At 46.0% G+C, this 70,436-nt stretch overlaps 3 protein-coding genes and 1 long non-coding RNA gene across 12 annotated transcripts; 1 reads left to right on the forward strand and 3 right to left on the reverse strand.

The window, feature by feature from the left end:
* Nucleotides 1-24,060: 24,060 nt before the first annotated feature.
* On the reverse strand, nucleotides 24,061-33,807 carry LOC120665607 (NAD-capped RNA hydrolase DXO1-like). Of its 2 annotated transcripts, XM_039945201.1 has the most exons (13): nucleotides 33,286-33,777; nucleotides 32,145-32,368; nucleotides 32,000-32,065; nucleotides 31,807-31,885; nucleotides 31,351-31,433; nucleotides 31,245-31,268; nucleotides 30,770-30,891; nucleotides 29,333-29,540; nucleotides 29,202-29,255; nucleotides 28,782-28,828; nucleotides 27,967-28,051; nucleotides 24,738-24,801; nucleotides 24,061-24,612 (listed from the first exon to the last, which is right to left on the reverse strand). In XM_039945201.1, the coding sequence occupies exons 1-13, from the start codon at nucleotides 33,689-33,691 to the stop codon at nucleotides 24,491-24,493; spliced, it is 1,584 nt and encodes a 527-aa protein (XP_039801135.1). In that variant the 5' UTR covers nucleotides 33,692-33,777; the 3' UTR covers nucleotides 24,061-24,490. The 2 variants fall into 2 exon arrangements, with proteins under 2 accessions (XP_039801135.1, XP_039801136.1); XM_039945202.1 differs by lacking the exons at nucleotides 24,061-24,612; nucleotides 24,738-24,801 and adding an exon at nucleotides 24,826-25,065 and having other exon boundaries at nucleotides 27,936-28,051; nucleotides 33,286-33,807.
* A 1,637-nt stretch (nucleotides 33,808-35,444) lies between these two features.
* Nucleotides 35,445-48,477, forward strand: LOC120665608 (E3 ubiquitin-protein ligase KEG-like). Of its 3 annotated transcripts, none has more exons than XM_039945204.1 (15): nucleotides 35,445-36,351; nucleotides 39,067-39,414; nucleotides 39,489-39,719; nucleotides 39,919-40,044; nucleotides 40,121-40,454; nucleotides 40,528-40,685; nucleotides 40,876-41,033; nucleotides 41,229-41,350; nucleotides 41,458-41,592; nucleotides 43,325-43,449; nucleotides 43,658-43,762; nucleotides 44,574-44,807; nucleotides 45,647-45,980; nucleotides 46,313-46,501; nucleotides 46,577-48,477. In XM_039945204.1, exons 1-15 carry the CDS (start codon nucleotides 35,621-35,623, stop codon nucleotides 48,131-48,133), a joined length of 4,887 nt encoding a protein of 1,628 aa, XP_039801138.1. In that variant the 5' UTR covers nucleotides 35,445-35,620; the 3' UTR covers nucleotides 48,134-48,477. The 3 variants fall into 3 exon arrangements, with proteins under 3 accessions (XP_039801138.1, XP_039801140.1, XP_039801139.1); XM_039945206.1 differs by lacking the exon at nucleotides 35,445-36,351 and adding an exon at nucleotides 36,397-36,561; XM_039945205.1 differs by lacking the exon at nucleotides 35,445-36,351 and adding an exon at nucleotides 37,943-38,047.
* A 5,989-nt stretch (nucleotides 48,478-54,466) lies between these two features.
* On the reverse strand, nucleotides 54,467-57,648 carry LOC120665609 (polygalacturonase At1g48100-like). 6 transcript variants are annotated; one of them, XM_039945207.1, is made up of 5 exons: nucleotides 56,989-57,648; nucleotides 56,253-56,420; nucleotides 56,129-56,176; nucleotides 55,262-56,058; nucleotides 54,467-55,090 (listed from the first exon to the last, which is right to left on the reverse strand). In XM_039945207.1, the coding sequence occupies exons 1-5, from the start codon at nucleotides 57,421-57,423 to the stop codon at nucleotides 54,958-54,960; spliced, it is 1,581 nt and encodes a 526-aa protein (XP_039801141.1). In that variant the 5' UTR covers nucleotides 57,424-57,648; the 3' UTR covers nucleotides 54,467-54,957. The 6 variants fall into 6 exon arrangements, with proteins under 6 accessions (XP_039801141.1, XP_039801142.1, XP_039801143.1 ...); XM_039945208.1 differs by having other exon boundaries at nucleotides 54,549-55,090; nucleotides 56,129-56,173; nucleotides 56,989-57,647; XM_039945209.1 differs by having other exon boundaries at nucleotides 54,551-55,090; nucleotides 55,262-56,046; nucleotides 56,989-57,647.
* Nucleotides 57,649-65,669: 8,021 nt separating this feature from the next.
* LOC120665610 lies at nucleotides 65,670-66,280 on the reverse strand. Its single transcript, XR_005671239.1, has 2 exons — nucleotides 66,141-66,280; nucleotides 65,670-66,035 (listed from the first exon to the last, which is right to left on the reverse strand). It is a non-coding gene; the product is annotated as an uncharacterized LOC120665610 (long non-coding RNA).
* Nucleotides 66,281-70,436: the final 4,156 nt, after the last annotated feature.

Genomic DNA, 70,436 nt, shown 5'->3' on the forward strand with positions numbered 1-70,436 from the left:
TCCTCTAGGCTTGTAGAAAGGCTCATCATGAAGAAGCTTCCCGTGGGTTCAAACTTGACAAGTAGATCTTAAATTCTTGTTATGCATTCCTTGTCATATAGATGTGCACTTCATGTTTATTCTTTCTTTCGCATGTGGTTGTAGCTTGCACCATCATTGCATGCGTAAGGGTCATAAAGGAGATCACTTGATGAAAATGAGACTTATTTCATATACAAGATCTTAATTCATGAAGAGTGAAAAGAGCAAAGTGTTAGGTGCGTTATTGCCTAGTGAGCAATGTCATGATGAGTTTGAAGCTTTCTATCTTCAATATTCCTATGACATGGCTCATACATTTTATTTGGCGCTTTGTCTCGCTTTGCGTCTTTTCCTTGTATTTAAAAAGAAAACTATTTAAGCTAGTGTGCTATCCTAAGTATTTTGAGGGGTAAAGTCGCCTATGCAAGTCCATTAACTTGAGTTTAGTTGGATCTTATAAGTTTATTGGACTTAGCATAGAAGTGTGAGCTGAGTAAGGGTTTTTGGGTTCACCGGTTAAACCGACGCTTAAAAGGATTCAACTCATCGGTTTAACCGGCGTTAGTAAGTTTCTGGCTCAGCTCAGCAAAACCAGGCATTCAACCGGCGTATACAAAAATGACAGAATCGGATCAACCGGTGAACGTAACACAGAACTGACCTATCAATCAACTGGTGTTAGCTGTGTTCAACCGGCGAGTTAAATTTGCATATCATCGGATCAACCGGCGTTCAAATGGATTTTGTGCTGAGTCTCGGGTGAACTGCACCGATGCAATCGACCGGCGTTCTAAACCTAGTCATCGGTTTAACCGGCATTAAGGAAAATCGCGGGCCCACTTGTCATATATGTGTCTTGCTCGTGCCGCCGTTCCCTCTCTCCTCTCTGTTTTCCCCTTCACGCCGCCGCCGCTCCACACCCGATTCAAGTCGCCGCCGCACTCGTCCCAGCGCCGCCACTATACCTCGCCGCCGCCCGTGCACTCCATCACCAGCGCTCCACGCGCCGCCGCGCCCTCGCTCATCCACAGCCGCCGCCGCGCCCAAACAGCGCCACCACCGCTTGCACTCCGCCCGCGCGCCACCCACATGCGGCGCTCCACGCCAGCGCCGCCCGCGCCGCCCGTGCACCACCACTGCCAGCGCCGACCACGCAGCCCGTGTGCCGCCGCCACCGAGCACCTCCGCGCCGACGCCCACGCAGCCACGCCTCCATGCTTTTCACGCCGCAGCCGCCGCCGCTTAGTGCTCACCAAGTGTTCGACGTTTTGCCTGAGCCGCTCTTCCCATTGCTTTTACGCCGTGTTTGCGTTCCTACACACCCGCGCCACCGCCAGTCGAGATGGGTCGTGAGAAGAGGAAGGGGAAGGAGGTTGTTGTGGAGAAGCCCGTCCGCAAGCGGACTCGCGCAGAGAGGGAGGCCGCAAGGGCCGAGATGGTGGCCAAGGCCGCCGAGGTATGGGCCGAGTCAGAGGTGCTAGGGCCACCAGGGCCACTACACAGCAGACCGAGGGTGACACGTCTGAGGGGGAGCCGACAGCTGCAGAGTCAGATCACTCAGTTTCAGATGTAGTTTCAGATGCAACTCAGTCCGAGTAGTCTCAGGGGCAGAGCACTCAGGGGACACCGACTCTTCGATGTTCTGGCCGCACTCGGCAGACGTCCCCAGCAGGAGCAGGAGAGTCTTCATCAGCGACCGAGCGTCGCACTGGACTGTAGCAGCACCGTCCAAATTAAACCGGCTTAAATGCACTAACCATCATCTTAATACTTAATCAAGTTACTGTGCACTTAAAACGGTGTAACCTGACAGGCTGTCGGATAAAATCCCGATTAAACTACTGTACTCCAGGATCACAATTGCACTTAGACCCATACGAAGACGAGCACAGGTGTTACCAGCATACAGAAATCTTCAAATTAATTTACAACACAGGTTTTACATAAAAGTCTTAATACAAACGACAGAGTTTAAAACACAGCGGAAGTTTAAAACTGAGTTCCATATACAATACGATAACTACGACGACGATAAAAGGTGAGCTCCACATCCTGCCCACCGATGTGACGCCAACCTGCCCAATCTTCACGGGGAAGACGGGGCCCACTCGACGGTCCAACCCGGAGGAAGCGGCTGTCCAATCCAGGACGCACAGATCTCCTCGAAGTCAGTGGGGACACAACCTGTTAAAAGGGGTACAACAACAACCCTGAGTATACTAATACTCAGCAAGGCTTACCCGACTCTGGGTATACTTAGCCCATTACCTAGACATGCGAGGCTTTTTGGTTCTGAAGTTCTTTTGCTGAAATGCTACTAGGAGTGAATCCTTACTTTCAATATTTTAGCTCCATTTAGTACAATGAGTATTAACTAAATTCGCCTAACATCTAGAGCACACATGGTGGAACGGATTATCTTTCAGCAACTTCCAAACCAGTCTTTTTCCATTCCGTTTTCATTCCACTTTCTTACTACGATGTGACAAAGAGATCAAGGCTCTCATAACCGCGAGTCACGGCGAATCGATCCGATTTAACCTTGCAAGGTGGACCTAACTCACACGACACATGTAAGCCCCGTAGGGCCACGCGCGTCAACTGTTTCCACATTACCACGGCATCTGAACTACGCCTGCTAAAACCCAGGTGATGGGCCCCTCGCGGTGAACTCCCAGAGATCCCGGAGGCGGCATCCTATCCAACACCCGCCAACTCCCACGCCCAGCGTAGCATGAAGGAATTCAAATCACCGCTGTAAAGTGGTACACAGCTCACCGGTTTCGACTACCTCCTACTTCCGGTATGTGGTTAGTACTGTTCAATCCTCGATCAGCACTGCCAACAACGGAACGGTCCATAATCGACACAGGCGGAGATTTCTTTTCATCCATTTTATACCATTCATCCAACTCATTTCCGCCCGGTCTCCAGTTCTCTTTACTCAACAACTCATTTCAAGGCCATAGCTAAGGAAACAAGATCCTAAAACTCGCGAGTGACAGCAATCACTCGACTTCTACCGAAATCCTACTTAGCAGAGCATTGCTAACGATACCTGCACACTAGTAGGGACTCAAGGTACCTAGGGAAAATATGCATCTATGGTTCCATACAACTCCTAGAACATAATGCACAATACTTAAATAAACAATGAATAATTTAAATTATGGTTATGCTCCGGGGCTTGCCTTGCAGGTCAGCGGGGTTAACGAAATCTTCTGGAGCGTGCTCAACGGCGACTTGCTGCTGCTCCTCTACTCGTGGCTCCTGGACCGGCTCAACGATCAGCTCGTGGACAGCTTCGTTCGTGGCGTCTACACGAATAAAAATATGCCATGCAACAATTAGAACACAGTGCAATGCATGAGCACCTAATGCAAAGAAAAGATTAACTCAAATTAGCCTGAAGTGTTTCCTTCCAAAAACAACTACTAACTTTGCATAGAGCAGCAAGGATTAAAACCGGAGTTAATTTGTTAAGGTACACATGCATGGAATTAATCAATTACCAAAAGGATAAAGGAAATAAAATGAAGCTAGGAACTAAATAAGGTCAAAACTTAACACGCCATAGAGATCTATTAGCTAAACTTTGATAACAAGAAAAGCTACTGATACGAGGTGCGTAAATAAAATACTTACACTTGCAGATAAAGAAAAGCATTTCATTTAGCCCTAGAAAAGGAAAACAAGCAACAATAGCTCCACAAACGTGCACAAAGGTTATGCACCTGAAACTTTGTCAGTGAGCCACACATACCAAAAGTAAGCTACTGCAAATTTTTCATAATTTTTAGAGCCACGGAACTACCGACAATAAATAAACTAGGTTTAACGCAAACTGAATTTTTAGTAGAGCAAAAATGATAAAATGCATGCTTGAGTATTTTTCCTCTGAAGATCTCGATTTTAGAAACCTAACAAAATTTGTTTGGCATTTTTCGCATTTTTCTGAGATTTTCTACACAATTACAAAGTTTCAGCCGAGATAAAGAATAAAAAAATTGGAAACACAAAAGATAAAGGGGGGGCTGACAGCCGGGCCCCACTTGCCAGTGGGCGCCGGCCCAGCTCGCCCCCCCCCTCCTCTGCTCTGCCCCGTGCGGGCCGGCGCACACCAGGGCGTGCCTGGCGCGTGCGCGCGGCGGCTGCTGGCCGGACGGCCGGTGGCGCAGCGCTGGCGGGCCCGCGCGTAGGGGCCCGCGCACCCGCAGCCCACGCGGAGGCGGCGCGAGGCGGGGCGACGCGGCGGCGGCACTCCAGAACAGGGGCGGCGGCGGCTGGCGGCGTTCCGGCGGCGGCGGCTTGCGGCGGCCGCGGGGTGGGGCGGCGCAAGCTCCAGTGAGGCCAGGCGGCCCTAGGGCGTGCGGCAGCGGCGCGTGGGGAGGCGCAGGGAGGTCCGGCGGCGGGTGTGGGCAGCGGCGGCGCGGCTTCGATTCGACGGCGGCGGCGCCGATTCGGGTGGGGAATAGGTCGGGGAGTAGGAGGAGGCCGCGATTGAGCTCACCGTGGGTCGATTTTGGGCAGAGGAGACCTCGGAGAGGGAGCTCGATGGCGCAGGGTGGAGTTCGGGGCGACGGCAATGGCGGACGGAGTTCTGCAGCTCGATTTCGGCCGGGGTAGAGCACGGCCGCGCTCGTGGAGGGATGGACGAGCTTCGGGGCGAGGTGCAGTGGGTTGGAGCGCGATGAATCGAAGCGGGGCGGTGAGCAGTGGCCGGCGCGGCGGACGGCGGTGACTCTGCTCGACCTAGCTCTGCTCGAGCTCGAGGATGGGGATGGAAGGGGAGGACGGGACGGGGCAGGAAGGTTCGAGGGCGTCCGCGAGGATACGAGAAGCGCTCAGACGTCGAGGATCGCCGGGATTGCCGACGCGTGGCGTCGCTCGCCGGCGGCCAGCGGCGGTATGGGCGTCGGGGCACAGTATCGAGCACAGGAAGGGCACTATTTGCTCGTTTAAATGATTTTTGCCCGAGTTTGACCAGTTGAAACTCCAATTTTCATATAGGAACTTGAAATTTGGCCAAAATAAAAGTTGTAGAGGAAGGAAAGATCTACAACTTTCGTTTTGGGCGGAAGTTGATTTGGGGCTCAGATCGATGACAAAAACGAGATCGAACATCGCTAAGTAGATGTTTACTAAGCGAACGCGATTAGCACTAACGACGAATTTGAGTCCACACTTAGCGAGTTAACTCATGATTAGCGAGACGATTAACACAGGGGTGTTACAGCCTTCCCCCCTTAAAAGAATCTCGTCCCGAGATTCAGGCATGAAGGAATAAAGATAGATGAGAAGGTTCGAAGGTGAATTACCTGGATGAGTGTTTAGGAAGTTCGGATACTTGGATTTCAGAAATTCCTCCTTCTCCCAAGTAGCTTCATCTTCGGAGTGATTACTCCATTGTACTTTGTAGAATCGGTTGGTTGTGCGACGAGTAACTCGATCCTTGCGATCAAAAATCTTGATAGGATGCTCAGGATAGGTGAGATCAGACTCTAATTGAATCGAGTCGCTTTCTACAGCTTCCGTCGGAACTCTAAGGCACAGTCTGAGTTGTGACACATGGAAGATGTTATGAACTGCAGAAAGATTCGCTGGAAGATCCAACCGATAAGCTACAGGACCGCATCGTTCCACAATTGGATATGGACCGATGTAGCGGGGAGCTAGCTTTCCTTTTATTCCAAACCTTTGCACGCCTTTCCAATGTGAGACTTTCAGATAGACGTGGTCACCGACCTTAAAGACGAGTGGATCCCTTCTTTTATTCGCATAGCTTTTCTGTCGAGACTGTGCAATCTTTAAGTTGGCTTGGATAAGACGGACTTGTTCTTCGGCCTCTTGAACCATGTCGGGCCCAAAGATTGTTCTTTCTCCAGTTTCAGACCAATTGAGAGGTGTACGGCATCGGCGACCATACAACGCTTCAAATTGTGCCATTTTGATGCTCTCTTGATAACTATTGTTATAAGAGAATTCAGCTAACGACAAGCATTGATCCCATTTCTGTGGATAGGTCAAGACGCAAGCACAGAGCATATCTTCCAAAATTTGATTTATCCTCTCCGTTTGGCCGTCTGTTTGAGGGTGATATGCAGAGCTGCGAATAAGATGCGTTCCCAAGCAAGCATGTAATTGCTCCCAAAAACGAGCAACGAACTGGGTTCCTCGATCAGAAATGATGGTCTTTGGCACACCATGCAAACATAGTATGCGATCCATGTACAATTCCGCATATTGCTTGGTCAAGTACGTCGTCTTAACTGGGAGGAAATGTGCCGATTTAGTTAGCCTGTCGACCACAAACCAAATAGAGTCATAACCCTTTTGAGTTCGAGGTAAGCCGACGATGAAATCCATACTTATATCTTCCCATTTCCATTCTGGAATATTCAAGGGCTGGAGAGTTCCAGCTGGTCTGAGATAACTAGCCTTAACTCTTCTACAGATATCACACTCTGACACATACTTGGCAATTTCTCTTTTCATCCGAGTCCACCAGAATCGTTGCTTCAGGTCTTGGTACATCTTGTTGCTACCCGGATGAATTGATAGTCGTGAAGTATGGGCTTCGTCAAGAATTTGTTTTCTGAGTTCAAAATTCTTAGGCACCACTAATCGGTTCTTGAACCATAATACATTCTCAGTATCTTGGTGGAAGCAATTCACTTTAGGATCTCCTTCTGATAGTCTTCTCTGAATTTCTTTCACCCCTTTATCTTGCTTTTCTGCCGTGATGATAAGGTCACGAAGAGTAGGAGTAAGCTCTAGATGAGCCAATGTGCCATGTGGTACAATACTTAAATTCAGCTTTTCCATTTCAAAGCAAAGAGATTCGCTTAATGGTATAGCTGAAATGCAATGACAGTGAGCTTTGCGACTTAGCGCATCGGCAACCACATTTGCCTTGCCAGGATGATAATGCACTTCGAGCTCATAATCTTTAATCAACTCAAGCCATCTTCTTTTACGCATGTTCAAATCAGCTTGAGTGAAAAGATATTTGAGACTCTTGTGATCGGTATAGATGTTGCACAATGAACCTAAGAGACAGTGCCGCCAGATCTTTAGAGCATGGACCACAGCTGCCAATTCAAGATCATGAGTGGGATAGTTTTCTTCATGCCTCTTGAGTGATCTAGAAGCATAAGCAATCACTCAGTTCTCCTGCATCAAGACACAACCGAGTCCTGTGCCCGAGGCATCACAGTAGACATAAAATGACTTTGTAGTGTCGGGTTGGGCCAAGATTGGAGTAGAAGTGAGAAGTGTTTTCAATTTCTGGAAAGCTTCCTCACATTGAGCACTCCAATAGAATTTGACACCCTTCTTAAGAAGTCCAGTCATTGGCTTTGCAATTATGGAGAATTCTGGGATGAATCTTCGATAATACCCAGCTAAGCCCAAGAAACTGCGAATTTCAGGGACTGAAGTCGGGGCTTCCCAATCGAGTACATCCTGCACTTTACTGGGATCCACAGAGATGCCCTCAGCAGATATGACATGACCGAGGAATGGTACTTCCTTCAGCCAGAAGTCACACTTGCTGAGTTTGGCATAAAGCTGGTGCTCTCTCAGACGCTGAAGTACTATGCGAAGATGATGAGCATGTTCTTCCTCATTCTTGGAGTAGATCAAGATGTCATCAATGAAGACCACGACGAACTTGTCTAACTCCGGCATGAATACCAAATTCATGAGGTACATGAAGTAAGCTGGAGCATTGGTTAATCCAAAAGACATCACTAAATACTCGTATAAACCATAACGAGTAGAGAAGGCTGTTTTTGGTATATCCACCGGTCTGATTTTGATTTGATGATAGCCAGATCGTAGATCTATTTTTGAGAATACCTTAGCTCCGGCTAGTTGATCAAAAAGAATATCTATACGAGGAAGTGGATATTTGTTTTTGATCGTGACTGCATTCAGAGGTCGATAATCCACACATAGCCTCAGTCCGTGATCTTTCTTCTTTACGAACAGAGCCGGCCAACCCCAAGGTGAGGTGCTCGGTCGAATATAGCCTTTATCCAGCAACTCTTGTAATTGGATTTTTAATTCAGCTAACTCACTGGGAGTCATTCTATATGGCCTTCGAGATATGGGCACTGTGCCAGGTTGTAACTCAATGACAAACTCAATATCTCGATCGGGAGGCATGCCTGGCAAACCCTCCAGAAACACATCGGGATATTCACAAACCACTGGAATTACCTCTAGGATTTTTCCCTCAAGATGGTATATGACAGTGGCTGGAATTGCATGCTGGGAAAGATGAATATCCATAGAACCATACATGGAAGAGTTGAACTGAAGGATACGAGAAGAGGTATTGATGATAATGCCATGCTTCTTCATCCAATTCATTCCAAGTATGATATCTATCCCTTGACTTGGAAGAACAATGGGAGTGAGTGGAAAAATTTTCCCACCCAAGTTAAGGGGGACATTTCGAACTACTTGGCCAGCATTTAACCGGGTGCCAGGTGTCTGAATAATGTAGGGTTTCTCTAGGCATGTTACTTGTAAGTGAAATCGTGCCACACATGCTTCACTGATAAAGTTATGAGATGCTCCCGAATCAAATAGCACAGTAACAGGGCAGTGATTAACGGAGAACGTACCCGCCATCACTTGGGTGCCCTCCGGAACTTCTTCTAGAGCGGTGTAGTTCACACGACCCGTCTTGGCAGGTACAACCTTCTTTTTCTGATCCTTCTGGCTGGAACCTTGACTCAGCGCTGGAGTCTTGTAGTTATTCTGCCGAGGTGGCAGACGGCAGTCACGTGCAAAGTGCCCCAGGTTACCACAATTGTAACATGGGTAGTTGTTGGGGCGTGGAGCTTGTAGCATTAGGGGCCTCTGCTGCTGTATCGGAAAACGGGGTGCCCACTGCTGCTATTGCTGGGGTGGTCTAGCGACCCAACGGCCCTGCTGTGGAGGACGGTTTGAAGCCTTCTGATTCCCTGTCTGAACCAGCTTGTATCTCTGGGGTGCATTGCTGGAGGATCCAGCAGGTGCCTTTATCTTCTTGTCAGCTTTGTGTGCCAGCGTGGCATCTTCCTGCGTGATGGCCTTATTAATCAGATCAGTAAAGTTGTTGCAAGTAGTGAGAGCCAGTTTGTCCTGGAGCTTTGTGCTAAGTCCCCTCCTGAAACAATCCTGTTTCTTCTCATCAGTATCCACATGAAAACCGCCATACTGGGATAACTGATTGAAAGTTTGAGCATACTGGAGCACAGTGTTGGTCCCTTGCTTCAGGGCTAGGAACTCTGCCATCTTCCTCCTCATCAAACTGGTAGGGATGTGGTGGGCTTTAAAAGCTTCCACAAACTCATCCCAGGTGAGACGTGTACCAGCGGGAAGTAGAGCCTTGTGATTGACCCACCATATTTTTGCAGGTCCTCGCAGCTGTTGTGCTGCAAAGGCGGCTTTGTCCATTTCTACGCAATTGAGGATGCTGAACTTATCCTCAATTGTGCGAATCCATGCATCGGCTTCAAGAGGATCATCGGCCTTATGGAACAGAGGTGGCTGGGTGGCCAGAAAACCGACATAGTCAGTTTCTGCTGGTGCTAGCGGGGGAGCATGTCGACCTCTGCCGGCATTGACTTGGGCTTGCACCAGTTGCCTTATCAACTCTATCTGCTCGTTGCGGTCTGTGATAAGAGCTGCAACAGCTTGAGCCAAAGAGGGAGGTTGTTGGGGCAGTGCTTCGTGATTCTCATTGTCATGATTATCACCCATCTGCAAAAATAATCATTCCCCTGGTTAGCGATTTCGCTATCAGGACTAATTCATGCAATTTAATGAATGTGCATATATAATATGAACACACGGCATGAATCCTTCTCCTCGCGATATGGTTCACCAAGGGAAGATAAACTAACTTGCTTTGGTTGAAAACCGACTCAACAAGATTTCAACTTCGAAAACAACCAAAACACAGCTCATCGGTGAAATCTCACACCACCGGAATTAACAGACTAAGGCAGTAACCAGAAAGATCATTAACATAAGCAATTTACACTATGCAGCCACGCTGCTTGATTTGAAACAAGGTTCAGTACAATACCAAGCCGTGCTACGGCAATAAACTAACATTAGAGAAGGGTTCACAAACGACCCGAGAACACACCACTACTAAAAGAAGGGTCTTGCACGACCCAGCTACACACCATACTAGCGGGGGTTATCCTACATGACTCGAACTACCGAGCCACAAAAGAATTCTCAACCCAAGATTAGCCTAAAACACTATGTTGGTCATCCTACCCAACTATCCTACAGTTAGGCTACACTGCAAGGGGAGAATCAACACTATCCATCCACGCCTCATGGAGTCCCAGGTCCCGACTCGACTCCAGACACTCCCTCGATCTCCTCAGGGTCCTCTTCCTCTTCTTCTTCTTCTGGCTCCTCCTCTGCTGCCTCGGCCTCCATCTCTGCTGCTGTCTGCACCTGAGCCTGAGCGTCCTCAATCCACTCCTGGGCCTGCTGAAGCTGCCCCTCAAGGTGCTGCACCATCTAAGTCCTGTTCTCCAGCTCCTCCTGCAACTCCTGAATCCTGATCTTCCTTGCTCTAGACTTGGCCTTCAGGGCCTTGATCTTGTCCTGGGTACCAATCATGTGCAGCTCATGGAGGTGAGCCTCTCGAGCCTTGCTCCTGCATATTGCATTTTCCTCACGAAGCTGCTCATACATGTTGCTCAAAGCTGAGGAGTAGCTGAACGAGAGTGCTGTCCTGACATTGTAGTCGGACATCATGTAGTTCAGGTTGTGGTTCACCCGATCTGTATAGGCCTAAGTAGTCTCATCCCTCAGAGGAAACACACTGTAAGGAGTATCTATCACCTCTGCATTATGCTTCTCTGAGAACTCCTCAATAGCCTTCCTAGCTGCAATCTCCCAGGAGTCTACCAGCTTCCTACCATAGACAGTGAGCTGCCATGAGTCCCATTCCAAGCGAGCGGGGTAAGCAGGAATCTTCACTATCATCAGACAGCGCTCGGTGCCCAGCAAGCTAGACTCGTGTCCTGAGTACTGTGGGGGCTCAGTGTAGTCAAACGCCCTGAGCATTTGCCACAACAGACGAGGAAAGTGGCCGGTGTGGAGGGCATTAGAGTGTGCCCAACCCTCAGCGTCCACGATCACGTGCGTGAAGCTAGCCATCTGTAAGAACACATAGCGCTAACGTAAGTCACAAATTTTTAAAAGAATAGATTTAAACTGGCAACACAACACAAATAAATTTTTAAGAACACATAGTAAAAACATGGTGATCCGAATAAATTTTTGTGAAGCGTAACCATAAGCAACAAAACAACAACTCAGGAATGCAAGATGCAAGATGCATGCCACGTTCTAGCGTTTCTCACCCAAACAAGTACCAAAATATGGTACACGAGAACAACCGGTGGCACAATTAGGTTCTCTCCCTATATATAGACTAGTCGTTCCTACGATCAAGGATTTTATAACGCGCTTACGTGGTTAGTTTCCTGCAGAAGAACACAGAGACAGATATATTATCCATTTCTGGACCCTTTGTGCCAGCACACACGAACGGCCCCCATGTGTCCTACGCCACACGGGTAACACATATGCAGTTTCCCACATATTCACACATACATTACCATCCACTATAGAGATGGCACCCAGACGTTCGACGCTGAATGGGCAGCGCTGCATATGTCATAACAACATATTCACTTCCCGTACACTCGCCTTACGGGACATCCAAGGGTAGACGTGTCCCAAGGGTCACGGTCATGGCCAACCGCATGACAGGTTTACATCTCGTAACATTGCCTTACGAAATGGCCGTGATCACAATCACACGGCATGAAATCCGCACTCCATATCAGGCGGCAGATAGCGACAGACTCGTTTGAATTGAGCCTTATCACCTCCTCGTATGCTCATCATACGGGACCCGCGCACGTATGAAACACGTGGGCTATTCTAAGGACTACTAGAATGCTTACCTTGCTTACCTCAATGTAGGTGCGTCGTTACAGAAGTAAGGTTTAACAAAAAGTAAAAGCTGGAAGTGCTGGAATAAAATAGATACTTAGTTGCCACCTAACTTATATCACATAATTAGGGCATACGAACTATCTATTCTATTCCTTAGCGCATCTAGCGTCAACTTTTCGAAAACCCGAAATCGTTGCAAGGTAATCACCCCAGTGCAATTTAGAGCTCTGATGCCAGCTGTAGCAGCACCGTCCAAATTAAACCGGCTTAAATGCACTAACCATCATCTTAATACTTAATCAAGTTACTGTGCACTTAAAACGGTGTAACCTGACAGGCTGTCGGGTAAAATCCCGATTAAACTACTGTACTCCAGGATCACAATTGCACTTAGACCCATACGAAGACGAGCACAGGTGTTACCAGCATACAGAAATCTTCAAATTAATTTACAACACAGGTTTTACATAAAAGTCTTAATACAAACGACAGAGTTTAAAACACAGCGGAAGTTTAAAACTGAGTTCGAAATACAATACGATAACTACGACGACGATAAAACGTGAGCTCCACATCCTGCCCACCGATGTGACGCCAACCTGCCCAATCTTCACGGGGAAGACGGGGCCCACTCGACGGTCCAACCCGGAGGAAGCGGCTGTCCAATCCAGGACGCACAGATCTCCTCGAAGTCAGCGGGGACACAACCTGTTAAAAGGGGTACAACAACAACCCTGAGTATACTAATACTCAGCAAGGCTTACCCGACTCTGGGTATACTTAGCCCATTACCTAGACATGCGAGGCTTTTTGGTTCTGAAGTTCTTTTGCTGAAATGCTACTAGGAGTGAGTCCTTACTTTCAATATTTTAGCTCCATTTAGTACAATGAGTATTAACTAAATTCGCCTAACATCTAGAGCACACATGGTGGAACGGATTATCTTTCAGCAACTTCCAAACCAGTCTTTTTCCATTCCGTTTTCATTCCACTTTCTTACTACGATGTGACAAAGAGATCAAGGCTCTCATAACCGCGAGTCACGGCGAATCGATCCGATTTAACCTTGCAAGGTGGACCTAACTCACACGACACATGTAAGCCCCGTCGGGCCACGCGCGTCAACTGTTTCCACATTACCACGGCATCTGAACTACGCCTGCTAAAACCCAAGTGATGGGCCCCTCGTGGTGAACTCCTGGAGATCCCGGAGGCGGCATCCTATCCAACACCCGCCAACTCCCACGCCCAGCGTAGCATGACAGAATTCAAATCACCGCTGTAAAGTGGTACACTGCTAACCGGTTTCGACTACCTCCTACTTTCGGTATGTGGTTAGTACTGTTCAATCCTCGATTAGCACTACCAACAACGGAACGGTCCTCAATCGACACAGGCGGAGATTTCTTTTCATCCATTTTATACCATTCATCCAACTCATTTCCGCCTGGTCTCCAGTTCTCTTTACTCAACAACTCATTTCAAGGCCATAGCTAAGGAAACAAGATCCTAAAACTCGCGAGTGACAGCAATCACTCGACTTCTACCGAAATCCTACTTAGCAGAGCATTGCTAACGATACCTGCACACTAGTAGGGACTCAAGGTACCTAGGGAAAATATGCATCTATGGTTCCATACAACCCCTAGAACATAATGCACAATACTTAAATAAACAATGAATAATTTAAATTATGATTATGCTCCGGGGCTTGCCTTGCAGGTCAGCGGGGTTAACGAAATCTTCTGGGGCATGCTCAACGGCAACCTGCTGCTACTCCTCTGCTCGTGGCTCCTGGACCGGCTCAACGATCAGCTCGTGGACAGCTTCGTTCATAGCGTCTACACGAATAAAAATATGACATGCAACAATTAGAACACAGTGCAATGCATGAGCACCTAATGCGAAGAAAAGATTAACTCAAATTAGCCTGAAGTGTTTCCTTCCAAAAACAACTACTAACTTTGCTTAGAGCAGCAAGGATTGAAACCGGAGTTAATTTTGTTAAGGTACACATGCATGGAATTAATCAATTACCAAAAGGATAAAGGAAATAAAATGAAGCTAGGAACTAAATAAGGTCAAAACTTAACACGCCACAGAGATCTATTAGCTAAACTTTGATAATAAGAAAAGCTGCTGATACGAGGTGCGTAAATAAAATACTAACACTTGCAGATAAAGAAAAGCATTTCATTTAGCCCTAGAAAAGGAAAACAAGCAACAATAGCTCCACAAACGTGCACAAAGGTTATGCACCTTAAACTTTTTCAGTGAACCACACATACCAAGAGTAAGCTACTACAAATTTTTCATAATTTTTAGAGCCATGGAACTACTGACAATAAATAAACTAGGTTTAACGCAAACCGAATTTTTAGCAGAGCAAAAATGATAAAATGCATGCTTGAGTATTTTTCCTCTAAAGATCTCAATTTTAGAAACCTAAAAAAATTTGTTTGGCATTTTTCGCATTTTTTTGAGATTTTCTACACAATTACAAAGTTTCAGCCGAGATAAAGAATAAAAAAATTGGAAACACAAAAGATAAAGGGGGGCTGACAGCCGGGCCCCACTTGCCAGTGGGCGCCGGCCCAGCTCGCCCCCCCCCCCCCCCTCCTCTGCTCTGCCCCGTGCGGGCCGGCGCACACCGGGGCGTGCCTGGCGCGCGCGCGATGCGGCTGCTGGCCGGCCTGCCGGCGGCGCAGCGCTGGCGGCTGCTGGCCGGCCTGCCGGCGGCGCAGCGCTGGCGGGCCCGCGCGCAGGGGCCCGCGCACCCACAGCCCACGCGGAGGCGGCGCGAGGCGGGGCGACACGGCGGCGGCACTCCAGACCAAGGGCGGCGGCGGCTGGCGGCGGCGGCTTGCGGCGTTCCGGCGGCGACGGCTTGCGGCGGCCGCGGGGTGGGGCTGCACAAGCTCCAGTGAGGCCAGGCGGCCCTAGGGCGCACGGCAGTGGCGCATGGGGAGGCGCAGGGAGGTCCAGCGGCAAGTGCGGGCGGCGGCGGCGCGTTCCGCGGCGGCGCGGCTTCGATTCGACGGCGGCGGCGCCGATTCGGTTGGGGAATAGGTCGGGGAGTAGGAGGAGGCCGCGATTGAGCTCACCGTGGGTCGATTTTGGGCGGAGGAGACCTCGGAGAGGGAGCTCGACGGCGCGGGGTGGAGGTCGGGGCGACGGCAATGGCGGACGGAGTTCTGCAGCTCGATTTCGGCCGGGGTAGAGCACGGCCGCGCTCGTGGAGGGATGGACGTGCTTCGGGGCGAGGTGCAGTGGGTTGGAGCGCGATGAATCGAAGCGGGGCGGCGAGCAGTGGCCGGCGCGGCGGACGGCGGCGACTCTGCTCGACCTAGCTCCGCTCGAGCTCGAGGATGGGGATGGAAGGGGAGGACGGGACGGGGCAGGAAGGTTCGAGGGCGTCCGCGAGGATACGAGCAGCGCTCAGACGTCGAGGATCGCCGGGATTGCCAACGCGTGGCGTCGTTTGCCGGCGGCCAGCGGCGGTATGGGCGTCGGGGCACAGTATCGAGCACAGGAAGGGCACTGTTTGCTCGTTTAAATGATTTTTGCCCGAGTTTGACCAGTTGAAACTCCAATTTTTATATAGGAACTTGAAATTTGGCCAAAATAAAAGTTGTAGAGGATGGAAAGATCTACAACTTTCGTTTTGGGCGTAAGTTGATTTGGAGCTCAGATCGATGACAAAAACGAGATCGAACATCGCTAAGTAGATGTTTACTAAGCGAATGTGATTAGCGCTAACGACGAATTTGAGTCCACACTTAGCGAGTTAACTCATGATTAGTGAGACGATTAACACAGGGGTGTTACATGGACCGAGGACGCGAGGAGGTCACCAGCCACAGGAGCCTCGCAGGTCCGCAGCAGCAGCAGCCGCCCGTAGAGCCGAGGCTCTAGAGGCCGAGCGCACAGTGTTCCGTATGGACACTGTTGTGCGTCTGGAGCCAGGTGTGCTGCTCCAGAACTTGATCAAGGCCAATGCGGCAAAGGTCAAGAGGCTCAGGTGGAGTGTTGGGGAGGAGGACTGGTTCCCCGTGACCCGTGACAGCAGGGTCGACCGTAGGTTCTGGACGCTTCTTCAGGCCAATTTTTACGAGACCTACTAGAGGCGGGGCCACAGGATCTTCTCACACAGAGTGCTTGACTTGGTGTCACTGAGGACAGCTGCAGGGGGAGCAGATGTCAGAGAGCATTTCGCTCACTTCAGAGGCCTGCCCAGGTTACTTCAGATAGAGCAGAACAGATATATCGAGGACTGGGTCAGAGTTTTCTATGCCACAGCCTGGATAGCTCCCGAGCATAGAGCCGTACACTTTGTTTTTGGAGGCCAGGTCTTTGGGCTGTCGAGAGCGACGTTAGCAGGGATACTTGGAGTTGACTTGGTTGACGTCTCCCTGCACGAGATGGTATACGGAGATGCAGATCCACCGTGCAGAGCCATGATTGGCGGAATTGCACCTTCTCACGAGGCGATCTCTCAGTGCTTCCGCCAGCCGTTCCCAGCTTCTTACGCCAGAGTTCCGAGCTTGCTGACCCCAGAGGCGTACGCAGTACACATGGCACTCCGGAGGACTCTGTTACTGAGGAGTGGCTACCCAGAGGGGTTTACTGGTCTGCAGCAGTTACTGCTTCTACACATCCTCACTCACGAGCCGTTTGACATAGTAGATTTTATTCTGGCTGAGATAGAGGATGTGATCACAGACGGGATGGGTGTGGTGCGACAATTTCCCTATGTACACTGGATCAGCTATATATGTTCTATGATTGTGCTAGTAGAGTCACCCATCAGCGCTCCCTACCGTCACGACGAGGCTCCCCGGTTCCCAGTTTACCGTCCGACAGCACCACAGGACCGGAGGAGAGGCAGACAGGCCGATAGAGCTGCCATGGCACAGTTGTCACCAGAGGCACAGGCCCGAGTGGCACAGGAGGATGAGGCACTGCTAGCTACCGACGCCCAGCTTCCCGGAGGAGATGATGAGATACACTGGTCTGAGCTTGAGTCAGACTCCTCTGAGGTCGTCGAGTACTTTCCTGCAGCACCCCCAGCCAGTCACGACCACAAGGCAGGGGGGTCTAGAGAGCCAGCTCCAGAGTCACCTGCACCTGCCACTGTCACAGAGTCCCAAGTGACTCAGCCGTCCGAGCTCACCTCTCTTCTTCAGCGGCTTGTTACTCAGTAGAGAGAGGATCGGATCGCTCAGGAGGAGGCCAGGAGAGCCCATGAGGCTCAGCTTGCAGCGATACAGAGGGAGGCCGCCCGAGAGCGTGCTGCAGTGGAGGAGCGGTTTGTCGGCCTTATTGATCGAGTATCACAGAGGACGGACACTCAGTTTCAGCAGATGCAGCAGGGCATGATGGCGATGTTCGGGATGATTACTCAACTGTACACTCACACCGGACTCGCCCCGCAGCAGCCAGGACAGCCAGGCCTTCAGGGTGTTGGAGCACCTCAGCTTGCAGTCACTCCAGCTCCAGCACCTACTGCAGCTCCGGCCACCTCAGCGACACCAGAGACCACGTTCTCGATATCCGCACTACTTGGGTCTGCCGGTCGTCCACTCTTCTCATCACTGCTAGCGACTTCACTCTTCTAGGAGTCTCCTTCGGCAGTCCAGTCAGTCGCCCTCCCCGTCGTACCACAGACACTACCTTCAGGGGGAGGAGGAGAGGGTTCCTTACTTCAGCAGTCGACAAAGCCGACAGCTTCAGCACTTACTACTTCAGATGTTGACACATCTTCTGCTGAGCCAGTCACCACTTCTACGGACCCCCTTCCAGGCAGTGCCAGCACGAGAGCCTCGACGACAGCTACACCCCCAGTCAGTTCAGATCCAGCAGACAGTTCAGACCAGCAGCTCCCGTCCGTCACAAAGGGCTCTCCGTCCGACGACGACGACGACGACGATCCGGACCGCTTCCTTGCAGTACCTCGACAGCCGGATCAGTAGCTCGCCTTTTTGGTGCTTTGACGCCAAAGGGGGAGAGAGTCAGGGGGAGGGTAGAGTTAGAGAGAGCTCGTAGTTATCAGGACCTTGATGTTTTTATATCTAATTTGCTGTTAATTCATGGATATGTACATTTGACGCTTGAGTATGCTGTGGTTTGAGACATATCTATGGATTTCGTTTGAGCCGTTGAGCTCTTTGGTCCTTTTTCGAGTTTGCTTGTGTTTATCATGTTTTTATCTTTCTCGCTCTCTCGATATTTATGTTTGTGTTGTCATCAATCACCAAAAAGGGGGAGATTGTAATCATCTAGGCCCTCAAGGTATGTTTCGGTGATTAATGACAACCATTATTGTGACTAATGAGTTTGTGCAGCTTAATAGATCATTATCGCTCATTTGGTCATATGTCAAAAGAGGCCCCTCAATTTCATTATTCAAAAAGGCGATCTCGGTATTCAACTCATATATATGTCAAGACTAAGGATCTTTCTAGTCCTAAGTGTCATAAGGTTGAGAATGACACTTAGGTTAGTATAGGTTTTATAGTTTTGTAGTGATCACACTATTAAGAGGGGTTAAGGCCAAGTAACTTGAGCATGGACATGGTCAATCAAAAATGGATGCACACTATGGTCACTCAGGTTCCTAGAAGTTCAAATAAGTGGTTTTCAACTCATATCTCAAGAACATTTGGATTTCATTCAAGACTCAAATCAGAAAAGGCAAAATCAGAAAAAGTCTTTAACACCAGTTTAACCGACGCTTACATTTTTCTATACGTTGGTTAAATGAAGTCAGCAGAGTCTGGACAAGTCAACACACCGGTTAAACCGACGTGTTTGAATTTAACGTCGGTGCATTAGTCCAGAGTAGGTTTTTTCCAGGGTGTTTCAAGGTTCTATACACCGGTTAAACCGACGATGTTTGAATTAAGACGTCGGTGCAATTGACCAGTGAGATGGTTTTTTTAGGGATTTCTGAAGTTGTTCTTACCGGTTAAACCGACGATGGTTTTGAGTTAACGTCGGTGCAGTTGTCCAGAGACTTAGTTTTTCAGTTGATCAGTGGACAAATACACTCACCGGTTAAACCGATGATACGTCGGTTAATCTGCCCAAGTTGTAACGGCTAGTTCTAAGAAGGGGCAGTTTACATTCATCGGTTAAACCGACGCTGGCTATTGGAGGATCGTCGGATTAACCGGCGTTGCGCAGTTTTCTGGCAGCTTTTCTCCAACAGCTCTATTCGTGTGAGCTGCCTATATATACCCCTCCAATGGGTCATTTTGCCACTCTTGACACCAGGCAACATCCATACACTTATAATATAGTCAAGAGCCACCTTGAGCTTCATCTTCCATCAAATTGATCATTCAATCATTCAAGAAGCAAGGCTAAGGACTTGAGTAGAGAGAAGCTTGTGTGCATCCGTTCTTGGTGATCGGTTCTTGCTCAAGTGAAGGCCCTAGCTTATTACTCTTGGTGATTGGCATCACCTAGGCGATCTTGGTGATCGAGGTGTTTCTCGCGGAGCTTGCCAAGGATTGTGGGAGCCCGGAGAAGAAGATTGTACGTGGCTTGATCTCCACCACGCCGGGATGGTGAACGGAGACTCTTAGTGAGCACCCACGTCTCAGTGACATGGGAGGTGACAAAACTCTTTGTGAGTGTCACAACGTGGATTAGGGGTGTGTGCCAACACATCGATACCACGGAAAAAAAATCCGATCGTCTCTTGTCCACTCTCTTTATTTCAAGCATTTTCTTTCATGCAATTTATTCATGTGCTTGACTTAGATATCATAACTTAGCTCTACCTTACTAGGCTTTACTTCTCGTTTTTCTCTCATAGCTTGTGTAGGTAGCTTAGTTATCCGGTTGGTGAATTGGTGCCTTACTAGCATTGCATAGGTTAAGGTTGCTTTATCGTGTTTTAGAAATTGAAAAAGGCCCAATTCACCCCCCCTCTTGGTCCATCGATCCTTGCAACTTGCCATCACCAAAATGACAATCAATAGAGTCATCATCTGATCGTGACACACTTATCATATTTCTTCTTATTTGTACTAGGTGGGAAAAGTTTTTTTATTGTTCTAATAGTTCTTGTTTTTCTGCTGAACATAGAAGACAAGCTCACCTCCATTGGTGGCCTTGAGTCTATCCTATTTTTGACTGCACATGGTAAACAGTTTCTCAACATTCCTATTTTCTGGCTGAGTGTTCTAATTGACATGAAAAGTCAAAAAGTCCTTGGGAATAGACTTGAACACCAGCTGAACAACAAAGGGATCTAAAAGAGGCATGTTCATTGTCTTAAACTTGTTTGCCATGTGGCTTATTTCTAGAATCTGTTATCTTATTTCACCGCCAGCATATTTCATGGTCATATGCTGCTCAGCCAAAGTGGCAGCATAAGCTTGGAAGAATCAGTGAACTGACTCTTCACCATTGCTAGGTACTCAGTAGCTGTGGCTCATTCTGGAATTGCCATTCTTATACCATCTGAAATGGAACCTCTAAAAATCATTAGGTACTTGCGGTTTGAAATATTCCAACGTACCTGCTGAATATCCCATTTGGTCCAAGCAATGTCATGGGATTTCTCTCGAATGGCCCATGCATCATCTGCATCGTTCTGAGCCCTTACGGGATTTTCTGGTTCTTCTGGAGCTGGCATTATGATGACTAAATCTATATTGGTCATCGCCAGAGCAATTTGTAATTTCTGAAAACTATTTCCCATAGTTCTGGCCATTTAATTATGGAATGGCATTATTTGAGCACAAATTCAAGATAACAATAATGTCATGTTTAAATTTAACTTTGGTCAAAATTCAAACATACAATATTTTGTGCATTAAGTCTAGATCACCTTTGGGCAGAGATAGAAAAAATGCATAAAATTTCTGGACAAGATTATAATATTGTAACATCAACTTTGGTCAGAAATTACAATATCATAATTCACAAAATTATGTGTTCAAGTCAAAATTCTATATTCAAAATTCAAACATACAATATTCTGTGCATTAAGTCTAAATTGCCTTTGGGAAAAGATAGAAAAAATGCATAAAATTTTTTGGTCAAAATTATAATATTGCAATATCAACTTTGGTCAGAAATTACAATATCATAATTTACTAAAATTCTGAATTCAAGACAACAATTCTATATTTCTCTATGTCAATTATCCCGTTGGTTCAAATTAACATGAAAAAATTTCTAAGTATTCAGAAACATCTCTCTGTAATTTTCTGATCTTAAAATAATACACGTTGGTGCATTACTTATTTAGATTTGAATTCGGAGGAAATTCATTCAAGATTCTAATTCAAAAGGCTTATGAATAATAAAAATGGAAAAAGCATTCTCATTCTCTTTATTTGGCCCGAAGCCAAAAATGGCCCACGGCCCACTTCGTGCACCCGCGTTCCCCCGCGCCCAGGCCGCAACGTGGGCCTAGGCCGGGAATCCAGCCCCCGCGCAGCTCCCTCTTGGGCCGGATTCGGCCCAAAAGCTGCTGGCCGCTCGTCACCGTCGGATCATATCCGACGGTTTTCCTTCTTTTCCGGCGGATCAAAACCCGCCACACGGCCGGTGCCCCTCCAAAGCCTAATCCTCATTCATCTCCCTCCCTTCTTTCCATGTTCCGAGCGGCGGCGGCACCGCCGGCGGCTGTCGCCGGCACGCGCGCGCTCGGCCGCGCCATGGTTGTGCGCAAGGCCCGAGGGCTTCTCTGCATCTTCATTTCTTCTTTCTTCTTGACTTCTTGGCCGGGGCAGCCGGAGCAGCTCGCCAGAGGAGGGCGCCGCCTCGGGGCCACTCGCCGGCGCGTGCGCATGCCTTGGCGCGTGTGCGCCGCCGTCGAGCGGTCTTGTGGCCTCGCCCGAGCCCACACGCAAGGTCAAGGGGTGGCTTGGGGTTCGGCCCATACTTCTTCGCCCGCACGTGCGCGTCGGCGTCCCGGCGGCGCGGCGGCTTGGCTTCTTCTGCACGCGCGTGCGCGGTGGCGTCCCATCGGCACGGCGAGCTACCTGCGCGGCGTCGAGCGACGGCCGGCGGTGGACACGGCAAGTAAGTCCCGCCGCTCCTTTCTTGGTTCTTGTGCTAGGGTTAGGGTTCTTAGTTCTTGATCTTAAGTTTCTTAATTCGAAGGGTCATCTCCTTCTAATCTCTTGCGGATCTCGACCCCAAAACCCGATCTACACTCTAGATCGGCCAATTGATACCATTGTTGGATTCTGTTCTTCTCTATTCTGTACAAGATCATCTTCTAGATGTAAAACCAGGTATGGGGTACAACTTCTTGATAGGATTACAAAAGGTTCATCCCTAAACTAATACAAGAGAGGGAGACAGAGAGAGATGAGTGGGAGGCGCAGACCGTCGCCCGATGGTTCGGTGCAGATCCGGGCGGAGGCGACCTCGGGGACAACTTGCACAGGGACGGCGGTTCTCCGACGAAGACGGCCACGGCGTGGTCCAGAAGCGATGGTGGCGGAGCTTCCTGTCGCTGGCAGCGCCCCCTCTAGATCGGGTCAGGGCTAGGGACTCTCGGTGGGGGTTGTGCGGCAGTCAATCTCACTATTCGCGCCCAGGCCCCCACCTCCCTTTTATACGGCGCTGTGTGACAGGAGCCCGCCAGCCCATGGGCTGGTTGAGCGCCCCCGATCAAGGCGCGGACCAAGGGTCCGACTCATCCGTTGGGCCGAGCCAGAGATCAATTCCAACAGAAGCAACCCAGCCCTCAACGGTGGTGCGGACTGCGCGGACAGTTTGAGCTCGCCGGGGACGACAACATTGAGGTGAGATGGGCCGAGCGGCGCGGGGAGAGGACCACGAACAGCACGGCAATGGCGGAGGCCGCCTCATCGCTACGCCTGATGCCGGCGGCGGCAGCAGGGAGGAGTCCCATCTTGCAGTAGAGTGCGAGGTTCTCACAGGTCCCGGCGGTGCTCCTGCAGCCTAGGAGCAGTGACGGGCGGCAGTGGCCGGCGGCGCTCTGATCTGGCAACTCCGTGACTGCGCCACAGAGAGGAGACTAAGAGAAAGAGGGGGCGCCACTCCCCAGAGAGGAGACTGAGAGAAAGAGAGGGCAACGGGAGACGGGACGGATCGATTCGATCCAATTGAACCAATTGGGTAAGGGGTAAAACTGGTACTTCAAATGCTATGTAAAATGAAAACAATAAAGAAATTCATGAAATCAAGAAAAAAAAAGTTGAAATCCCTTATTTTGAAAGAATTCGCATACTCAGTGTCATATTTTGAAAGGCTTGTGTTGACGTCTTTTACGGATCAACACACGAACACGCTAGATCGCGCGACGCGAGGAGGAGCTCATTGCAGCACCTCCTGTGTGGAGCGGTCAGACCGGTTATCTGAACCGGTCAGACCGGTCGTCGTGCAGAACGACGACGATCCGACGAACGCTCACCCGGGAGGGAACCCTTCGGGGCAAGCGCGTAGGGTTGCCCTAGGCTTGGCAGGCCAGCTAGGGCGTCCTCAAACGCCATGGAGACGAGAGAAGAACAGCATGTCGAGATTGGAAAAGTAAGGAGGAAGAAAGGTAAAAACGATAGATAAATGTATTTGATTGGTTCGATTGGGTTGGATCCCCTCAATCGGTCGTGACCCTTTATATTTATAGGGAGGGATGATCTTATCCCATTAGGAGTCGAAACCCTAATTAATTCTGTGCTAAAATACAACTCCTAACTCGGTCTGGACTGACCGGTCTACCGGGGTGCAGAACTTCCCGAAGCAATCTCGCTCTCATCCGGAGTCCAAATCAGACGTTCCACATATGCATTTTGATGTCTCGACGAGATCTATGCAATGGTAAAGTCCATTTCGCATTTTGAGAACTTTGACCAGACCAGTCTGACCGGTTAAGCAAAGAGGTCTACCTCGATCTGACATTTTTGAGTGTGAACAACTTGCGAATTTAATGTCAAAACAAGTGAGGTGCACATATTCGATCTCAAATATCCAAATTTCTCGCGTACCACAGCAGGTTTGATGTCAAAATTCAATGAGCGTGTGAAGCATTAAACCATAGGTGACATCCATGCACCATTCTATTCGCCTAATGAAAATTTGTTATTTCAAGTCTAGTGTACGAATAAGTTCTGTTTACATGTAACTTGCAACAACTATAACAATTTGCATGTTCATCATTCATCTCATCAATGGTACAGTTTACATGATTGATCGCTCGAACCAGTAGCATAGTGTTATAGCTCTTCGTCTGTCTAGTTTTATACCATTTTGTTACAATCAAAATACAATCTATGATGGGTTCAAAATCTCTTTGGCCACTCAGAAAGTGCACCATGGATGTAGCTGCTCCCGGTGATCGATGCCATTAGCTCATGATGCATCAGCTCATCTCGCTTGCTGATTGGGTTAGAGTAAGTTGTCAGCTCAACAATTCTGGCTCGGCTGATAGAATTGGAGCCCATGGAACTTTCTCCAAGGCAGTTGTCACCGCAGATGTCTATAATAGAATCTAGTCTGCTGCACCTGAAAGTTGCTGCACATGCAAAGTTATGGCTTCAGGGCAGGGAGACTGGGCACGTAGAAGTTCCAAGCGATTAAATGGATGTACAAATTGCAGAACATAGTCTTCATCTGCAAGAAATGGGGTAAACAACTACATGAGTGCCAACTGAGATGACAACATTATGAACACAAGAACAATATTAAAAGTTGCCAGGTGAAAGTGCAACTTATTAAAAAGGTGAAGAAACTCTTACTCTCTTTGACAGTCCCATACAGCCAGCATAAGACCTCGTCAGCAAAGGCCAGGCAAACACCACCCTAAGTACAGGGAGATTAGTACAACTATTCGAAGACATGTTAAAATTTGAATGCAAGAAAGTAACTGCAAATCGCATTTGCTCCAATCATATCTAATCTGGAGGAAACCATTGGATTCTGAACTTACCACAAAAGTTTTTCACCGTCAATTTCAAACAGTGCTTAAAATAGGGAAGTGTGCCAGAAAATTGAGTGCATTACTTTTACCGTTTATACATTAGATGATTCATGAATTAGTTCGACATTGCCAGATTCCTCCACTACCAATACAACAACAACATAGCCTTTTTTCCCAAGCAAATTGAGGTAGACTAGAGATGAAACCCGAAAGAAATAAATTCAAGGTTCAGGCACATTGATAGCTAGTCTCCAAGCGCTCCTATCCAAAGCTATCTCTTTAGAGATATTCCAATCCTTAAGGTCTCTCTTAACCGACTCATCCCACGTCAGTTTAGGTCTACCTCTACCCCTCTTTACATTATCGACCCGCTCAAGAACCCCATTACGCACCGGCGCCTCAGGAGGCCTTCGTTGGACATGTCCAAACCATCTCATCCGATGCTGGGTAAGTTTCTCCTCAATTGGTGCCACTCCGACCCTATCCCGAATAACTTCGTTCCGGACTTTATCCCTCCTTGTGTGCCCGCAAAACCACCGCAACATCCGCATCTCTGCTACACTCAGTTGTTGGACATGTCGCCTTTTTGTATGCCAACATTCAGCACCGTATAGCATCGCCGGACGAATTGCTGTCCTATAGAATTTGCCTTTTAACTTTTGTGGCACCCTCTTGTCACAAAGGATGCCAGAAGCTTGCCGCCATTTCCACCAGCCAGCTGAAATTCTATGCCTAACATCTTCATCAATGTCGCCATCCTTTTGTAGCACCGATCCTAAATACCGAAAAGTATCCTTCTGGACCACCACTTGTCCATCTAGACTAACGTCTCCCCCCTCATGCCTAGTCGCGCTGAAATCGCATATCATGTACTCGGTCTTGGTCCTACTAAGTCTGAACTCTTTCGACTCTAACGTGCGTCTCCACAGCTCTAACTTCCTATTAACCACTGCCCTACTCTCGTCAACTAGCACCACATCATCAGCAAAGAGCATACACCAAGGAATCTCACCTTGTAAATCCCTTGTGACCTCATCCATCACTAAAGCAAATAAATAAGGGCTCAATGCTGACCCCTGGTGTAGGCCTATGTTAATAGGAAAGTCAGTGGTGTTGCCATCACATGTCCGGACAGACGTCGTCGCATCCTTATACATATCCTTAATGAGAGTAATGTACTTAGTTGGGACTTTGTGCTTCTCCAAGGCCCCCCACATGACATTTCTCGGTAATTTGTCATATGCCTTCTCAAGGTCAATGAAGACCATGTGCAAGTCCTTCTTCTGTTCCCTATATCTCTCCATCAATTGTCGTATTAAAAAAATCGCCTCCATGGTTGACCTTCTAGGCATGAACCCAAATTGGTTTTGGGTCACACTTATCACTCTTCTTAGGCGATGCTCGATAACCCTCTCCCAAAGCTTCATCGTATAGCTCATCAGCTTAATCTCACGGTAGTTAGTACAACTTTGAACATCACCCTTGTTTTTTAAGATAGGTACTAATATACTTCTCCTCCATTCTTCCGGCATCTTGTTTGACCGAAAAATGAGATTAAAAAGCTTAGTTAACCATACTATTGCTCTATCTCCTAGGTATCTCCACACCTCAATGGGGATACCATCAGGGCCCATCGATTTACCTCCCTTCATCCTCTTCAAAGCCTCCCCGATCTCTACCTCCTGAATTCTCCTCACAAAACGTCTGTTGGTATCGTCAAAAGAATCATCTAACTCAAGGGTAGGGCCCTCACTCTCCCCATTAAACAACTTGTCGAAGTACTCTCTCCATCTATCCATGATCTCCTCATCCTTCACTAGCAGTCGATCTGTCCCATCCTTAATGCATTTGATTTGGTTGATGTCCCTTGTCTTCCGCTCGCGGATCCTAACCATCCTATAAATGCCATTCTCCCCTTCTTTCGTGCCTAGCCGCTGATACAGGTCATCATACGTCTTACCCTTTGCTACATTCACAGCTCGCTTTGCAACCCTCTTCGCTAATTTATAGCCCTCGATGTTGGCTGCACTCTTGTCAAGGTGGAGGCGCTTGAAACACTCCTCCTTAATAGCCCTTTGCACCTCGTCATTCCACCACCAGGTGTCTTTCCCCTCCTGTTTGCCTCCCCTACTCACGCCAAACACCTCTGAGGCCACCTTCCGAACACATGTTGCCATCTTTAGCCACATGTCATCTGCGTTTTCTCCTTCTTCCCAAGGCCCCTCACCTAGCATCCTTTCCTTAAACGCTTGTGCCGCTTCCCCTTTAAGCTTCCACCACTTTGTTCTCGCAATCTTGGCACATTTGTCCCGGTGGACACGTACCCGAAGACGAAAGTCCGCCACCACAAGCTTGTGTTGAGGGACAACACACTCCCCAGGTATCACCTTACAATCTAAGCAATCACGTCTATCCTCCCTCCTAGCAAGGATAAAGTCGATCTGGCTCGAGTGTTGTCCACTACGAAATGTCACAAGATAGGATTCCCTCTTCTTAAACACGGCATTCGCTATCAACAAGTCGTAGGCTAACGCGAAGTTCAACACATCCTCCCCCTCTTGACTCCTGCTACCGTACCCAAAACCCACGTGCACTCGCTCGAACCCTACATTAGTCGCACCCACATGGCCGTTGAGATCTCCTATGAAGAATTTCTCGCTGGTAGGCACGGTACTAACCATGCTATCTAGATCTTCCCAGAACTGCATCTTGGTGCTCTCACTAAGACCTACCTGAGGGGCATAGGCACTGATCACATTCAAAACCGAATCTCCAACTACCAACCGGATTAGGATAATCCGGTCGCCTTGCCTTCTAACCTCTACGACTCCATCCTTAATGCTCCTATCAATCAAGATGCCTACACCATTCCTACCCGGAGTTGCTCCCGTGTACCAAAGCTTGAAGCCAGTATCCTCAACCTCCTTCGCCTTCTGGCCCTTCCATTTAGTCTCCTGAACGCATAGAATATTTACACGCCTCCTAATTGCTACACTACCAGCAGTTCCTCCACTACCAATAAATTATAGAAACATTATTCAGCGTACCTGCCAGTAGTTCTTTGCCTTCACCTTTTGTGTAATATCTTTGGTTCTTAGTCTTTCTGTTCGCACGAGTATGCCAGCATCATTCCTACAGGCCAAAAGAAATTTAGGTATCCCATTGGAAGCATTAGGCCCACATGATAGCATTAGAATTTGGGTGTTTCAAAACTTATAGCAGGCAAGAAATTTAGTCTTCTTATGACAAACAATGTGTTAGACACAGAACAAAAAAACTAGCAAGGCATCCAATTGAGCAGTAATAAATAATGATAGTTGCAACTACTTGTACTAGGCTACTAGCAGTTGGACACATGGCACACATGTGCAAAACCTTGACGTTGTACACAGGGAACGCCAATAGGAACGCTAGAATTGAAAAAGAATTTGTCAGTGTGTTGTTTAGGAAAAAAGAATTTTTCCCTCATGTTGTTAGTTATGAAATTAATTGCCTTCCTAGTCCAGGGCATGGTTCCTAAATATATGGATGGTTAACCATCAACCATATGAGACCTGTGGGCCATTCATTTAGTTTGTGGATGCCTGCGCCTTTATAGCATAGAGTACTTCTAAAGTAGTATAGATAAGACAGTCGTGCAGAGCAGTGAGGAATTGCAGATTAATAATTAGTACCTATAAGAATAGAGCCATTAAGACCCAATGCAACCATTAGCAACATATTTTGCTTTATAATCATATCAACAAGATTAACTTCAGCAGTCAGATTTAAATGCACAATGGCAAGTGACAAAGCTCAGAAGACCAGAATGGCAGAATCTCGTTATAATATAGAGGAAAACATGATAAAAGGTGAATAATACCTGAATCCCACAACAACATAAGGAACACCCGCCAGGAATGATTGAATCTGCAATGTTTTGAGAAGTGGTGATGTTTCAAGATATTAGGAACTTATGAAAATAATATGCTAATTGCTGAAAAGTATTAGTCGACAGACTTGTAATGGGATTTCTATATTATCATCTTACACTCCATACTTCATGTCATTACATAAAAAGGTTAAAGAAATATTGAGTATCAAACATAATAAAGAAACACATTTTCAAGAAAAGCAATCAATATCCAAAATAAAATTCCACACCAAAAATAATTGAATAAGAAAATGAATAGATAATTTTGAAAACAATTCAAATTACCTAATACAAACAGCAATAAAGAACAAGCAGTAGACTCTGGAACCTAACTAGCTTACAGGGGAAAGAACAAGATGAGTAAAATACCCAAAACCTAAGTAGCTTTTCTTTCTCATATGCTTCCACTGTGTGGTACTCCAGCTGCACATCAAGCTCAATGATAAAATCTTAATTAAAAAAATGTGGTAGCATAACTTGGGAATTCATGGAAAACAAACCTCTCTGCTTGTTTTCAACTCCACATAGAACCGCCTGCCATCATCAGTTGCATCACAGCAGTCCATCTCAGCACCCATAATAATGCGATGGGCACCCAATTTTGTCTTTATTACAGAACAATACTCTACATTTGCATCAATACCTCCTCCATCCTCACTGAAGGAGTTCTCAGTGGCAAGGTTTTCAAAAGAATAGCCCCAATAACATCTGAGAATCGAATATAAGAGGAGAAAGTGCCGGATCATCAGTATATTAGTGTAGTTTGGGTTCTTTCCATGTTATCAAGGAATTAGAACGCATCATCAGGCCAACATTCCTGAAGTGTATTAGTAAGCTTCACAGTTGAGAAAGACACCAACTAGGGTTCAAATCCTGGTGGCAGCAAAAAAAAATCCCCTTGCTGGCAACCCAAAAAGTAGTGGTAGGGCGCCGGCCTGTGGCACCTGTGGTTGGTTTGGACCCTCCTCCCACGTTGCAGTGGTCGCTAACGCTAACCTAGTTGGACGTCGTCGGCCTAGGTTAGGGTGCAGCCCTATAGGGGTGAAGCCGGGGTTCAGGGGTTTTCTCGGTCGATTTGGCTGAGGTTTCTCCTTAGTGCAATCCCGTGGGGGCGGTCTTTCCCCCACCGGAAGAGTTTTTTAGAACGCATCATCAGAAATATCAATATGCCACTATTAAGCTACTCGTGCGGTACATTGACAGACAAAACAACCACCATTGAATGTGTATAAATATCTTAGAAGTTTATACTTGGTTTCTTAAACAATGCTGGTCGATCAAACTAGAATGCACATAAGCTACTTTTGCAGCTCATCTTTTTTTCTCACTCCAGGCTATCACCCCTGATTTTATTACTTTCAAGCAACAAAGTTTCAAATTCGGTTCAAGCAAGAGTTCAGAAAGAAAAGCTAAGTTTTTTTAGCCCATGGTAAACCTTTTTTTTTTTTGAAATTTCTCACCTTGTCCCAATCTCCAATGCTCGGATTACTAAATCGTTCCCTCCACCCTTTTTAAATGGCCCTCTAAAATCAATGTGATCACACTTTATAAAATAGTACAATCTGACCAACAAGGTCAAAACCATCTAATTGGAAGTATTCACATAATATTGCAGTCCTACTACTATGTAACACCTGATTTTAAAAGGAATGGTCAAAGATTTGAAGTTATATCTTCCCAAATGTCCAAATTTCCCACCAAGTATTAACACTTTAGACAATTAATTATATCTTACTGGACTGCATGCGAAAATATGGCAACAAATTAAATCAGCATCGTGAAATTAAGATTGGCCAGGACAAAATTTTGAATTATAAAAAGTAAATTTAATTTGTATTTTAGCATATATATATACTAAAATTTGATTAACTTCTTCGTTACTGAACCTTTTATCATGCAAGGGGACAAAATAGGAAGGAAAGGGGGAGAGAAATCACCTCCTACGCTCCACCTCACTTTTTGGTCTTTCAGGGAGCTTATGAACATCAAGGTATACAACACCCCTTCTTTTGTGAACGCCCATCTTCCATGGTTCTCTTAGGTAAGCAGTGGCCAATATCTGATGACAAAGTTGTTATATTCGTCTTTCAGAATAAAAGCGCATAAAAAGTCACAGAAAAATGTTGTGTTGCAGAGTGACTAGAAACTAAAACAAGGCACAAAAAAATATGGTCATACCAGCAATGTTTTAGTAAAAAAGTCAATAGAAATGTAATAAGTAACAAAATAACAAAATGGGGTGAAGGATGAAGAACTTTTAGACAGTTTGTACTAGAATAGTGATACAAAAAAATTGTGGTCCTCAGATAATTTGCACCCGAAGCATCATACCGGCAATGTTTTAGTAAAAAGTCACTAAAAATGCAAGTAACAAAAAGGAGGCAAAAAAGTTTTAGATAGTATGCACCATACCTTGTTAAGATTATTGCGGTATGTCTGCAAGAAGAGCACAAATTATCAGCAGGACTAAGAAATTTAGTAAGGTAACAAATGAAGATTGGCATTAATGTGACATTACCACAAAATGTATATTATTCTGAAGAATTATGTTCGTACTTCTTATGCATGCGAGAAGATCGCCAAATCCTTCAGAACCCAAATCTGACATTGAACCAAGTCCATCATGACAAAACACCCTCAGATGCAAATATTTTTTTTTTAAAAAAAGAAAGACTAACTCTCAATAGCAGAATTACTTCTTTTCATCCTTATGTAGAATACAAAAGGAAAAATTGAAACTGAGGTTTTCTCTCCCTTTATCTACTAAACATCTTCTACTTACATTCTCTATGTTACTACAGTGTATATGCCCTAAGTGGTCCATCAATGTAAGTTATATATCATAATAATTGAAAAAGAATTTTCAGGCATTGACAGAAACAGATTCATACACTATATACTAAGATAAGAGTTGTAATTGTAAATATCAACTAGGATGTAGCAAAGAAAAACATGAGCTCAAGAAAGAATCTACCTTTCTTCTCTATAAATGACTCGAATCCTTTATTGAGATCTGCACCGACATAGTCACAAATTTCACGTTTGAAGAGCCTCTAGAGAACAGAAGGATGTTAGTATATAATCCAATATAACAGAAAAAGTAAAAACACAGACAAAACTTTTGATATTTACTGAAAAGAGAAATCAATGCTACTCCAGGATCTTACCAAGCTGCGATCATCAAAGAACACACCTCCACCTTCAACGCGGCTTAAGCATGCGATCTCGGAAGGCTGCATGAGCAGCAAACATGACTCCACAGAGATGAGTAACAATCAGAAGATGAAATGAACATGATAATACTATACACACCTCCTGAAAAGCAACAGCTTTTCTAGACAATGTTTCTTCGCTCTTATTAAGCTTCAGATCTGAAACCAAACCTTCGACATTGCGCCCATTCCCGAATCTACCATAGCCAAAGTTATGTCGCCCTGGATGACCTCCTGGTCTCGGAAGAAGTGGTGGACCTCTGCCACCTCGTCCTCCAAAGCCTCCTCGAGAATGATTATTAGTGTTCCGAATTGCAGGAAGCACTGCAAAAAAATACCCATAATGAAATAAAGTATTAATACTCCAATCTTTCAACCTAAATCCATCCAAGCTTATAAAAGCAGTTGCACCAAGCCCCCAAAATATCAAGTATCGTGGCCATGAAAATAATCCGGCCATTCATCACATGAAAATATTGGTAGGTTGAATGGATGTTGACATGGTAGATATTGAGTTGTTACATAGGAAGCTTTTGTCAGACGTGCGCTATACCATTGTCAGCATAATAGCACAAATGAAATGATTATTAACTTTTCAGGATGCTTTCAACACAAAGATGCATTGCCAAAAGCTGTAAGTGTTCATTACATTCTTCAGAGACATAATTTACAGTTTTCTCAATGGAAATGAAAACAGCTTAGATGCAACCTTCCCAATCCCAACAAACTACTCTCCAATTTTGAGGCAAATCCTTTTTTGACTAAATGGTCCGAATTCAAAATGTGGTTGTTCCAGTATCCTCCTCAACAATTTTACATTCATGCTGCCGTAATTTAAAATATTTTGCAGCACGCGAAAGATTACGAACCATCAGCCGGAAGACGATGGTGAACCTGCATGCCACAGCTGAAACAACCGCCACACTATGCCTAAGGAAAGTGGAAGCCGAAAGGGAGAGAAAGAGAACAATAATAAAACAATAATGTAAGGTGAAATTCATTGTTATGTATCCTAATTCCTAAAGTATGAAAATTCTACAATCTATAAAAGTCTACCCTACCTCACTAAACCCTGCGGGCAACCAACTCAAAAGTCAAAACAAAACCATTCGAGAAAGTTGGTAAGGTTCTGTAGCGGTTTCGTAGCTAATTCTGAAACCAAAGACAGAAGCTACTACTATTCAATCTAGAAACTGGCCCTAGGGCATTGGCAACCAACTTAGTACTGACGAGAGACGGACCTGGGACTAGGTACAGGCTGCGCGCGGGGGTTCTGACGTAATCCTCGTTGTCGGAGCCGAACAAATCCCTCTCTTCCTCTACCTCCTCGTCCCCATCCTCCCCCCTCTCGTCGTCCCGGTAGTCAGCGGCGCCGGTGCCCCTCGTCCCCACGAGGTTGGACGAATCGGCGCCGTCCTCGCCATCCCCCTCGTCGGCGCCGTCCTCACCCTCCACGCCAGCGCCGTCGCTGAGGCTTGAGCCGCCACTGGAGGATGAGGAGGACGCGGCGGCGGAGGACGATGAGGATGAGGACGGGGAGGAGGAGCCCGACGAGTCGCCGCCACCGTCGGCCTCAGCCTCAGCGCCACCGTCTTGGACGTCGTAGTCCTCGCCGAAGACGTCGACGTCCTGTTCAGAGAAGTCCATGGCGAGCGCGGCGGGGGCGGGGCGGCCGGGAAGGCTTTTCCTTTCGGGCCTGGTCGGAGGCGGAACGGAGAAGGGTTGTAGTGGGATCCGACACGGCAGGGAGCGAAAGAAACCCCCTGGACTGGAATAGGGTTCATCGGACCAGATCGACGGGCAGTGTGTGTGTCCCCTCGTCTAGATCCAAATGAAGACTAGCCAGTTTGACATGCTAAATAAAAAGCTTGTTAAGTTACCCATTTTTAATTCTCCAAATTATGATTTTTTCAAACTCCCAAAATAGTATGGGGAGGAAAAAAATAGACCATTCCTAAGAGTTTCATGTACTTCACTTGAAAAAGGGATTGGGAGTCACAATGTGGTGTTTATTTTTTAGCACAAAGATAGAAAATAGGCCAATTGTTAGGAGGCGGAGAATTGGAATAGAAAACTATTGGAGAGGATTTTTTTCCAAAAGAACAAAGATGAGAAAGAGAAATAGAGAACTATTGAGGTTGCACTTAGTTGTTACACCGATAACCATTTTTAAATACAAGTATGTCATTATTTTAGCAAATTCCAAGTTTTTTCCTCACATGAGTTGTAATGGCAATAAAAGGAATCTCATCGTATACTATCTCATGATGAACTGAGTGCAAGTTAAACATTCTAATTTCACCCCCACAATGTGATGTCTGGCTTGTGGTCTTGTTCAATGGTTGAGTCCGCGGTGTGTTTTGTTAATTTTTTTCTTCTTAATTAACTAATATAAAAGGTAGAACTCCTGCTATTTTCATTTTAAAAATTCTAATTGTTTTCTAATTTCATGTAACACATCACATACATAATCGACAGGAAAAATAATTTTGCTGCAAACATTATGTTAATTGTTTCCAGAACAATGGATAAATGGAATCGTGCTTGCAAAATTGTTGTAGTACCAAGTTCTTGTCCAATCCGGCTTTATAGCAAATATAAAGCTCATACTTCCTGCATTAACATCTACAGTATGAAATAAATACACTAAAACATTTTACTCTTGTACATTTTTGGAGTTCGTAGACATAAAAGACACACTCTTACAAGTTGGTGGACCTCTGGTGCATTTTACTCTTGTACATATTGGCAACATTTTAAAAAAAGTTGCCAGTGTTAATTACGGTGTGATGGTGTGACATTCGAGATAGGGCCTGTTTGGTTACGTTGTGAAAAAAATTTCATGGAAACATTCCCACATGTTTAGTTAGGAAAATTGCATGCAAAGTCAAAAATTGCTACATGCACACATCTATGACCCCACCCCGTAGGCCCAAATTTCCAACTCTTCCAACCAAACACATGAAAAATTTACCAGGAATTTTTTTCCATCCCCTAAACCAAACAAGGCCAATTTCTTATGTGTTTTGTGCGTTTGGTGTTAGTTTTAGACCCTATATATATATATCATATATTAGTAGAGTTATAATCATATTCGTACTACTATTGTTTGACATAATTTTTTATTAAGAAACTAATAATGGCGTGTTCCCGCCGTGTTTCCCAGGAGGTTACAAACTTTTTTTTCTTCTGGGCGACACTATGCTGAAGGCCCGGAATGAGCTTACTTACTCATGAGAACCGTCAGCAGTCACCACCACCGCCGAACACACGCGGCAGCGCCGCACCTCCATTCCGAGCGCAGGAAAAGGCGGGCAGGGCAGGGAGAGGAGCAGGAAGCAGGCAACGCGCCGCGCTTGCTTGTCGTCCCTCCCCAGCAGGCTCCACCGCATCACCACCAACCCCCCTTCTGCCATTCCTCTCAGAAAATCCCACGCTCCTCGCCCGTCTCCCTCCCCAAACCCCCCACCCCGACGCCCAGATCTACCCCCTTCTCCTCGCCTTGCAGCTTCCTCCCCCACCCCGCGCCCTAGGGCACAGCGCCGGGCCGCCCGGGACCCATCGGCGCCGGGCGCGATGCGGGTGCCGTGCTGCTCGCTGTGCAACGTCCGGTACGACGAGGACGAGCGGACGCCGCTGCTCCTCCACTGCGGCCACGGCTTCTGCCGCGCGTGCCTCTCCCGCATGCTCGCGGCCGCCCCCGGCGCCACGCTGCCGTGCCCGCGGTGCCGCCACCTGACCGCCGTCGGCAACTCCGTCTCCGCGCTGCGGAAGAACTTCCCAATCCTCTCGCTCCTCTCCGCGTCCCCCTCGTCCCCCTCCTTCCTCCACTCCGACTCGGGGTCATCCTCCGACGGCTCTGACGACGAGGACGACTTCTTCGCGCGCCCCAGCCGCCGCCCCGCGTCCGCGCCCGCTGCCGCGCCGCCCGGATGCAGCTCGTTCGACCTCGCCTCGCACCCGGACCTCAAGCTCGCGCGCCGCATCGGGAGCGGCCCTCCCGGGCCCGTCGGGCAGGAGGTGTGGGCCGGCACGCTGTCCCGTCGCGGCGGTGGCGAGGCCAAGCGGTGCAAGCATCAGGTGGCGGTGAAGAGGGTGCCCGTGGCTGCAGGAGACGGGCTCGAGGGGGTTCAAGAGGAGGTGGAGCGGCTGAGGCGTGCCTCCACATGGTGTCGGAATGTGTGCACCTTCCATGGCGCCGTCAGGGTCGGTGGCCACGTCTGCTTCGTGATGGATCGATATGTGGGGTCTGTGCAGGCGGAGATGCGGCAGAATGGTGGACGCCTCACGCTGGAGCAGATTCTCAGGTGTGGCATTGCATCTGAACTTGAATATTTAGTAGCATTGAGTAGTTTATTTCTGCTGCAGGTCTTACCATTGTTAGCTGCCTTGCTGGAAATGGCAGTGCTGCAAATATGGATGACATTGCAACATCACGTTGTTTATACACATGTTCAGATGAGCTTTTGAACCTTCTACTCAGTATGAAGCATGCGTTGCTACAACATTCACTAAAGGTGTCAAATTGTGGTAGCTTGATTAATGACATGTAAAGTAGCCTCTTGAATAATGGCGTCGCACAGTTCGATCTCATTGGGTCTTTGATGTGGCTACGTGTCAAAAAAATGGCTCGATGAGTGCTGCTAGCTTCTTTGTTTGCTTTTGTCTTCTATTAGTTGTGTTATAGTGTAAGGATTTCAAAGAAGGTAAACTTGATCACGACTAATGGTCATCATAATATCTCTGTGCAACATATTTTGTGAGTTACATAACTTGGATTGCCATTTATTTGCTGGGTCAATTACCATCAAGTTGCTAAGCTGTGCAGCTTCAGTTTTGTCTATTATCAGTTCACAGAATGACTACAATGTTTGTATAAGCCGAGGACGTTAAAGTCCCTATGGCTTGCATTCTTATGAGTAAAATTTCTATAATAATGCACAACTCATGAAGTGCCATGATATTCCCAGCAACATTAGGCACTGGCACATTTAACATTTCTCCACCAGACTGATATGGTCTTTTGAATGGAAGCCCTGAAGCAAAACTCCCACCAATGAGACCATCATTGTCAGCTCTAACTTCAATTCAAAGATTCTATGTTATATTTCTGCGCAAAGGAGGCCATTTCTGTATTTTGACTGTTGTTGGATTTCCTCCTTGTAGGAAAATAGGATGCGTATAATGCGGTCGATGTATTGCAATGAGCCCCTTGGGCGGTATATATAGGAGTACAAGACTTGGAGGGCAAGGCACCTCCCCTAGAGATAAGGAAGGCTATCACGGGATTACATCAATCCTAAACTACCATATCTGGAGTTGCCTAATATACTCTAACATCCCCCCGCAGCCGTAGCGGTAGCAACACGAACGGTCAGACTGGAGAACATTGGAGAAGACCCCCGTGCGCTTTTCAGCTGCCTGGTCTACCATCGCCATCCGCCGCTCACCGTCCTGCTGCTGCCCTCGGCTAGAAGCTGCTGAGCTTGTCTACTCAGGCACCTCGACGACGCTTTGGACCCGCGCCCTCCTCCATGGCTTCGACCACGTCCACCTCGACCTCGGCTACTTCGGCACTAAGGGACTATCATCTGCATGAGCTGCTCCAGTCGAAGCATTCGCATCGACATTCCGATTGCGGGGGGATATCTACATTGTTCTCCAGTCTGTCCGTTCGTGTTGCTACCGCTACGACTGTGGGGGGATGTTAGAGTATATTAGGCAACTCCAGATATGGTTAGTTTAGGATTGATTGTAATCCTGGGATAACCTTCCTTATCTCTAGGAGAGGCTACTTGCCCTCCAAGCCATGTACTCTATATATACCGCCCAAGGGGTTCAAGCAATACATCGACCGCATTATACGCATCTTACCTTTCCTACACTCCTATATGTTAGCAAGGGCAGTTCAACCAATATGTCATGGTGATTGCCTGTTTGGATGCATCCATATTAACAACAGTTCATGTTTCAAGAGTTTCTATACAGCTAACTGTTTATCAGGTGATAACTATATCGTAGTTTAGTTTTGGCAATACTTAATTGCATGTCATTACATGCCAATTCATTACTTTTCCCCTAATATGGAAGCCTGTCCTATATCACTTTCCTAGAGCACTAAGAGCATTTTTTGATTCAGAGTACATTTAAACTGTGAAAGTTCATAATCAACATAACAGTGTGGTAGTGATACTCTGGTACTCGAAATCAGGGTGCCTTATATCACTGGTCAAAATTGTGGAAGATTAGTTAATGTCCTAAGCTAGTTGAGTTATCTTTGCTGACAATTTGTCTCAAAAAGCTATAGTGGCAGAACGAAAAACAACAACACCAAGAGCCTTTTAAACACAAACAAATTGGGGTAGGCTAAAAAGAAACCCTACGGTGGTGTTTTATGGTTCTAGCGAAACCATCTTGGGTTCAACTTCATTCTTATACTGTCAAGCTAACTGTGTAAACTTGTTCTGAGTATGCAGTATTGCTGTGGTACATTTGATGAAAGCTTTTATAATCTATCAACAGCTGATGGCTCTGTTCTCAAGGCGTCGCCTAGGCGTCCATGCACCGTCCACCAATTTGCGCCTTGCTCGCCTAGGCGCCCAGCCGCCCCACCTTGCTAGGCGTCCGCCTTACCGCCTTGAGAACAGAGGCTGATGGACAAAATCATATGAATATAATATGCTGAAACTTGTAGCATTTTAATACCCAGTGAGCTCTGTCTCTGAGTAAGCAACAGAGTCCCCCAAGTATATACTGAAGCTACCTGTTGATTTTATTTTTCATGCTGAGTGCATGGAAAATTTGTAGAATTAGTTATATTGCAGTGACATTCATTTTTTTTAATTTCTTCTGCCTTTGAATGAGAGTCTGAGCTTTGTGAATAAGTCTATTTTGTTGTCACTGTGCACTACATTTTAACAATTCCTGGCATTCTTAACCAGTGTTGCTGTGATCGATTATCCTTTTGTTATTCAACAATGTGGAACCACTAATGATTTCTTTTCATGTACCTGACGTTGCAGGTATGGAGCAGATATTGCCCGTGGTGTAGCAGAACTCCATGCGGCGGGTATTGTTTGTATGAGCATAAAGCCATTGAACATTCTTTTGGATGCAAGTGGACATGCTGTCGTTTCAGATTATGGTCTTTCAGCAATTCTGAAGAACCTTACTAGTAGGAGAGTACCTGATGACTCCAGTGCTGGTATTGATGCTACACTGCTTAGCCCCAATTATACAGCTCCAGAGGCATGGGGACCATTGAAGAAGTCATTGAATATGTTTTGGGATAGTGCAAATGGCATATCACCAGAGTCAGATGCATGGAGTTTCGGTTGCACACTTGTGGAAATGTGTACTGGTGCTGTACCGTAAGTGGCATGGTATTTAATTTGTTATCCTTAATGTTTTGTGAATGGTGTGGTTAGATGTTCTTGAAATGCAGATGGGCTGGGCTAAGTGCAGAGGAAATCTGTAAGTCTGTTGTGAAAGAGAAGAAGCCACCACCTCAATATTCAAGAGTAGTAGGTGTAGGACTTCCTGGGGAGTTGTGGAAGATGATTGGTGATTGTTTGCAGTTCCGAGCTTCAAGAAGACCATCCTTCCAGGACATGCTAAAAACTTTTCTCCGACATCTTCTGGACATACCACGGAGCCCACCTGCTAGCCCTGAGAAGTAATTTCTTTATCTGCCTTTGTATTACTTATTGTGAGAATACATGGAAGCTAAAAGCTTTGGAGAACCTTACCCTAAAGTGTAGCAGCAAATAGTGAAATATATTCAAGTTAATTATTCCTAAAAAGATTCTTTCATCTTCAACTAGAAACGCACATTTTCCCAACTTAAGTTTTGACGTAGTTACTTGTGTCTGCAGTGATTTCACAAATGAAAGCTTGCCCAATGGCATAGAACCTCCAACAACCTCCATCCTTGAGATGGTTCATGATAATCCAAATGCCTTACATCATCTTGTATGTGAAGGAGATGCTGCTGGTGTTAGGTTTGTCCTTGGCAAAACTTGTATAGTTGTAAATACATTGTATACTGTTTCACACTAAACCTTTTGTAAATACCAGGGATCTACTTGCAAAGGCCGCGTCAGAGAGAAATGGTAGTTTAATTCGTTCTCTCTTAGAAGCACAAAATACAGATGGGCACGCTGCCTTACATTTAGCATGCCGCCGAGGCTCAGCAGAGCTTGTGGAAGCTATTGTGGCTTACCAAGAGAATGTAGACATATTAGACAAGGATGAAGACCCTCCTATAGTTTTTGCTCTGGCTGCTGGCTCTCCTCAATGTGTTCGTGCACTTGTAGGCAGGTCTGCTAGTATCAATTCTAGGCTTAGAGAAGGCCTGGGTCCTACCCTTGCCCATGTCTGTGCCCATCATGGTCAACCGGAGTGCATGCAAGTATGTCATCATGCTCATCTCATACTGTTTGATCTTGCTGGTTCCTATTTCTAGATTGTTTATGTGTATGCAGGAGCTGCTGATCGCCGGAGCTGATCCTAATGCAGTAGATGGAGAAGGTGAATCTGTTCTGCATATTGCTGTGGCCAGGAGATATACTGATTGTGCTATTGTCATACTGGAAAACGGAGGCTGCAGATCGATGGGCGTACCAAATTCTCACCATAAAACGTAAGAAATTGCCTAGTGGAAGGGCCAACCTAGAGAATCAGCTTCTATTATCATGTTTTTTATTGCTCATCTGCCACTTAACTTTGTTAAAAAAAACTCATTTAAGCTATGGCTCCATTAAATCTTTCCATTCACATGTTTTATCTGTCTAGTTATTTCCTTTTAGTGACATTTCACTTATGATGAATAGGCCATTGCATCTATGTATCGAAACATGGAACACGGCTGTGGTAAGAAGATGGGTTGAAGTTGCATCTTTAGAGGAGATAGCAGAAGCGATTGATGTACCCAGCCCTGTTGGGACAGCTTTGTGCATGGCAGCTGCTCTTAAAAAGGAGCACGAGAAAGGTAATTTATGGTTTTGCTTCTATTACATTTGGCAGATACAACGACATACTTTTATAGTTCTATGTTTGGTTATAACACCATGGGATAATCTGTTTTTACAGTTCCATCAGGTCTAGGATCTTTGAACAATCCTGTTCTTTTGTCTACTGCAAATCTTGATTTGTTCTAATACTACTATTGACTTACATTTGCCAGAGGGTAGAGAGTTAGTAAGAATTTTGCTCGCAGCTGGTGCTGATCCTACAGCACAAGATGATCCACACTGCAGAACTGCACTACATACTGCAGCAATGATTGATGATGTGGAGCTGGTTAAGGTAAAGGGCTAAAGGCCATCTGGTGACTTGATTTTCCCCTACTCTTCTCTTCTGTTTCTGCTTACATATGATAATGAGACTTGTTTGCGTTATCTTTCTAATGGCAGATCATACTGGAAGCAGGAATTGATGTAAATATAAGAAATGCTCAAAATACAACCCCACTCCATGTTGCCCTTAACAGAGGTGCAAACTCGTGCGTTGGCTTGCTTTTGGCAGCTGGAGCAAACTGCAACATACAGGTTTGCTGTCTTGCTGCCATTTTTCATATATTTTTTGTACATAGCACTGGGTAATTTTGGAAGTTAAGTCGAATAAAATACTCTTGTGCAAGTCAATATTAGGAAATATACAGTAGTGCTACTGATTGGGAGTTGTGCTTAACCTCCTTGTAATAATTCTGATTCACTTATTTATGATTTACTTTGTACTGAACTAAGTTTATGTTCTTTGCGTTTTCTGTTCTTGGCACCATATGTTTTTATCTAGTGCGGAGTTTGAGTAGGAACTTAAAATATACCATAAACCTATAAAATGTATGGATGACATTACTGTATGTCACATTTACTTTTTGATATCCTTTATAAATGTAATGTGGTTCCGTGATTATAATCTACTCAAATGCTATGGTTTTCATGGTCAGTTGGCATTGTGTCCTATTTTTGCATAGGTATTTGTAGTGGAATTTGTTTTTGCTGTGTGTTGGAATATAAGTGAATTGCCCACCTCTCCCCATCAGCTTAAGCTTTTGGGTTGAACTGGTCGGTGCATGCAACTCAATATGGTATCAAAGCCAGAGGTCTCGAGTTCGAATCCTGGTTAGCGCAATTAAATAAAATAATTGTTGCTCGCTCCTATTCCACGTCTGAGGCCTGAGGGAGCCTCCACGTGAGGGGGAGTGTTGGAATATAAGTGAATTGCCCACCTCTTCCTATCAGCTAAAGCTTTTGGGTTGAACTGTCGGTGCATGCAACTCAATACTGTGCTATTTCTTGCATCCAGCCAATCACATATATGTTAATTTTTTGGCTGATATTGGTTCTGGAAGACCTAGCTAATACATTTAAAATGAAATCAATTGTACAAAAGACAGTTTACTGGATAAAAAAAACAAAAGGAAAGAAAATTGTAAGGGATACAATTCATCCCAAACAATTGGGTTACATCAGCCTCTATAAAGGTAGGAGGTGACTTGAAGTAGTTTTGCAGCCTCTAACCAGTGTTCTCAAATAAACCTGGCTATTAGGAGATGCTCTGTTTCAAATGTACTGATTTGTCTGAAACTAAATGTGCCAACTTCTCAATGATATGTGTCAACAAATATTGGGCTTCATGAAGTTCCTACTCCTCCTGCACCCTAGAGACATATAAAGATCAACTGCATTATCCCATTTCATCCCAATCAAGTATTCAACCACTGGGTTCCAGCACTATGGCTAGATGATTATTAATGATACATACCTCCAATTCCTGAAGTGTTCTCAAGAGCACAAGACTATAACTATAAGACCACGTTTAAGTGTTAGAAATAGGCTATTCATGATCTAATGATCTCCAGACTAAAATGGATCATCTTAGTAGTGGGCATATGGATGCTTAGAAAATGTTTAGCTGCTAAAGTAATAACCAACCTGCAAAATCAGTTGGACCTCCTAAATTACTCAATGATGTTCATTGGTGATCTGCTCAGAAGTCAAGATGATTGGTGCTATGACCACCCAAAAAAGAATTTGGATGTACTGAGACCTTTTTCTATGAAGACCTTAATGTTGGTCTTCTGTCTGGTTTCTTTCATTTCATTTTTTTTCGGTTATATTGAACCTTTTTAGGTCTGTAGTTATGTTACACAGGACTGATTGTTTATACCATTTTTGGTGCACCTTTAACATTTTACACAACCTGGGACTACCGCTATGCTATGTCAGAACCAAATTATTTTTATATATTTAATTGTTGTGCTATTTGGTTTATCAGGATGATGATGGTGACAATGCTTTTCACATAGCTGCTGATGCAGCAAAAATGATACGTGAAAACCTGACTTGGATTGTTCAAATGCTACAACAGCCATCACCAGCTGTTGATGTGAGAAACCACCGGTAAGGAACTTATAAGGAAATCAACTATCCAAAAAAAGTGTTGCCAAAGGAAACAGCAAGCATCATGAAATGAAATATGATTGTTGCTTAACATTTTCTTTTATTTGAAACCTTCTCATTGCGATGCTGTTTGAATTTTTGTTGTGCGAATGAAGAAGTTCCATGGTTTATATGCTAACAAGTCAAACAATATCCCTATAAATTACAGAGGCTGGACACTAAGAGATTTTCTTGAGAGGCTTCCACGAGAATGGATTTATGAAGAATTGATGGAAACACTTGAAGATAAAGGAGTTCATCTCTCCCCAACCATGTAAGGAACTTGTGCTGCGTTGCTTTTTGAGTAAATTTCGCGAAAATACAATCAAACTGTACTTTTAGCAAGTTTTCATTGTAGACGACATACTCTGACCAACTGGTAGGCCCATCTGTGTGTGCTATACAGTTATTTCTGTTTGGCTGTTTGCAATGAGGCTAAGATGGAGCTATTTTGTGGGTCAAACAATTTGCTGTCATCCGCATGACACCAAAGGGTAGTAAGGGTGTCTGCTCCACCCCACAAATCTGTCTTGTCAGCCAGCAGGTTATATGATGATTTTTCTGGTCCACGTGACATTGAGTATTACCACGTATCACTTACAGCAGGGCCCAATTGGTCAGAGGTAGCTGTATGGAATTGTAATTTGTTTATATTTTTCTTTAATATGTTTGTCAAAAGATGCATGGGTCTTATGTAAAGTTTTCGTAGAAGTGTCAGGTTTGTGACAGTTTGATCAACATAGTTTCATGAAATCCACTCTTTTTTATTTGCATTTTTGCAATATGTTCAAGTGCTGTAGAGTTAAGTTCTAGCTGGGCATCTTCAATACTACCTCCGTTTATTTTAAACGCTGATTTGGCTAACAGCCTGCAATATACAATGTTGACCGTTGCCTTTCCTAATTATATGTTACAAAAAAAATGTTATGCAACCTATGATATTCACATATTTTTGAGTTTTGATGACAATTCAAGAAATATAATTTGGAAAAGTTGACTCAGCACATTCTAGGATGGCAAGTAAAGAGGAACTCAGTCATGCTATTTGCAAATTGTCTTAGTAATTTGCTTTATGCTGTAATCAGATATGAGGTTGCGGATTGGGTGAAATTTAGAAGAAATGTAACTTCGCCAGCTTTTGGATGGCAAGGTGCAGGACCCAGAAGCATTGGTTTTGTCCAGTCTATTGTAGACAATGACCACCTTGTTGTGTCATTTTGTACTGGAGAAGCACGTGTTTTGACAAGTGAAGTTATCAAAGTCATTCCATTAAATAGGGGCCAACATGTGCAGCTCAAGCCAGATGTTTCAGAACCTAGGTAAATCAAAGTTTATTTCTTCATATTTTTTATGCTACACCCTGTGTGGCTGAAACCTCACACTGTGAAGTGAATAAAGCAATGCCTATTATGTTAACATGTTTTTTTTCCTTATTTGCTGAACACTGAGATTATTAGTCTGTCCCAAAACTTGTGAATCACTTTATGATTTATCTGGAGGCTGAAATTACCAAATTAGCAAAGGCCTGTAGTGTGTGTGTGTGTGTGTGTGTGTGTGTGTGTGTGTGTGTGTGTGTGTGTGTGTGTGTGTGTGTGTGTATATATATATAGGTATACTGGACTGAAGATATAGCATGTGTCATCTGTCAGTAACTGTAAAAAGAAGGCCATGATCGTACCAGCAGATAGATTCCCTAATGCTTTATGTACTTATTCAATCTGGCATGCTAGGTTTTACAGACACTGATCAATGATCATGCTAGCAACTTGCAGTTCTGTGTCAAACAAAACTTGCACGAGACTTGTCAGTCTCTGTTCTGGTTATATTCAGCTGTTGAAAAAAATTTAAACTGATGCATTCAGCTCTTCATTGATGCTATGCCGTTCAAGTGATGATACCCCACAAATGGTGCTTTGCTTCTATCTGTTACAAAAACTGAAGTTGCACTTTCTTCCTACTGCAAACAGTGAAGTTTATAACACTTGCATGCTAATGATATTGGCGTAATCATTCATCTGAGATTGATTTCTATGGCACGTTCACTACCATTGTGCTAACTTAATCATGTGTGAAGCGTCTGAAAAAAAAAACTGTAGTATATAGCTGTTTGCCATGTGAAATTGTCATTTTTGTTCACTGTTAAATATCCTCTTGTCAGATTTGGATGGCGTGGTCAGTCACGAGATAGTATCGGGACGGTTCTCTGTGTTGACGATGATGGAATCTTGAGGGTTGGTTTCCCAGGAGCTTCTAGGGGATGGAGAGCTGATCCTGCTGAGATTGAAAGGGTTGAAGAATATAAGGTTGGTAACTGGGTTCGAATTCGTCCTTCACTAACGGTTGCTGTACATGGCATGGAGTCTATTACTCCTGGAAGTGTTGGTATTGTATACTCCATCAGACCAGATAGCAGTCTTCTGTTGGGCCTTTGCTACTTGTCCAATCCATGGTTGTGTGAACCAGAGGAGGTTGAACATGTTGACCCGTTCAAGGTAATTTTTTGAATTATCCACATTTTTTTGAACTATCTACTAGTGAATATGATGCATTTGTTCTTGTGTGTTTGCAATCTTTTACAACTAAGAGTCCCTTCGGTACTGCTGTGGCTTTTATCTGCACTTCTATTTACTTCCTTTTGGTTATATACATCTTTTTAACAATCATAACATCGAAGTTTCACTATTTCTCTGTCAATTCCAACTATATTCAGTATGGCTACACAACAATTAGGAATAACCTTTCATATATTTGTGCTTCTGTGACATTTTGGGACCTGTCTGGTTTTGCTTAGTTTGATGCTCTTAATTTTGCAAAATCTTTCCAGATTGGCGACCAAGTATGTGTAAAGAGGTCTGTTGCAGAGCCCAGATATGCATGGGGTGGTGAGACCCATCACAGTGTGGGGAAAATAATTGACATCGAGAGTGATGGTCTGCTCATCATTGATATTCCTAATCGGGCTTTACCATGGCAGGCAGATCCCTCAGACATGGAGAAGATTGAGAACTTCAAGGTATAAGCTTCTTAACATTCGTGCCGACGCTGTTCTCAATTTCTTTGGATCCTCATCTCCCGTTTCTATTTGCAGGTTGGTGATTGGGTTAGAGTCAAAGCAACGGTACCTTCACCCAAATATGGATGGGAGGATGTGACTCGTAATAGTATTGGAATAGTGCATAGTCTACAAGATGATGGGGATGCTGGTATTGCTTTCTGCTTCAGAAGCAAGCTTTTTCTTTGTTCTGTTGCAGATGTGGAGAAGGCACAGCCATTTGAGGTAGGGGAAAAGGTTCATGTATCACCTTCAATATCTCAGCCACGCCTTGGATGGTTGAATGAAACTGCAGCAACCATCGGAGCCATAGCAAGGATTGACATGGATGGGACTTTAAATATCAAGGTTTCTGGCAGAAAAAGCTTGTGGAAGGTTGCTCCTGGTGATGCTGAGAGGCTTTCAGCTTTTGAGGTTGGAGACTGGGTCCGGCAGAAACCGAGTATTGGGAGCAGACCTACTTATGACTGGAATAGTATTGGCAAAATAAGCATTACAGTAGTCCACAGCATTCAGGACTCTGGTTACTTGGAGTTAGCTGGTTGCTTCAGGAATGGGAAATGGTTAACTCATAACACAGACATTGAGAAGGTAGAGCCCTTTAAGATTGGTCAGCATGTTCGGTTTCGTGCCGGAATTTCAGAGCCTAGATGGGGATGGAGAGATGCAAATCCTGATTCTAGGGGCATAATCGCTGGTGTACATGCTGATGGAGAAGTTAGGGTTGCCTTCTTCGGTGTGCCTGGATTGTGGAGAGGTGATCCTGCAGATCTTGAAATCGAGAAAATATTTGAGGTTGGAGAGTGGGTTAGGCTGAGGAACGACGCAGATAAGTGGAAATCGCTCAGACCTGGTAGCATTGGTGTGGTGCATGGGGTGGGATATCATGGTGATGCTTGGGATGGAACCATTCATGTGGCTTTCTGTGGTGAGCAGGAAAGGTGGACAGGGCCTTCTAGCCAGCTTGAAGGAGTTAGCAAGTTTGTTGTTGGGCAGCGTGTTCGAATCAGAGGTTATATACGCCAGCCAAGATTCGGTTGGTCTAATCACAATCATTCGAGTATAGGGACGATCTCATCTATTGATGCCGATGGGAAACTAAGGATTCACACACCAGCTGGTGCCAGAGCTTGGTTGATAGACCCAGCAGAGGTGGAGAAAGTGGAGGAAGAGGAGGAAATCTGTGTCGGGGACTGGGTGAAGGTTAAGGACTCCATTGCGACTCCAACATATCAATGGGGTGATGTGAATCACAACAGCATAGGGGTGGTCCACCGGGCTGATGATGGAGAGCTCTGGATTGCTTTCTGCTTCTGTGAGAGATTATGGTTGTGCAAGGCATGGGAAGTGGAGAAGGTGAGGCCCTTCCGACAAGGGGATCGAGTACGGATACGACCAGGTCTTGTATCCCCCAGGTGGGGTTGGGGGATGGAGACCTATGCCAGCAAAGGTGAGGTTATAGGTGTCGATGCAAATGGAAAACTGAGGATCAAATTTTGGTTGAGGGATAGACTTTGGATCGGGGACCCTGCTGATATCGTTCTCGATGATGCCCCCTCATTGACAGAGGCTCCTAATGGCTTTTATTCATAGGCTTGTGGTATTCTTTTGACCCCATACCTGATTTCTTGCACCCATCCATTTTGCAGCATTTCAAATTTAGTAAGATCTCAACCTGCAGTGGAGTTGCAAGTTGCACATAGTTATTGTCGCTAGCCTGGAGGGGTGTATTTCGTGTTGATAAACCCGGGAATGGAAAGAGACAGCAATAGTGAAATAGAGTTGATAACCACTACCTAGGTTTTTTTTTATTTGGTTTACATGTATAATTATGTGCCTGACGCCTTTTTTTTGGTTTCAGTGTATCATATATACCATTGTACAGGTTCGGACCTGAACATTAATTTAATTGATAGTGGCCTTGTATCTTTACTTAATTGGCGGCTCGATGTGGGCTGGGTGCCTGGGCGTTGCCTCATCTCCCACAAGTGACTGGAAGTTGCACAGTGGCATATGGTGGCATGGCGTCCTGCGCTTTCTTCATGCTGTTTGCATATGTCGTGTGCTCGTGCTGTTCAGATGGCTACCAGCTGTAGCAGTGTTTTCGTGGCATGCTCCCAAAAAAATAAAGTATGGGGATTTTTTTAAACTTGCCAAAAAAAGAAACGTTAGCTACTTCATCTGTTTTCCTGTACTGCTATACAAGCGGAAGCGGAGTATATGATATAGGTTCCGTTTGGATCAGTGCTAATGGGTTTCTTGACTGGCAATGGCGCAGTTTATTTGTGTGTTGAAAAAAATTCACTCAGCTTGTCTCATGTTCAAATCATAGTAGCTTGTCTCATGTTCAAATCATAGTTGGGTCCGGCATTTCTCACAGGTAACGAACTATTATGTACGGGTGTGGTAGTGGTTTAGGAAGTGTGGTAGGGGTTTAGGAACTATATGTTTAGGAAGTGTGGTAGGGGTTTAGGAACTATATACGGGTGGAGCAGGGTTCAGGGATTTTCCATATATTTTTTTTACCCTTTTCCAGCTACTTCTTCTGACTGTGTACGCGTACGACCATTGCACGGCTTCTATGACCCCAAAGGACATGATTGGGTGATGATTTCAAGCCTGTGCCCAGCTGCAAAGACGACGGAAGACAATTAGGATGACTTCAAAATTTTAAAACTTTACAAGATTCTTCGTCACATCGAATATTTGAACGCATGCATGAGCTATTAAATATAGCTAAACAAAATAACTAATTACACGGTTTGTCTGTAATTTGCGAGACGAATCTTTTGAGCTTAGTTAATTCATGGTGAAACAATAATTACCAAATACAAACAATAATGTTATAGTGTTTTACATCCAAAAATTTATGTATCTAAACAAGGCCTAGACTGCAAGGGACCTCACTTCCCGGCCTGAAAAGGCGAGCCCTAAATCTGCTCACTTTCATCAGCTGGGGATAGGTCCAGTCGTCCAGGCCCTTGCTGCCGTCGCGCGCATGAGCACGTTCTCTTCTCACACTTTTCGGGCTAGATACTACTACTACCAGCTAGTGTTGTAAATTTGCTCTCTTCATCCCATTTGTTTCGTTCTTGTTTAATGCACATGCTGCTAGTCGCGGCATCTGAGTGCTAATAGGGTCGGCTAAAGTTTAGCCAAGACTCAAAAATTTTAGTAAAAAATATATAAATGTTAATAGATGCTAAAATTTATCACTCGACTTTAGCTTCTCAATACAGACCCTTAATCTAAAAATTATAATACCATGCAGATTTAGTATCATTGGAAATACTTTGACGTGCGACCAACATCAAACTTCTTATAACTGTATATAAGATATGAACTGACAATGTGTGGCGATGGAGGCCACACCAAGTATAACAAAACGAAATACTATTTTCGCTTTTATTGATTCCTTTATGACCAAACAGATACCCTCATAAGCAGGGGCGGAGCCAGGATTGAAACATAGGTGGGGGGAGAGCAATTTACTAATGCCAACAATTAGGGGGGCCACACCTTGTTAATGAACAAAATCAGATTATGGTTTTTTTGTATAATTGCACCAACGTTGGGGGGGGGGCATGGCCCCAGCCCCCCTATCTCCGCCCCTGCTCATAAGTCCTTACCATCAGAAAAGGGGGAAAGATACGTCTTGAATTTAAAGCGACAATTTTATACATATAGCAATCAACTAACAGACCAGACCACATCAGGGTTGCTAATCGCTATTGTTTCAAGTTGACGCCAGAATGATTCGTACACGTCAGCTTCTCCAATCAACTAATAACAGGGTCCGGACGATGTTATATATAGAGAAAATTCCCTGTAAGGCTCTGAGACAAATGACACTTCCTTCTATGGCCCTGGAAAGTTCAAACTCCCTTCTTTAGCCCTATTTTTATCTTGCATCCCTTATATGGCCCTGCCATGAGATCTCTAGTTAAATCTCAGTTAAGTGGTTGTGAAAAGACAAAAATACCCCTAACTCCCTCTGAAGCTACCGCGCCTCTCCCCCGCCGGTGTGATTTACATTATTATGTGAATCTATTATATTGTACGTGAATCTAGTGTGTTAAAAATATGGAGAATTTGCTGCATAATATCGTGCTGTACATCTCCAATATCTGTTCTCCATGAGATCTCAATATCTGTTGTTTGTGCGCCAGGGGTACTATTGTCTTTTCACAGTCACTTAACTGGGAGTTAACTGCAGATGTAACGGCAGGGCCATGGAAGGGAAGGAAAATGAAATCAGGGTCAAATAAGGAAGTTGCAATTTTGCAGGGCCATAGAAGGAAGCATGATTTGTTTGAGGGCCTTGCAGGGAATTTCCCCTTATATATATGTGTGTGCGCGTCATACCAATCATCAGTAGCCATTGCTAAGCGCCCATCATTTTTCAAAATATACACCGATGGACCCTTAGTACCATCTTATCGCAATTTATTCTTTATCACAAAGAGGAACAAAAGCATCATATAAATCTAATGAAGGCAGCTAGCTTCAATCCATAAACCACCAGTCTGACAAAACCCTGCCGGTGATCACATATTGATCTTGAAAAGAGATGAGGATAAGATCATAGGTGATTAACGGCTATACTGCTGCTACGTTTTGTCACCGGTGTTTGGTTGTAGGCTGCTCTCAGTGCCAATATCTTCTCATACTCCATCCGTCTCAAAAAACAAGTCATTCTAGAGATTTTAGGACAAATTAAAAAGAAAGCAAAATGACCATGTTTGGCCCTAGTTATTATCCATATTTAGCACCAATTGATTTTTGAATGCACTTGCAGTTTCTAAATAAGATAAGATGACTTGTTTTTTCAGACAAATTTTGAATGCTAGAATGATTTGTTTTTCGGAACGGAGGTAGTAGCTCACATAGATGCTTTAGAATTTGAACTCAAATGCTGACAAATAGTACAGGAAAGTTTGCACTATTTGCGCTGTTTCCCACTCAACCCACCTGTCACTTTAAACAAGGCATTTTGTGCAGGAAAAAGTGTGCACCCAAGCACCACTAATTATTCTAGACGATGAATTGTGGCCTTGGTTTTGGGTAGTACCTGTGCCAGAGGTTAAGATAAGGCTACACAATATTTTTTTATTAGCTGTTACTAGTTAATTAGAAGGTTGGTGTCTCTGCCCTGAGGAGAGACAAACGATTACAGGCTGCCTACTGCATTTTCCTTTGCAAAACAGCAAAAGCAGAGGCCATGCATGCGCACGGGATGCTACAAGAGCTAGGAAGAATCACCTGCATGGGACACCCAACTTATCGGTCTCCTGCAATGTACCAAGCTAATCTTTTTATTTTTTGAAAGAACCGAAATAATGTTTGCAATGTATTAATTGAAAAAAGGAAGAGAGTTGGCCCGATTTATGAAGGAAACCAGGCCAAAAAACATACAGCCACTACCTACAATCTAGGGCACTACCTACAGCTACCACCAAGCTACTGTCCTAATCTTGGGTACTGCCATATTTGTTTGAAGGCTCTACATGTTTGCATGTATGCATAGCACCAGAATAATAATAAGCTTCATAATATGATAAACAAGTATCGTTGGGGAATTGGATATTACAAGTCTGAAAATTTAACCCCCACTTGTCAGGGAGACACCCAATGGCATTCTCCAAACGTGCACGCTTCATGTTGTTCATCCAATAATACAATTTCCTCACCATTATACGGTCTTGGTCGCCGCTTGGCTGCATGCGATGGCTCTCGTATGTGCATGTTCTGTTAACTGCTTCCAATGCAGGATGCTGCTGGCATGCATGGTGGCTGTTAGTTTTAATTTGGGGGCAACAAAACAGCATGAAGATGCATGTAAACAATTTGAGGCCCCTTTGGCCTTGCTAGCAAGGGTGACAGAAAAAAAAGGTGTAAACACGTGGTGAGACTTTTTTCGATAAGGGAAGTGAACACGTGAGACTTAGGTGTTGCACTGTCCTTTCCAGTTCCTTGCCTACAAAATGCTTAGCATTAAGCAGCTGGCTGTGGCGCTCTGTAGTTTATGGCTGTTGCCTGCAAACAGGCAAGCAGAATGCAACATGGTGGCAGATGGATAAACACATACAGGCTGTGTGGTGTGTTGATACAACCCAGGAATGATTATGATTACCTGATTAGCCATTCCTAACAACCTGGGCCGGCCATTCCTTTATCCTTTTCGGTATTCTTTACCCTTTCTGTGTTCCTCCAAAGACGGCCAGGGGGCACATGCCTGCGCAAGTGAATGATAGAGTGCCTTGTACATCAATCAAATGCTCTGGACTGGAGCATCTAGCGACTATGATTCTCAGGTTTGACGCCTGTAGTTGGAACAGACTGTTATGTGCAGAACTTTCCATGTTTCTCCTGTCTACCCTTGACTTTGCGAGGGGCTACGCTATCGTTGTTATGCAGAATTTCTTCTCCCTATAAATCTTGTTTTTGTTCATCACTTTCTGAGAGTGTAAACAGCTAATGATGCACCTTTACATTTAAGGTCAAGGGAAAATTACTCCTTTTCATGGCAAAGAAGCGAAATTTGAGAGCGGGCACATGGCAAAGAACTTGGTTAGGCGGAATTGAAGAGCAGGCACACAGCAAAAGAACTTGGTGAGACGCTATAAAGCTGAGCTTCTTAGTCAGATATGTAAAGTTCCGTGCCATGGCTCCGAACTGAAGAAGCCCAAAGTGAACTAAAAGGGAAAATTAACCATCTGAGATTTGGTGGCTGCTGCGCCTTGTGATATGACAGTGGAAGCTGCAGCTAAGCCGAATGTAGCACACCCTAACTTTTCGCTATTAGCTTCTCAAGGATTTGGACTCTCCAGTGCCCAAAACCTGAGCTGAAACTAGTTCAAACAGGTACCGAGATATAAAATCTTACTATTACTGATTGGAGGCTCCTTTGGAGCCTTCATGTAAAGCAACCTAGGATCCTATGTGGACACTCTGAAAAAATAGAGAAATCTTATAAATTCTCACAAAAAACAGAAACATCCGGCCATCAATCTAACAACTCTAATTTTAATAACCATCGGATCTGTTATCTTCTTAATAAATTACCCACCTCTGCTATTATGAAAATAGACTAAAGTAACCCCCTAAATATGTATCTAAATTACCCACCTCTGCCATTATTAAAAAAATCTAAAGTAACCCCTTAATCTTTGTGTAAATTACCCACCTATGCCATTATAAAAATAATACAAATACCCCCCTAAATTTGTATATAAATTATCTAATTATATCATTATTATTATAAATTAAATTACTATGGAGGATAGAGGAAGGGAGATGGATCAGGGAGGAACGAATATAAGACATTTGCATTGGCTCCGCTCCGCCACTGGAATGATGGCCAGACTATGAAGCGGCCACAGCGGCAGCCATAAGTGGGCACGGATGGCGGCTGGTTTAGTTGGGAGTTTGGTTGCTCCGATCATCCCGAGAGTAAGCGCAGAGGTATCACCAGTTTCATTTCATATATTCTCATAGTTTTTCTCAAGTAAAGTTGGCAAAATTTCTAATTGTACCTTTTTTAAATAAAGGAAAAAATTCCAATTTGACTCACATGCCAATGTCTACAACCAATCGTTACAAGAGTTCTTAGACTCTAAACCTCAAATGACAATCTATAAACACAACAAAGAAAACTCTAAAACAAAGAAAGAAATCAAGAAGACTAAACTTCAATTCTACTATTCATCCATGTTTCATCCTTGCATAACCTTTACACAGCACCAAATCATCACTCTCTCGTTTTCCTAGAAACTCGATGTCCGATCCGATGCCGCTGAGGTAACTAAGTCATATCGAAGGACCTCCAAGACAACGCTCCAGCTCCAGGAAGAAATTAAACAACATCAAAGATGCCGTCGCCACCACAACAACGCCTGTTTGCAGACGCCACCACAACAACGTCTCATCGGAAACGACGTCTGAAGCGCCGCCGTTGTTGACACAGACCAAATGTCTGGGTAGGCTTTCACCTAGAATGCCTACAGGCGGTACCACCATCCCACGAGTGATCCACTGTCGGAGCTAAGGGACCGAGTCTCCACCACGAGTCGAAGTTACCCCATCATCTCGCCGGACGGGGCGAGGCTGCATCCGGCCTCACTGGTCGGGGATCTAGCGCCGCCTCAGCACCGCCATAGGGCCCGCTACCGCCGTCCTCGGGGGGCACGGGCTTCCGATGCCCCACTCGAGCGGGGATGAGGCGTGGACGATCGTGGGAGCGGCGGCGGTGGTTGGGGTGCCACCCGTGTCGCCCCTAGACGAGAGCGACGCTGTCAGTTGTCACCTCACATGGCGATCTTTCTAATTGTACCTATAGTAATTTTTGGTCTTCCGTCCTTAATATAAATCAGGTATAAGATATCCCAAATTAATCTTTTTGTTAACAAGTTTTTCCATCAGCTATAATTGCAATTTACCGCTATTGTGTAGGATAAACGCAAAATCATGTAGGAATGATAACTTCGCTGTTCTCCAGTCTGCTCTTCAACTGCGGAAAGTTGATCCAGTTGATCACGGGCCTTGGTCTTGCTAGAGTCCAGAATACAGAGCGAGGGAGTCAGTCCAGATTACAGAGAGTCAATTGAGAGGGAGCGAAAGCGCACATACATGCAGCATGCATGTACAAACTCCACATAACTCAAATAAAATGGTGTTTCTGCCCAACCCAACTTGCTTGTCGATCGATCGATCTATCGGCACCTGAGGTCCGGGTTGTCGAGTAGGGCCTCCGGCAGCCCGTCCTGCAGGCAGGTGATGGGCGGGATGGTTGGCGTCTGCTGCGTCCCGTACGCGCTCCAGCAGAAGGGGTCGTCGACGAGCTCGCCGCTGAAGGGCAGGAGCTCGACCTCGGACATGGTGATGTTGGTGCAGGGCACGGTGTCGCTGCAGGCGAAGTGGATGGGCGCGCTGCGGGCGTCGTAGGATCCCCGGACGTTGGCGTAGGAGACGTCGGTGACGTGCACGGCCGTGGACTGGTTCATGCACCGCTTGTCCAGGCAGTAGTACTGGTCCACGATGATGCAGTTGCGCACGTTCTCCATGGCCACCGTGTCGAAGGCGATGCCCGACACGGCGCCCATCCCGCCCTGCCACGTCTTGATCCGCAGGCCGTTGTCCGAGTTCCGGATCACCGCGTTCCGGACCGTCACGTTCGCCACGCACGCCTGCGAGTTGTGCACGCCGAGGCTGCCGATGCTTATGCCGTGTCCAGGTCCGCAGGTAATGTTTTGTATGTCCACGTCGTAGCTCCCGGTGCCAATGGAGATGCAGTCGTCACCGTTGCTGATCCTCGAGTTGTAGATGCCGACGCGCTCGGTGTTCTCGACGTGGATGCCGTCGGTGTTGGGGCTGTTGGCCGGCGAGCTGATGTAGAGCCCGTCGACGCGCACGTCGCTGCAGCCGTCGAACCGGAAGTGGAACTCCGGGCTATTCTCCACCCGCAGGCCCTCCACCACCAGGTTCCGGCTCATGAAGAACCTCAGCAGCTGCACACGTACCTGCTGCATTTAGCAACCTGATGGATGGATGATGGCGATGATGCAGCAAAGCAACGAGGACGGCACCTACCGTGGGGCTGTCGCACGGTCCGCGCAGCGTCGAGCCGTTCGGGCCCTGCTGAGGGTTTGGGCATGGAGCTCATGACGATGCCAGGCTGAGACGAATGCAACAAACAATTTGGGGGCGTGCGTACCCTGTGAGGTTTGCAGGGGAGATTCCACCAGTCCTCGCCGTTGCCCTCGATCGTGCCGGCGCCGCGCAGGGTCATGCCGTCGATGTTGGAGAAGACGACCCACTGCCGCCGGTTGTCCGACGGCGGCCAGCAGTCCGGCCCGTCCGGCGGCATCAGCACGCCGTCCACCTGCACGACACGGCCGGACAGTGGCAGGTTCATTCATTTGTTATTAGGCAATGTAAGAAATAGCGGACTATGAAATTTAGCGACAGCTTTCTCTAAAAGCTATATAAAGCTATAGCGAGTTATAGCAGAATCTAAATTATTTATCGGAATGATAAAGTAATCAATAATTATATACAAAATTAGATACATTATTAGTCTAACACTCTAAAATAGACTCAACATGTCTCCTGACTGCTCAATTGTGCACATGTGTTTTGTCAACGGTCCACCCAAGTTATATTGATCCTTTCGAATACATATTTGAGAGAATGACACTACAAAAATATACTAACAACTTGACCTTTAGCGTTGCTAAATATCGCGGAAACCTATTTAGCAGACATTTATTACCGCTAAATCATGTAAAAACTCTTTTAGCGGATATAGCAGACAAATATTGTATAGCGTAGCGGTAGATCTCCTAAAAAGCTAATAACAGACTATAGCGGGCTATTTTATACATTGTTATTAGAAAAAAAAAGAATTTGAGAAGCCATGGCTGTGCGGTGAAACAAGGATGGTTGGTTACTTGGAACACGAGGCCGGGCTTGCACGGCCCGGAGAAGGTGGTGGTGGTGATGGTGAACGTGCCGTCAGACGGCACCAGCAGTACGGCGGAGTTGGAGGCGCAGGCCGCCCTCCACGCCTCCCGGAACGCCTGGGTGTCGTCCGTCGTGCCGTCGCCCACCGCGCCGTACGCCCGGACGTCGAACACACACGGCTCCGCGGGCTGGACCGGAGTGGCCGGGTCGGAGGGCACGGTGCCCGTCGGTGGCTGCGGCTCGACCGGGCGCGTGCCGTCGTCCGCCGGGGAGGACACCACGGAACGCTCCTTGCCGCCGCCCCTGTGCCGGCCGACGCCGCGCGGCGGCTTCTTGTGGAAGTGGCTCCTTCCCCAAACGCCGTAGCCGCAGAATGCCACGGCCATCAACGGCAGGAAGAGCAGCCTAATTGCAATTCCCATGGCCAAGCGAAGCTCTGAAGCCTCTGCTTCAAGAAACAGGTGAGAGAGTTGTGGTGTGCGCTTGCTTGCTGTGACTCTTGAGGAGTAGGCGAAACTAATGGAGGGAGGCACAATTCCACGGGGAGGCTCAAAGGAAAATTGTTGCGACGCCAACACGAGTGTGGTCTGACGATGACGATGGGCTTTTGCCTTTTGGTATGGCCGCGAATGTGATCCCGTGATGCCTTGCTTGGGAGTATGCTGCTCGTGTGTGTGGAGGGTAGAGGACGACGCGAATGGAGGGAGAAGCCACAAGCAGGGAGACACGTGTCAAGAGCGCAGGCAGCGAGTCAGGGAGACACGGACTCATCTCCTCGCCTTTCGTTTTCATCACGTGAATCTTCCGCACCTTTGCAGACGGTGATGCGGAAAAACAGAGGCAGCTCGCAGATTGGAGCAGGATTCGATCTGTAGTTTTGATTTTGGTCCCATGAGGGCCCGTTTGGATTGGATTGGGTAAGCCAGATTTTACTGGATTCTAAACATCTAGATTTAGAACTAAATCTAAATGGTGGTCTGTGGATATTGGGATTCTATTAGCAGATTTTAAGGGTTTTTGGTGCGTGCTTCCCTTCAATGCCCTTACTTTTTTTCAATCAACTGCAATACAGTATCTAGGCGAGAGGAGTCTGGGTGGGATTGAGGAGCACCTAGGGATGGAGCCGGCGGCGGGGAGAGGCCGGCGCGCCTCCTCCGCACCCCAGCCACCGGCAGGGAGGATCAGAGCAGGGCCGGCCGCGGGCAGGGAGCAACCACGTGGGTCGCCTTGCGAGCCATGGTTGGTGCCGGTTGCGGGCGGGGAGCGGCGGACAAGCCGCGCGTGCCAGAGCCCTGCCTGACCAGCCTCGGGCTAGGAGCCGCTCCGCCGGGCAAACTACGGGCTAGTACAACCTAGTGCGATGGCCTAGTGCGATGGCCTGTTGACGTGGCGGGATGGCTGTCTTTTTTTTTATGATTGTGGCTATTTCATGGATAAAGAAGGAGAGTACAACATGCTACCGAAAAGGAATTAGAAAAAAAGGTTTAATCTCTCCTTATAAGTGACTCCAAATCTTTGGCTCCAGCAAGAGCCTAAACTGCCGCCTCATTCTTTACTTTGGAGAAGAGACTCAGGGTTGACGTCTCCTGCTTCCTGAAAACTCTAGCGCTTCACTTACCTCAGGACGGCTATTTTGGTTCGACAGTAGGAACAACATCGTCTGGACGCCCTTGCTCGCCCTCAATTTCTTCGTGAGCGCAATTACGTTGAGGCTCAACAACACAGGAACATTGTGCTGTGAGCGGAGGGGCGGGGACAGCCGGTGCTAGCGGTGGCCTGTGCAGGGAAGGAAGGGATGACCGTGTCTAGATGGAAGGGGAGGTGGAGGTGGCGGACGAGGAGAGAGACGGAGGGAGGGAGATGATCAGTCGGATATGGATGAGGATAGGAGACCGACGGCAAGAGAGAGTCACATTGCTATAATTTGTCCATGATATTCAAGAGTAAAAATATAACTTCGCCGTATAGTAGAAGCTAAAATCAGCTCCACTCCAACTTTTAGGATTCTAAAATTCCCAAAATCTCACTTCCAGAATCTTTAGCAAAATCTAGTGCGTTTGTAAGCCTATCTTTTTTTTTTGAGGAAGACACCAAAAGGGTGTCTCATATCTGATTTATATAAAGAAAAACAATTTATAGTACAATAGAAGGCCAACTTGACACAAGACAACATAAAGAAAATAAAATTACATCGTAGAGCTCTCTGGTCGTCTTCTTCAACCGATTGTTCGTCGTCCACCGGAGAACGAGATAAAGTAATATTGAATAATAAACAGGAAGCAAATTACAAGCCACAAAACCTATTACTAAATTGCCACCCGTTAACCTATTACTAAATTGCCACCCGTTCCGTGAAAAGATGTCCATCGTCGTCACTTCCAAGGCGCGACATGCATCTGCAATCAAGGCTCTGTCCACCTCTTTTTGCAAATCACCCATGTCCTGGTAAGATAAGTGCCCCTGAAAAGGATCTAGAGAACGGTTTGTTTTTTAGAATTACGAAAAATTACATCATTTCTGGATAACCAAATTGACCAGAGAAGCGCACATAAGCCCGTAAACATAACTTTTTCTTTTCCACATAAAACCCTGCAGCCACGACCCAAATAAATGCACAATATTATTAGGTTTTGTAAGATCAAAGGTGATGAAAATTATCCTCCAAAGTAACCTAGCCATATGACAACCGAAGAAGAGATGCACAATAGTTTCGTCATTCATGCAAAAACAACATTGTTTGCTTCCCTTCCAATTACGCTTGGCTAAATTATCTTTTGTCAGGATAACCCCACAGTGGAGTAGCCAAATAAAAATTTTTACTTTCAAAGGAATTTTCAATTTCCATACGGGCTTGTTTATGGGTAGAACTCGAACATCTAGTAGAGCTGAGTACATAGAACGAACTGAAAATTGATCACTTTTGTGAAGTTGCCAGATTCCGATATCCTTATTATTTCCCAGCTGGTTGTTAGCAACCCGATGTTCCAAATCCATCCAGTCTCTCAGGTTATTTCCCGTAAGGTGTCTCCTAAACGAGACATTCAAAGGGTCTCCATTAAGCACTGTATGAACGGTAACATGTTTGCGATGAACCAGATTGAACAAATTGGGATATTGATCTTTAAGGACCAAGTTCCCCAGCCACTTGTCTTCCCAAAATCTGGTTTGTTTCCTATTATGTACCTTAAATGTCATCCATTTAAGAAAATCTTGTTTTAGTGACATAAGCCCTGACCAAAACTGTGAATCACCATGTTTTTTTCTCAACCTGAGTGAGGGTTTTGGATTTAAGATATTCATTCCTGATTATCTGTTGTCAAATGCCATCTTCATTAGTAACTTTGAACAACTATTTACTTAAAAGGCATTTGTTTTGGACTTTTAAATCCATAATTCCCAGTCCACCTTATTCTTTTGGACTACATAATATATTCCATTTACATAATCTATATTTTCTATTGTGATCATCCCCTTGCCAGAAGAATCTAGATCTATAAAAATTTAGTTTTTTGAGAACTTCTTTAGGGATTTCAAAGAAAGAAAGCATATAGACAGATGGGTTGCTTAAAACTGAGTTTATGAGAGTAAGCCTGCCTCCATAGGAGAGCAACTTGCCTTTCCATTTACTCAGTTTATGTTGAAACATGTCTTCTATGATCTTCCAGTCTTTATTACTTATTCTCTTATGGTATAACGGTATTCCCAAATAAGTTAGAGGAGTTTCTGCTACCTGACATCCAAAAATATTCATGTAGTCAGATTCTACCTCCTTCGCTTCACCAAAGCAGAAGAGTTCACTCTTATAGTAATTTATTTTGAGGCCAGATAACTGCTCAAAGATAGTCAATATGAGTTTCATGTTTCTGGCTTCATCGAAATTATGATCCATAAAGATAATAGTATTATCTGCATAATGTAGAATTAAAATACCGTCATCTGCAAGATGGGACAAAAGACCTGAGATTTGTCCATCCTGCTTTGCTCTAGCAATCATAACTGCTAACGCCAAGGAGCTCATGGCGCAGTGGCAAAGGCCACTGGCCGGGAGGCTCCCGCCCAGGGTTCTAACCCTGGGTGCGGCACCTTAAAACTTCAGGGGTCTCCCTTGGGGTACCTCTTTCAAAAAAAAAATCATAACTGCTAACATGTCTGCAACAAGATTAAAGAGCAAATGAGACAATGGATTGCCTTGTCTAAGTCCCTTTAGTCTAGAAAAAATTTTCTATGTCATCATTGATCTTGACCCCAATGCTTTCTTTAGACACAAAAGATTCAATTCATGAGCACCACTTCTCGGAAAATCCTTTCATCTTCAGTGTTTGTTGGAGAAAAGACCATTTTACCTTGTCATAGGCTTTTTCAAAATCCAGTTTTAAGATTACCCCATTTATCTTATTTTTGTGAAGTTCATGTAATGTTTCATGTAGAATTACAACCCCATCCAAGATGTATCTCCCTGGCATGAAAGTAGATTGAGTTGGTCGGATGACCTTATCCGCTACTTGCGTCAGTCTGTTGACCGCCACTTTTGTGAAAATTTTGAAACTCACATTAAGGAGACAGATAGGACGATACTGTTGAATTTGTACCGTATTATCCTTCTTTGGAAGGAGGGTTATAATGTCAAAATTAAGATTATAGAGAGGAAGGGTCCCATTGTGGAATTCTACAATCATAGCCATTAAATCATCCTTGATTAGATCCTAGAAAGCTTGATAAAATTTAGTTGGGAAACCATCCGGACCAGGTGTCTTGTTGTGCTCCATTTGGAAAATAGCCTCTCTAATCTCATTATATGAGAAATTCGCTATTAATTTCTCTTTGTCATCATCTGTCACCTGCGGTATATCCCCCCTTCTATTCTCATCTATGGTCAAAGGAGAGATGTCGGACGGGCCAAATAGACCGTGATAGTAATCAGTGATGTATTTTTTAAGTTGTTCATCCCTTTTAATGATTTTTCCATCATCTTCTAGCTGGAAAATTCTCGTTTTCCTATGTTTTCCATTTGCAATAAGCTAGAAATATTTGGTGTTCATATCACCAAAAAGTAATTTCGTGGTCTTTCCTTTTTGGTACTATTTAATCTCTTTTTTCCGAAGGAGCTGGATTAATCTCGATTTGAGAGTCTGTTTTAAATCTACCTCCCATTGACCTAACTGATTCTAGTTTCTGGGATTTCAAAATCTCTGCTTTGTGCCCTTGTTCCAAACGGGGCCGAAGGCTTTGCTTGGTGAAGTGAAAACCCGTATATTTCAGTAGCTGTCAGTGTCGTAGACGTGCGTGCTCGTAACACAAGGATGGGCCCAAACTCGAAAAGCGTATCTTGTTGGATCTCGACCGCGAATCGATTTCATGGTTGCAAAAAGGCACCGTGTGTGTCAGGACCACGTGTCGCTTCATTGCACTCTCGTGACTGCATGCCGTAACCATCTCGAAGCCTCGTTCGGTCTCCTAATCTAAAGAAAGCAGAAGAGTACTAGACTACTAGTTGGGGTCGTTGATGGAATAAAGTGGTTGTCGCTGCGGGAAATGGGCGACTACAAAACTACTCAATTGCTTGTTTGTTGTGCGTTTGATCGGATATGGTCTAGCACACAAAGACTCGAGGGTTTAGACTAGTTCGGGTTGAATATGCCCTACATCTAGTATGGGGGTGGTGTTCTTGCTCTATTGCTCTCGAGCCCGGGTGCTCAAAGTTCAGAAAGGAGCTTACAAGATGTATCTAGCAGTGTCGAACCTCTAGGAGTCCAATCCTTTCCTACGCGGGGGCTTTCTCTTTTGTAGTTCAAGGTGGGCCCCCAATTACATATATCTAGCGCCGTGTCGGTCCCGTATGGAGTCCTTCGCCTTTGTCAGTCGTGGGGGTCCACTCGGTCATTCGGAGTTGGAAGGCTTGAGTCTGGTTGGTTTGCTTGGGCAATGGGATGTACAAGCGCTGTCCCATCCTCGGTCAGTCGGGATGACTTGGTCACTCGGATGGTTGCTCGGGGATCATCTCTAGTCTTATCCGTCTGTGCCTATGCTTCTTATCCGCAGGGCTACCACACGTCCTTCCCACGTAGCCTCTGTCCGAAGGACAGCACGCCCGGTGATGGGTGCCTTACCAAGGTCAGGCAGGGCCGTCCGGTCACACTCGCTGGCGTAATGGAGTGGTGCGCAGGGGTGACCATCATTACGGCGCGGGGGGCGACGCCCGTTGACGCCCTCTCCCGTTGCGTTGCGGGACCCGCACAGGAGGCACTATTCCTCTGTCAGGGAGCCCTGTAGCCCACGTTCATATTGCGCTAAGAGGGGAGTGGGTGTCGTGGAGCCTTTACGGGGGCCTGGCTTGACCAGCACGCCCATAGTGCGGAGCGGCAATCTTGGAGCGCACGGCCCGGGTCGTCTGGTACGGCTCTGACCCGGGGCACTAGGTCGGGGGACCTCCACGTGTCCCGAGAGGTTAAGCCTCCGGCCGTGCTCGCTTATGAATGAAGGCAACCGCCCACGCTAGTTGGTGGGCCACGCCATGACCAGCCCAGTGAACTTGCTGGGCTTCCTTTACACGAGTCGAGCCCGTTAGAGGTCCTAAGTTTACGCCCCCGTCGGTGGTAAGTAGTTTACCAAGTAAGGATCGATCAGCTCAAACCAAGCTCCGTCAGCAACAAACGAGGTTGGGCTAGCTGTTTGTTGGGGATGACAGTGCAATTCACACCTACGATCTCTCCGCTCTAAATTATTAGTTATTTTAATTTTTTTAGATGCATAATTTTTACTATACATCTAAAATATGCATTATGTCTAGATGCATAGTAAAAACAATAAATCTAAAAAAATTAATATAACTAATAATTTGAAATAGAGAAAGTATCTTTTATCCTTCATTAGTTGAACTCTCATTAAAGTAACACTACTAAAAGCTGGTAGATTATGTGATGACCAACGAACCTATAGGAAATTTTGGAGTGGCAGTGGCGCATACTGTTGCAATCGAGAATAAACGAGAAGAAGAGCATTTCACGGTGAGGAGCTCTGACATAATCCACCAATGGCCCCATACATAAAACCGTCTGACGATGGGACCCTGAAGCACGAGACCTGCGTGAGCGAAAGCTGAAGCTGGCCCGACACGCAAATGGGCAGCTTCTACCCCCATACTATACCTTTTCATTTTTGAAAGTTCACTCTACCCCATACTATTTGAGCTGATGTCGCCGCTCCGGTACGTACCCCATGCCCCGGTACGTAACGGAGTATTTGGGTGCGGAGTGATGATGAGATCCTAGAATGGTTTTTATAGCCTCCGCATGAATGACCAAATGAAATCTATTTGCAAAATCTTTTCAGGAATGAGTGTAATTTTTCGCGATGAATCTAATGACGGTAATTAATTAACGTTTAACTACTGTGACGCTATAGTAATCATTCTCAAATCATGCTGTCAAAGGACTCATTAGAATCTTCAGGATTCCTAGCGTGGGGTTCTGAAGTTAATTTTGTAAACTGACTTTGTTTGACACCGTAATTAACAGTCAAAATGTTACTATTCCCTAAAATGACATAAACCAAACAAGACCAGAGACGAGTGGGGCAGGCGGTTAGTCGTTGGAAAGCAAAGGGGAATTGTGAGCAGGGAAAGCGAGGATCGAGGGAGGAGAGGCGAGGGATTCGTGGCCGTGAGGTGCCCGGCTGCCCGCCGGTGGCGGCCCGTGAGCGCGGCTTTGTTGCGTAGCTCGACAGATGTGCGGCTGCCGGCTGGCCGCGCGCTCACGGGGGCGTTTTCCGGCTGCTGCGGTGCTGCCTGCTAGACCTGGGACGACCGGACCCAGAGAGGAGGGGCCCGGGTGTTTGACGATATTTTGTACCATATAAGCTATATATATTGATATGTGTATAAAGAAGCAAGAAGTTTTGCATGGGCTAGCTTCACGTACGAGCATGGTTCAATATATATACACGTACTCAAACATGGTACCGTACTAGAGGAACGACGACGACCGTATGGTCAGGCCCGCACGACAGCCGGCGCGGCCTGGAAGGTTCTCGAAACATCCCGACCTGTCGAACCCTCTGGCGGTGATAGCGGCTGGGTGCATCGACCTGTAACAAAAATGAGAGAAGCTTGCGTACTCGCCGGCCGGGACGGGATACGCACGCACGCGCTAGTTAGCTTCTTAGCTGAGACACTTATCTTGCTCGTTTAAAACTGCAACCGTGCATCGCTCCGCTTTGCGTGTTGAGCAGATAAGGCCCACGGATTTCTCTCAACTAACTGGAGGCGGCGGCGGGTGGAGAACCTAGCAAGCGTGTGACCCTAGGCCTAGCCCCTGCCTATATAAAGGCCTGTGCCGTACAGCAACGGGGTCTCTTCCTTTCCTGGACGGGAGCAGCGGGCGGCTGAAGGAGCCCGGCCGGGGCGATGGAGATGCCAGATTGGTGATATCTTCATCTCCGATTGGTGATATCTTCCTATTAACGTATGTTGGAACTGCCAGATCTGCGAGAAGGAGGGGGCACCGGGCGAATGAGTGCTGGCATCGGTTCGATGAGGACTATGTGCCGAACAACACCAAGTCTGCCGAATCTGCCTCAGCAGCCTATGGTGTCGACACCAACTGGTATGCTGATAGTGGAGCCACCGACCACGTCACCAGCGAGCTGGAAAAGATGACGACTCATGATGACAACGACGGCAATGATCAAGTCCATACTGAAAGTGGCTCAGGTATGAGGATTAGTAATATTTGTCATACAATTTTACGTACCCCTAATATGAATCTGCATCTAAACAATATTCTGCATGTTCCTAGTGCTCACAAAAATCTTGCTTCTATTCATAAACTTGCCCTTGATAATGATGCATATTTTGAGTTTCATCCAAACTTCTTTCTTATCAAGGATCGGGTCACGAAGAAAATACTGCATCACGATAGATGTCAAGGGGGCCTATATCCCCTAGTGGCGCATGAAGCAGACTCCAATAAACAAGTCCTTGGTGTGAGCAAGCCGTCTATATCTAGATGGCATAGTCATTTAGGCCACCCTTCTTTTTCTGTAGTTCATCAAGTAATAAATAGTCATGATCTGCCTTGTGCCAAACTTAATGAAACAGAATCGGTGTGTGATGCTTGTCAAAAGGCCAAGAGCCATCAGTTACCATATTCTCGTTCGCATCATATGTCCACTGCTCCTCTTGAACTAATTTTCTCTGCTGTTTGGGGGCGAGCGCCTGAATCTGTTGGAAAACAGTCGTATTATGTCAGCTTTATTGATGATTTCAGCAAGTATACCTAGGTTTATTTAATCAAAAATAAATCCGATGTGTTTCAAGTATTCCATAATTTCCAGAATTTTGTTGAACGGAAATTCAATAAGAAAATCATTGCTATGCAAACTGATTGGGGTGGCGAATATGAAAAACTCAATTCCTTTTTTCAAAAAATAGGCATCATTCACCGAGTTTCTTGTCCCCATGCTCACCGGCAAAATGGGTCAGCCGAACGAAAACACCGCCACATCGTGGAGGTGGGTCTTGTTTTACTAGCGCATGCATCCATGCCCCTAAAATTTTGGGATGAAGCGTTCCTCGGTGCCACCTATCTCATTAATCTCCTTCCCAGCAAAGTCATCAAAAACAAAACTCCAGTAGAGCTCCTCCTGAAACACAAGCCAGACTACAAGTCCCTTCGTACCATTGGGTGCGCCTGTTGGCCAAATCTTAGGCCCTACAACACTCGCAAGCTTGCTTTTCGCTCTACTAGATGTGTCTTCCTTGGATACAACTCTCGACATAAAGGTTTTAAGTGTCTTGAAGTCTCTACTGGCCGTGTCTATATTTCACGAGATGTTGTCTTTGATGAATTTGTCTTTCCGTTTGCTGAGTTACATCCCAATGCTGGGGCTCTTCTCAGAAAAGAAATATTGCTTCTCCCAGATCATCTTCAAAATCCTACTCATGGGGGCGTAGATTGTGATGATTCAATTACTACTAATCCTAATCCTGGCGCTAGTGATGTTTCTGATGCGCAGGACATGCAGCGTTCCTCTGCAGAAAATTTGGACAACATTGAAGTCGATACGGAAACAATTCAGCCAGGATACTCTCTTCCTGCCGTCAGTGCTGGATCCCAAGCGGGTCGCACGAGAACGCCGGCGGACTGTACTGACACAGATTCGGTCGGGTGTACTTCTCCCGCTCCGAACTCCGGGGGCGCGACTCCCGTCCTGCCAGGACGCACAGCGTCGACTGTGCCCGCCCCCGCTTCACCAGCCGCGCCACAATGTGTAGCTTCGCCCACATCTGGCTCTGCGTCGCCCGTCCTCACATCACCCTCCCCCTCGGGCCACGGCTCCTGCGACAGGACATCCTCCTCGACTGCGTCGCCAACCCGCACGCCCGGGGCGCGGCGCACTGCTCCGTCTACGCCGGTCGCCTCGGATGAGACCGCCGGCGCTGCTTCGGGCATCCAGTCAGATGCTCCGTCGTCGTCTCCCTCGCCTGTTGAACAACGGGGGCGTACTCGTCTTCAAAGTGGTATTGTTGTTCCACGCAAGTTTTTTCCTGGTATTATTCGCTATGGCAATTTTTGTTCAACAGGCGAGCCCCAATCTCTCCAAGAAGCTCTAGGTGATCCCAAGTGGCGGCAAGCAATGCAAACTGAGTTCGATGCTCTTCTTGCAAACAAGACATGGCGGTTAATTCCACCAGATGGCAAGAAAAATGTCATTGATTGCAAGTGGGTATATAAAGTGAAACGGAAGGCTGATGGTTCTATTGACAGATACAAGGCACGACTTGTTGCAAAGAGTTTTAAACAAAGGTATGGCATCGATTATGAAGATACCTTTAGTCCAGTTGTTAAGATGGCTACAGTTTGCCTGGTCTTGTCAATTGCTGTCTCACGAGGCTGGAGGCTAAAGCAGCTAGATGTTCAGAATGCGTTTTTGCATGGCATTCTGGAAGAAGAGATCTATATGAGGCAACCACCAGGTTTTGAGAATATCAACTCTTCTCATTATATATGCAAGCTAGATAAAGCTATATATAGGTTAAAGCAAGCTCCGCGCGCTTGGTACTATCGCTTAAGTTCTAGATTAATAGAACTTGGTTTTCAACCCTCAAAATCAGATACATCTCTGTTTATCTATCACAATAAGGATGTCACGATTTTTATGTTAATATATGTAGATGACATTATAGTGACAGGATCCTCTAATGAAGCTGTGCAAACTCTACTCAAGGATTTGAGGGTGAATTTTGCCTTGAAGGACATAGGGGAGTTGAATTTCTTTCTTGGCATTGAAGTGAAGAAAACAGGTGATGGTATTGTTTTGTCACAAGAGAAATATGCGCAAGATATATTGAAAAGGGTAGGCATGCAAAATTGCAAGCCGTGCTCTACCCCATTGTCCACCACCGAGAAGCTTTCAAGATTTGAGGGAGATCCACTCACTGCTGAAGATTGTACCCACTACAGAAGCATTGTTGGCACACTCCAATATCTCACTCTGACACGCCCTGATTTATCCTTTGCAGTTAACAAGGTTTGTCAATTCTTGCATAATCCAACTAGTATTCATTGGAGTACTGTCAAAAGAATCTTGCGTTACATTAAGAAAAGGGTCAGTTGGATCCATGCCACTCCAATTTCTTGAAATTGGATCTCATGTTGAAAATCATGCCATTGAGTGGCATGATTTTCAACATGACACCCAATTTCACGGAGTTGTGGTGGCATGAATCGAATTTTCCCTTAAGAAAACTACTAATACTGGAATTGAAATTAAGAGATCTAGATCAGCTCTAGTTAGTGCTTTCTCAGATGCTGACTGGGCTGGCAGTGTTGATGATAGAAGGTCTACTGGTGGGTTTGCAATTTTCTTTGGGCCTAACCTTGTTTCATGGAGTGCCAGAAAACAAGCTACTGTATCTCGCTCAAGCACAGAGGCTGAATATAAGTCTTTAGCTAATGCAACTGCTGAAATAATATGGGTACAATCCTTGTCAGCTGAGCTTGGCGTTAAGGAACATGAGGTGCCAGTTCTGTGGTGTGACAATTTTAGGCGCCACTTATTTATCTGCTAATCCTGTGTTTCATGCCAGAGCCAAACATATGAAAATTGATTTTTACTTTGTAAGAGAAAGGGTGGCTCGGAAGCAATTACAGGTAAAGTTCATATCTACTAAAGATCAAGTTGCAGATGGTTTTACCAAGGCATTGTCAACTCAAAACTTTGAAGCATTCAAACACAATCTGAATTTGTTCAAGAGACCAAGTTCAGATTGAGGGAGGCTGTTAGGAAAGCTGGATATTCTGCATATATGGCGCATGCACCTGGCATCTTACGCTAGCTTAAGGGCCAAGTCACAATCTTGTAATCATGGTTATATATATTGTAATTGGGAAAGCATCGATACATTCCCTCCTGTAGATAGAAGGATATAGACTGGTTGTATAGTTTCTCAGGATAGGAGATACCGATGCTTTCCATCTTTGTACTTGCCACGGATGGGGCTGTTCCATCCCTATATTAACACGCAGCGTGGAACCTGAGAAGGTATCCACGTTAACTCCATTTCACACCACGTGCACCTCCTGCTCGCCGTGACGAGCGGAGGCAGGCGCGCTCGTCCATCGTCGTTCAAGCCACGCACCGGAGTCGAGGGATCGCCGGCCACCATGAAGCTCGCCATCCATCGTCAGAACCAGAAGCCGGCGACCGCGCCGGAGTCGAGGGATTGGATCGGATCGCCGGCGACATGGCTGCACACTTCCAAGCCACCGCCAGCGACCAAGGTGAGGTTCTCACGGAGGAGCGGGAGTCCGACCATTAGGACCCCATCGTATCTGCTCGTCATCGACGGCTCGGCAGCCAAGCGGAGCAGCGCCGCCCTGCTGCCTGTTATCCACATCTACGTCGGCTCAGTGAACGTGGCCATGGCGCCCCTGTTCTTCTTCGGAGGCGTGGCAGGTTGATGTTCTGCCCTCTCTCGATCTTCCTTTACAGATTGCACGTACGCGTGTCCACTAGCGCTCGCTGGGTCATCATCCAATCCACGTCGCCGTGGTGCCGTTCGAGAGCACGTCGATGATGGAGAAAAGTTGGTGATGAAAGCGCGGCCGGCGGCGAGACCCTTGCTGCCCGCCAGGCTGGCACCGAGCTGACGACGATGGCGTCGCCTCGAAGATGCCGGGACCGAACAATGTCAAGAGTCAAGACGGCGGGCGATGCTGTGATGTCAGGCTGTCGCAAGATGCTGCAACGCTGACGATCCGAGGAGCCGCGCGTGCTGAGCCAACCAGGAAGTCTGTTCATGCATGCAAGCTACAATCTACAGTGCCATGCATGAAAATATTCGTGCGCCGCTACTACAAGAATCGCAGCCAACCTGAGCAACTACATGCACGCGAGAGCTAGAAGCTGGCGACCGCGCAGGACTCAAGGGATCGCC

This window comes from Panicum virgatum, chromosome 3N (assembly GCF_016808335.1).
Source record: "Panicum virgatum strain AP13 chromosome 3N, P.virgatum_v5, whole genome shotgun sequence".
Lineage (NCBI taxonomy): Eukaryota > Viridiplantae > Streptophyta > Magnoliopsida > Poales > Poaceae > Panicum > Panicum virgatum.

What these genes read in the sequence shown, in the direction of transcription:
- LOC120665609 (XM_039945207.1), bottom strand. Translation starts at nt 57,423, where the DNA reads ATGGGAATTGCAATTAGGCTGCTCTTCCTGCCGTTGATGGCCGTGGCA. An exon ending in GACCGTGCGACAGCCCCACG is followed by an intron (nt 56,059 to 56,128) that starts GTAGGTGCCGTC and finishes TAAATGCAGCAG; the next exon opens with GTACGTGTGCAGCTGCTGAG. An exon ending in CTCGACAACCCGGACCTCAG is followed by an intron (nt 55,091 to 55,261) that starts GTGCCGATAGAT and finishes TCTGGACTCTAG; the next exon opens with CAAGACCAAGGCCCGTGATC.
- LOC120665608 (XM_039945204.1), top strand. Translation starts at nt 35,621, where the DNA reads ATGCGGGTGCCGTGCTGCTCGCTGTGCAACGTCCGGTACGACGAGGAC. An exon ending in CCAAATTCTCACCATAAAAC is followed by an intron (nt 40,686 to 40,875) that starts GTAAGAAATTGC and finishes TATGATGAATAG; the next exon opens with GCCATTGCATCTATGTATCG. An exon ending in AACATGTTGACCCGTTCAAG is followed by an intron (nt 45,981 to 46,312) that starts GTAATTTTTTGA and finishes AAATCTTTCCAG; the next exon opens with ATTGGCGACCAAGTATGTGT.
- LOC120665607 (XM_039945201.1), bottom strand. Translation starts at nt 33,691, where the DNA reads ATGGACTTCTCTGAACAGGACGTCGACGTCTTCGGCGAGGACTACGAC. An exon ending in AAGCTGTTGCTTTTCAGGAG is followed by an intron (nt 32,066 to 32,144) that starts GTGTGTATAGTA and finishes CTGCTCATGCAG; the next exon opens with CCTTCCGAGATCGCATGCTT. An exon ending in AGTGAGGTGGAGCGTAGGAG is followed by an intron (nt 29,541 to 30,769) that starts GTGATTTCTCTC and finishes TTCGATTCTCAG; the next exon opens with ATGTTATTGGGGCTATTCTT.